The 71264-nt window shown below is 36.4% G+C and overlaps 8 protein-coding genes, 1 long non-coding RNA gene and 2 pseudogenes across 10 annotated transcripts; 5 read left to right on the forward strand and 6 right to left on the reverse strand.

Moving 5' to 3' along the window:
• The first annotated feature begins 5104 nt into the window (after window positions 1-5104).
• LOC121786072 (UDP-arabinopyranose mutase 1-like) lies at window positions 5105-7414 on the forward strand. The gene is made up of 4 exons (XM_042184593.1): window positions 5105-5660; window positions 6317-6567; window positions 6647-6815; window positions 6904-7414. Exons 1-4 carry the CDS (start codon window positions 5148-5150, stop codon window positions 7261-7263), a joined length of 1293 nt encoding a protein of 430 aa, XP_042040527.1. The 5' UTR covers window positions 5105-5147; the 3' UTR covers window positions 7264-7414.
• Window positions 7415-12157: 4743 nt separating this feature from the next.
• On the forward strand, window positions 12158-14638 carry LOC121787409 (pentatricopeptide repeat-containing protein At1g05600-like). 2 transcript variants are annotated; one of them, XM_042186118.1, is made up of 2 exons: window positions 12158-12282; window positions 12925-14638. In XM_042186118.1, exon 2 carries the CDS (start codon window positions 12943-12945, stop codon window positions 14434-14436), a length of 1494 nt encoding a protein of 497 aa, XP_042042052.1. In that variant the 5' UTR covers window positions 12158-12282; window positions 12925-12942; the 3' UTR covers window positions 14437-14638. The 2 variants fall into 2 exon arrangements, with proteins under 2 accessions (XP_042042052.1, XP_042042053.1); XM_042186119.1 differs by having other exon boundaries at window positions 12173-12282; window positions 12916-14638.
• Window positions 14639-18576: 3938 nt separating this feature from the next.
• LOC121786892 (cyclin-dependent kinase G1-like) lies at window positions 18577-19440 on the reverse strand. The gene has a single exon (XM_042185492.1). The coding sequence runs from the start codon at window positions 19438-19440 to the stop codon at window positions 18577-18579; it is 864 nt and encodes a 287-aa protein (XP_042041426.1).
• Window positions 19441-21229: 1789 nt separating this feature from the next.
• LOC121786893 lies at window positions 21230-22860 on the forward strand (annotated as a pseudogene).
• Window positions 22861-23016: 156 nt separating this feature from the next.
• Window positions 23017-26725, reverse strand: LOC121785916 (SUMO-activating enzyme subunit 1A-like). Its single transcript, XM_042184399.1, has 10 exons — window positions 26493-26725; window positions 26342-26393; window positions 26055-26250; window positions 25595-25674; window positions 25376-25492; window positions 25087-25137; window positions 23898-23964; window positions 23606-23709; window positions 23413-23517; window positions 23017-23325 (listed from the first exon to the last, which is right to left on the reverse strand). Exons 1-10 carry the CDS (start codon window positions 26573-26575, stop codon window positions 23212-23214), a joined length of 969 nt encoding a protein of 322 aa, XP_042040333.1. The 5' UTR covers window positions 26576-26725; the 3' UTR covers window positions 23017-23211.
• Window positions 26726-29423: 2698 nt separating this feature from the next.
• Window positions 29424-32861, reverse strand: LOC121786426 (annotated as a pseudogene).
• A 174-nt stretch (window positions 32862-33035) lies between these two features.
• On the reverse strand, window positions 33036-37624 carry LOC121786427 (CBS domain-containing protein CBSCBSPB5-like). The gene is made up of 13 exons (XM_042185055.1): window positions 36597-37624; window positions 36337-36469; window positions 36059-36241; window positions 35829-35907; window positions 35608-35721; window positions 35421-35487; window positions 35092-35197; window positions 34980-35026; window positions 34408-34514; window positions 34205-34335; window positions 33846-33931; window positions 33669-33764; window positions 33036-33351 (listed from the first exon to the last, which is right to left on the reverse strand). The coding sequence occupies exons 1-13, from the start codon at window positions 36825-36827 to the stop codon at window positions 33328-33330; spliced, it is 1404 nt and encodes a 467-aa protein (XP_042040989.1). The 5' UTR covers window positions 36828-37624; the 3' UTR covers window positions 33036-33327.
• Window positions 37625-38588: 964 nt separating this feature from the next.
• Window positions 38589-39491, reverse strand: LOC121786894 (probable methyltransferase At1g27930). Its single transcript, XM_042185494.1, has one exon. It carries the CDS (start codon window positions 39489-39491, stop codon window positions 38589-38591), a length of 903 nt encoding a protein of 300 aa, XP_042041428.1.
• An 801-nt stretch (window positions 39492-40292) lies between these two features.
• On the forward strand, window positions 40293-42030 carry LOC121787018. The gene is made up of 3 exons (XR_006047242.1): window positions 40293-40880; window positions 40951-41041; window positions 41131-42030. It is a non-coding gene; the product is annotated as an uncharacterized LOC121787018 (long non-coding RNA).
• A 17714-nt stretch (window positions 42031-59744) lies between these two features.
• LOC121786895 (auxin-responsive protein SAUR41-like) lies at window positions 59745-60188 on the forward strand. Its single transcript, XM_042185495.1, has one exon. It carries the CDS (start codon window positions 59745-59747, stop codon window positions 60186-60188), a length of 444 nt encoding a protein of 147 aa, XP_042041429.1.
• An 8935-nt stretch (window positions 60189-69123) lies between these two features.
• Window positions 69124-70919, reverse strand: LOC121785710 (omega-hydroxypalmitate O-feruloyl transferase-like). Its single transcript, XM_042184121.1, has 3 exons — window positions 70763-70919; window positions 70217-70678; window positions 69124-70134 (listed from the first exon to the last, which is right to left on the reverse strand). Exons 2-3 carry the CDS (start codon window positions 70655-70657, stop codon window positions 69277-69279), a joined length of 1299 nt encoding a protein of 432 aa, XP_042040055.1. The 5' UTR covers window positions 70658-70678; window positions 70763-70919; the 3' UTR covers window positions 69124-69276.
• Window positions 70920-71264: the final 345 nt, after the last annotated feature.

The raw sequence follows: 71264 nt of genomic DNA on the forward strand, positions 1-71264 counted from the left end.
GGAAGAGCCCAAGCTCAGTTAGTTAGAACCGCAACTTACTCCAGCTGCTCAAATTGATTTAAGCCACCGAGCCAATCTTGGCCCTTGATTTCATCTTTCCGCATCCGACGATCTTGGACTGATATGAGATTACTTTCTAACATATCTCAATTAAGTGGTCATGATCCAAGATTACGCCGGAAATTATTATTCCTAATTATATACATAGGCAGCTTATTACTACGGAGTACCATATAATTTAGAGCATCCAGGTTGGAAAGTTGTAGTTCTATTGTTAGTTGCAATTTCTGATCACGTGATGTGCTTGCTCTTCCAATTAACATATATATGAAGTGTTCGATCTATTTTACGCATGAATAATTGCATTTTGTACGCCAAAATTAAATGAGTTAGACATTTTGCATGTAGGTAATCATATTTTTTTACTAACTTTTTGAGTTATTAGGCATAGGGATGTCAATCGGGCCAACCCGTTCGGGTTCGGGCCATTCGGGTACGGGCTATTCGGGTTATGATTTTTTCGGGTTATGAAAGTTCGACCCTAACCCTAACCCTTCGGGTTTCGGGCTAACCCACCGGGTTATGCGTATTTTTAATTCTTTTAATATTTTCAAAAAATAATACGTATTTTAAATTTTCTTTAACTATATACATATTTTTAATTAATCATTCAACAATGAAATACATATTTTTAATTTTCTTTAATATTTTTTAAAAAGATTAAGTTATTTAAATTTAAATAACTTATTCATTACATAATTATTTACAAAATATCTATCAATAGTGTGTTTATGTTTATGTATTTAAAACATAAATCAACACTTTGTTTCAAAATTCAAACATAAATCAATTCGTAGAAAATTAAATAAAATTTTCATAACGTGAGAGGTGCATCGTAGATGTAACAAAAATATTTTGAATTGTTAAAGAGTGAATTATCAAGATGCTAGCTAATTGGAGTAACTCTAAGTTTTCTTGAATTATGATTGGTCAAATTTAATTTATTCCAGCTGTAAATAAGTCAAATAATAATTTATCTTTGTTTTAAGAATCATCAAAGTACGCATAATTCAATGACGAAGCGGCGTCAAAACACTTTGCACTATTATATTGGAAATATACTAAAAGAAAGCTTTTATATACGAGTATTTATGAATCCATGAACCACATGGTGATTTTTTTTCGTGATCTTATATAGTCGGTTGACGTATTTGGATTTTGCATGGTTTTAGAGGGTTGTCTTGGATGATTTTGATTATATTTCTATATTTTGGTATGTTTATATGTTTGTTGAGAAATGATAGAAAATTGATTAGAAAATGTACACAAAATATGTGGATGTGCAGCAGCCTTGTTTGAGTCAATGTTTCTCGCGATTTTGAAGTATGATAAACCTCTAATACATATCATTCTCTTCGTCTTCGAAAGAGCTTCACGTGGATATATTGCACGCCTCAATCGGAGCTTTGTAGAGAAAGTTATGACCGTTACAAAAACTGCTCGCTGTGCAGAAGCCTTCAACCCGACGGGTCGACCCGTAACCCGAACGGGTCAGCCCGCCTAACCCGACAACCTGAACGGGTCAGCCCGAATGGCCCGATTTTAAATTCGGGCTGCGAAATTACAACCCTAACCCTGTATTTTTATCGGGTTATACTGCTTCCTTCAATTTTCTCTCAATCTCTTTTATACTGCTTCCTTCAATTTTCAACAGCTATCGGAAGAGCCCAAGCTCAGTTAGTTAGAACCGCAACTTACTCCAGCTGCTCAAATTGATTTAAGCCACCGAGCCAATCTTGGCCATTGATTTCATCTTTCCGCATCCGACGATCTTGGACTGATATGAGATTACTTTCTAACATATCTCAATTAAGTGGTCATGATCCAAGATTACGCCGGAAATTATTATTCCTAATTATATACATAGGCAGCTTATTACTACGGAGTACCATATAATTTAGAGCATCCAGGTTGGAAAGTTGTAGTTCTATTGTTAGTTGCAATTTCTGATCACGTGATGTGCTTGCTCTTCCAATTAACATATATATGAAGTGTTCGATCTATTTTACGCATGAATAATTGCATTTTGTACGCCAAAATTAAATGAGTTAGACATTTTGCATGTAGGTAATCATATTTTTTTACTAACTTTTTGAGTTATTAGGCATAGGGATGTCAATCGGGCCAACCCGTTCGGGTTCGGGCCATTCGGGTACGGGCTATTCGGGTTATGATTTTTTCGGGTTATGAAAGTTCGACCCTAACCCTAACCCTTCGGGTTTCGGGCTAACCCACCGGGTTATGCGTATTTTTAATTCTTTTAATATTTTCAAAAAATAATACGTATTTTAAATTTTCTTTAACTATATACATATTTTTAATTAATCATTCAACAATGAAATACATATTTTTAATTTTCTTTAATATTTTTTAAAAAGATTAAGTTATTTAAATTTAAATAACTTATTCATTACATAATTATTTACAAAATATCTATCAATAGTGTGTTTATGTTTATGTATTTAAAACATAAATCAACACTTTGTTTCAAAATTCAAACATAAATCAATTCGTAGAAAATTAAATAAAATTTTCATAACGTGAGAGGTGCATCGTAGATGTAACAAAAATATTTTGAATTGTTAAAGAGTGAATTATCAAGATGCTAGCTAATTGGAGTAACTCTAAGTTTTCTTGAATTATGATTGGTCAAATTTAATTTATTCCAGCTGTAAATAAGTCAAATAATAATTTATCTTTGTTTTAAGAATCATCAAAGTACGCATAATTCAATGACGAAGCGGCGTCAAAACACTTTGCACTATTATATTGGAAATATACTAAAAGAAAGCTTTTATATACGAGTATTTATGAATCCATGAACCACATGGTGATTTTTTTTCGTGATCTTATATAGTCGGTTGACGTATTTGGATTTTGCATGGTTTTAGAGGGTTGTCTTGGATGATTTTGATTATATTTCTATATTTTGGTATGTTTATATGTTTGTTGAGAAATGATAGAAAATTGATTAGAAAATGTACACAAAATATGTGGATGTGCAGCAGCCTTGTTTGAGTCAATGTTTCTCGCGATTTTGAAGTATGATAAACCTCTAATACATATCATTCTCTTCGTCTTCGAAAGAGCTTCACGTGGATATATTGCACGCCTCAATCGGAGCTTTGTAGAGAAAGTTATGACCGTTACAAAAACTGCTCGCTGTGCAGAAGCCTTCAACCCGACGGGTCGACCCGTAACCCGAACGGGTCAGCCCGCCTAACCCGACAACCTGAACGGGTCAGCCCGAATGGCCCGATTTTAAATTCGGGCTGCGAAATTACAACCCTAACCCTGTATTTTTATCGGGTTATACGGGCCGGCCCGTGGGTTCGGGTTACATTGACATCCCTAATTAGGCATACCAGATTTTGACTATATTTCGTAATCCCCCCCCCTCCCCTAATTTATCCTTTTTATAATATAGCACTGGATGTATTAGCTTATTAATATTAGGTACAAATAAACGGGCTTTGTTTTACAGGATCTTGTATATTGGGCCTCTAATCCAATCGAATCCGGGATCACAGCCTTTAAAAATGTTTATGACTAACGGGCCTTCATCAAAATAAAATAACTTTACATAATAATTAAATAAATTACTAGTGTTAAGTATTGTCTATATATAAATAAAAAGTAAAAAATCGAATTTTCAACTGATAGATTAATGTAGGACTCTAGTTAATTAAGCAATCCCGAATTTCCGAACGGAGACCCTAGCTAGTTTTAGGCATAAAATTCATTAGCCAGTTAGGCAGGATTGTGTCTAATTTTCTTTGATCACTTTTAATGGATTTATTAATTCATTTTTTAGCATTTTTTAAACGGCATTACATTAGGGCGAGATTAAAAAAAAGAACTATTCATGTATTATAAGAAGTTGCAAATAAATAGAATTCCGAAGCTCTTACAAGTCAGTACAACAAATTAAAAGTTTGAAGGCTAATTAATTACCCCAAAATAGAAGTATGAAAAAAAATTAATACTACAATTAAGACTGTCGGGTGGGGTATTCTTTGAGTCAATTTGTATGCAACAATGAATACAAAATTGAAAGGGGCAATGTGACTTCAAGTTTAATGCATGCGTTTCAGTTAATTAACTCTAATTCTATTTGATAGTTTGCCTAACTTAATAGGTACGGAAAGGTCAAGTCACATTCCTCCTTTAATTCCATGCAATTGTAGAAATCTTTCAACAGTTTTTTATACGTTAACTTATATTATTGCGAGGCTGGAGTGATGGATTAATTATTTTCCCCAAGACCATCTCGAAAAAGAAAAACGCATGCAATGGTGCACAGCTAGAATTTAAGAATGAATAGGCGAGATTCTATTTACATTTCTAAAAATTTATGCTGGAACAAGCTTCTGGAAATTATGGTGGATTGATTTGATAAGTATAAGTCGACCACCTTCGATAGACTCATTGATTTCCAACTTTCAAGGTACAGTACTAGATAATAAGCCATTTGTACGCCCATATTTAAACTCAAAGCTTCTTTAACCCGACTTCTCACATTATAGAACATTAATAATTGGAATTGGAATTGGAATTTAGCCACGCAAACATTGAAGACAATTTTTTAGTTGTCGAGGACATTAACTTCGACTAGAGAGAATATATTTATATCATCTCTAAACGTTCAACAAGAAAAGGAAAGGGCGAGAAAATAAGAAAGGGCAATAAGCTATGCGCCAATAAATAATGATTAGGTCCTTCCAAAAAGAAAATAATGATTACATTGAGTAGGTGAATATTTAGACGCACGAAAAATCTTCTAAAATAGCACTACTACCACACCAAATAATTAATCATAATGTCAACGGTCCACCATATTTCAGTTTCACAGTTGTGTTAGCAAGATATTCACACGATGCCACGACAGTTGCATAACACCAAATATTATTATAGCATCTTTTAAACACCACCTTCTTTTTTTTTATCAATTTATTCTTTGTATGAAAAAATCACATATGTAAAAACGATTTAAGTAAAAACAGAGTGTAAAGTCTAATTTCAGTGTTGAATTGTAACAGTATGGAAAAAAGGTAGAGAATTAGGCATAAAAGGTGGATGCATCTCACATGGTAAGACAATCCCCATTCACGCACAAGGTAACTTGTTTCTTAAACACATCACACCAATCCCACGCTCTCTCATCTCTCTCTCTCTCTCTCTCTCCCCTACAAATACCCACACACCGCCTCCCCACATCTCCACCACCACCACCACACTCCCTTCCTCTCAAGATCTACATTTCCTCAACGAATATGTCGTCGAAGCCAGCGAGCAAGGTGGTGGCGCCGCTGAAAGATGAGCTGGACATCGTGATCCCGACGATCCGAAACCTGGACTTCCTGGAGATGTGGAGGCCCTTCTTCGAGCAGTACCATCTCATCATCGTCCAGGACGGAGACCCCTCCAAGACCATCCACGTGCCGGAGGGCTTCGACTACGACCTCTACAACCGCAACGACATCAACCGCATCCTCGGCCCCAAGGCCTCCTGCATCTCCTTCAAGGACTCCGCCTGCCGCTGCTTCGGATTCCTCGTCTCCAAGAAAAAGTACATCTTCACCATTGACGACGATTGCTTCGTGAGTCTCTCCCTCTCTCTCTATTCGATTCCAATTTTTTTTTTATATATTCCCGTTGTGTTGATCGAGTTTTGGATTTGGATCTGAGTTGTTTTACTGTGCTAGTCTTCTTCGGTTTGGGGATTGGGGAAGTCAACGGTCAATGAGAATATGCGAAGAAGAAAATCTTTATTGATTGCGAGAAAAGTGTTTGTGGGGTTTGTGTTTGTTTTTTTCAATTTCACATTTTGTGTTTTTTTGGCCCACAAGAGATTTTGTTTTTACTTTTTAGTCGCTGCTATGATTTTCTTGTTTTAAAAATCCATTATTTAACTTATACTACTAATAATCCCGATTTGCCATGTGATATTTGAAAATTGTTACACTTGTTTTTTTTTGAAATAAAAGTTGTTTTATATGTATGTTTTTCTATAGTATTTCTTATCTTAGCATGTGAACTTGACGGTTAGAGTTAAACTTCTATGATTCATGATCAACATTATAGTTTGCTTCATTGCCCCATTTGCTATTCATTTGATGTAGTGTTAAGAAGATTAACCAAGAAACCAATCTATTTGTTTAGTTGAAAAGAGGAAATACTCCAAATAAATGTATCTATCTACGTATTTAAGTAAAATGTACTAGTATTTTTGAATTGGAATGGGGTTATTATTTAGGTGGCCAAAGATCCAAGTGGTCAAGATATCAATGCATTGGCCCAACACATACATAATCTGCTAACTCCAGCAACACCATTCTTCTTCAACACATTGTACGACCCCTACAGAGAAGGTGCTGACTTCGTCCGCGGCTACCCCTTCAGCCTGAGGGAAGGTGCGCCAACTGCCGTCTCCCATGGACTCTGGCTCAACATCCCCGACTATGATGCCCCAACCCAGCTTGTCAAACCGCGAGAGCGCAACACTAGGTTCGATGGTGGTTCACATTTTTCTTGATAAAAATCGCGTCTTTGAGTCATTCTCATTATTGTCTGTTTTCCTTTGCAGGTATGTCGATGCTGTCCTGACAATTCCTAAGGGAACCCTGTTCCCAATGTGCGGAATGAACCTTGCCTTCGACAGGGAGCTCATTGGCGCTGCCATGTATTTTGGTCTCATGGGCGATGGCCAGCCAATCGGGAGATACGACGACATGTGGGCTGGCTGGTGCACTAAGGTGTTTGTTTACGAGTACACTGTTGAACCAGTAAAAGTTATACCTTGAATAGCTGAGCTAAATGTGGAATGTGTGGACATATTTGCAGGTGATCACTGACCATTTGGGCTTGGGGGTGAAGACGGGGCTGCCATATATCTGGCACAGCAAGGCTAGCAATCCATTTGTGAATCTGAAGAAGGAATACAAAGGAATCTACTGGCAAGAGGACATCATCCCCTTCTTCCAATCTGCTGTTCTCCCCAAGGAATGCACGACCGTGCAGAAATGTTACATTGAGCTGTCGAAGATGGTGAAAGAGAAGCTCGGCCCTATCGATCCCTACTTCCAGAAGCTGGCTGATGCTATGGTAACCTGGATTGAGGTGTGGGACGAGCTCAACTCTGCTGCGGTTGCTCCTGTTGCTGATGCTACCAAGAAGGATGCTTCTTCTTCATCCAAGAAGTAGAGAGGTTGACTACTTCTAATAGAGATGCATTTTAAATTATTTTCACTCCACATTTTTACTGCTTCGAGTCATTTTACTTGCTATGTTTGTTTACGTTTATCTATTAGACGGAATACGATTTAATAATACATAAGTATGTCTTTTTTTTTAATATTTCGACTCATTATGATGAGTATATCAGCTCTGTCAGGTCCTTGTTAAACTAGTTCTCAAGTCATTGCTTTTTCCATCAAATTGCAACTTTTGTAAGGTCAAGTTAAAATATCCGAATAAAATACTAATAAAGTCCACAAGTCGTTAAAAAAGGTGTACATAAATGTAGTTCTTAAATGTGATACTATAATTTTAACTTACTCCGATAAAGAATCCATGTGAAACTGTTGATCCAGCCAAAGCAATTCAAGAATCGTTTTACTCAAATCATACTCTTGAGTAGTGGTCCCCAAACCGAACTGAACTGGCCGAATCGGCCCGGAACCATCACCGGCGGTTCTAAACCGGAACCAGAATCGTCGGCGACGGTTCGAACCGTGACCAGAACCGCCGGTTCCACCGGGCCGGTTCAGGTTTCAATTTCATGCGAACCGTAATCAGCTGTTTCTTCGGCCGGCGGTTCCCGACAAATTTTCAGACCTATTTCCGACCTACCTCTAGTCTTTTCAGAAACCAGGTCAGGAACCGCCGGTTTTCGTCAGAAACCGTTGATGAAACCGGTGGTTTCGGCCGAAAAACCGGCGGTTTTTGCTGTAAACCGGCGGTTCCGCCGGATTTTCAAAATTTTGAATTTTTGATTTTTTTTATTTAATCCCTATAAATACCCATCTCCTCTTCATTTCTACTCACCTCATTCTTGTGTTAACAAGTCTTTCTCTCCTCAATCTCAATTTATCTATTCTCCATCCTCATTCTCTCTAATTGCTCAAGTTGTTTACGTTATTTGCGTTCATAATTTACTCACGTTGTTCACGTTATCATATTCACACAATCACACTACTCTCTATTCTCCACTTTCAATTTCCATAAATATCATGTCTTCATCTCGCCGTGGTGGTGATCTGGGCAAGGGAATTGCCCAAGATCAAAGTGATACTCGTCGTCGACGTGCCCTACTAGAGCACAAGTTGCGGAGGAGGTGGGAAGGCGAGCCGCTCTTCCAGCGCAAGTAAGTTCTAATGTGTTTTTGATTTTTGTTAATTCATTTTTATTAAATTCATAATTTCATTTTTTAACATCTATGTGTCTATGTGTTTTATTTTTGTGTTAGTATTTTTACTTAATTGTATAATTTTCGTAGGAGGAAGAATATCGAAATGCGGCCTTGTTACTTGCCCTCGCCGACGACCAACAAGGGGGGCATTCACATTCGGCTTCGCATTTCGAATACGATGTGAATCTATCATCGGACGAAGGCGATGATGGATCGCATCAATTCCCCCCTTCTAGCGCCGGCCAAGTTGGCGAAAATGATGAGGAGGCCGATGCTCCTCCTCCTTCAGGACGACAAAAGAAGAAGATGCCTCCAAAGTTGAAATCCGATATTTTCACCAAATATTACAAGAAGGTCCCGGTGGTAATTCCAAATCCTAATGATCCGACCACTACCGTCGAGACAAGTGAGTTCAAAGCATATTGTAACTATTGCGAGAAAGTCTATCCATTTGGAACCGGTGGGGGATATGGTACTCTCCATCGCCATTTGAAGGTAAAACATCCCGTGGAATATGGGCATACTAAGTCCCAAAGCCAAATAAACTTCCCGGCCGGCTCATTGTCTCAAACAAGTACGCCTCTATTTAAATATGATCAAAAAAATGTTACCGATGCTATGGTAAGATGGGCGGCAATGAAGCATTTGTCGTTTAATTTTTTTAATGACAAAAAATATGAAGTTACTATGCAAACCGCATTTAATGTTGCTACAAAAATAATTCCCCCCTCAATTGCTCAAAGATCTAACAACCGGCAGTTTTTTGATAAAAAAAGAGAAGTAGGAAAATTTTTATCTAACTTGGGACACAAAGTTAATATTTGCTCTGATGTGTGGACGGATTCTTTCCAGAGAAATTCTTACATGGGAATTTCATGTCATTTTATAGATAATAGTTGGAGTTTAAATAAACGTTTAATTGGTTTTAGACAATTTCCTTCACCACACACCGCACAAGCAATTGCATATTTAATTATTCAAGTTTTGAATGATTATGATTTATGCAACAAAATATTTTCGGTTGGTTTTGATAACGCAACCGCTAACACTGCAAGTATACCCGAATTAATTGCGGTTTGCTCCCCGGTGATTAGTGGTAAGTATTTTCACCAACGATGTATATGTCATATTTTAAATTTATGTGTACAAGATGCTTTGTCTTTATGGCAAAGACATATTCAACCTATTACAACAGCTGTATCCTTGATCCACTGGAAGCCTCATATTGGCAAGGCGTGGAAGAAGTATTGACATTCGAAGAAAATAAGGTACACAACTTTTACTTTAGATGTGCCTACTAGATGGAACTCTACATATGATATGTTGTATTCTACATTAGATCATATAGAATATTTGGTTGATTTTTATAGAACTTTCCTTGTAGATGATTTATATCTAACCTCTTATTGTTGGGATCAAAGTATGAGTTTATTTAAATTATTCAAAGGTTTTAGAAATGCCACCGTTGAGTTATCTGGTGTATATTATTGTACATCCGTTCGTGTTTTAGAACATTGCATGTATATATCACTTGGTTTTAAAACTGCAATGAAAAATTCCGCAAATAATCCTGAATTAATGTGTGTTTTATATTATATGGTTGAAAAATGGCTTAAGTATTTCAATGAGATCCCAACGGTTTTTTTGCTTGCAAAAGTTTTGGATCCAAAATGGAGACTAGTTGGTACTTTAAAAATTTTAGAATTTTATTACAACAATTTGGCTTATATTGATCTTGAACCACTCCGAGCTTTGCAATCGAATGACGAGGACGACGACAACTACATAAACCTAGCCCAAACATTCCAAATAAACCTTCCCCACCTCCCAACCCTATAAAGAAGTTTTGAGTTCGACTTGATGGCTCTCTTTCACGATTACGAAGGCAAGTAAAACAGTACCCACCAAGTGAGACCTAGACCCCCCGTCCAACACATAACTTTGGCTTTTTCCAAGTTGATGACCCCGACGCCCAATCTCAATTGGCGGACCTATACGGCTACAACAGCGAAGGAATGACGGCAAATTCGGCAAGTGAGTTAGATTTATATTTTGACTCACACTTTTCCTTCAATGATGAAGAAGGAGGTCCTGTTCCCCAACAAATCGACGTCCTAGATTGGTGGGGATCACATGAGAAAGATTTTCCCATCCTTGCATCAATGGCCAAGGAGATCTTTTCGGTTCCGTCTGCCAATGTCGCCGTCGAGTCCGCCTTTAGTGTTGGAGGCAACGTCTTGGACGACAGAAGAAGTAGACTCACCGGACAAAACATGGAAGCCACCATGTTTCTTGATGATTGGTGCTCCGCCGAAATTAGAGACCAAGAACCGGATTTGGACAATCAAGTAGTACAACCCGACCAAGACTACTTCCCCGACGAAGAAGAGTAGGCAAATTCCTCCGATCAAGCCAAATAGGTAAGCAAAGTAAGAGAACTACGTGGACTTTGATTCCAAAATGCAATTGAGCATTGAGGATACGTAGGCATCTCAACTTAAATTTTAAATTGAAGTTGAGCTCAAGTCCTTTTCTTTTATTTTTTTTTTCTCCCATTTGTTTCGAATATGTAATTTGTAAATTGCAATCAAGACTTTAAATCTTTGTAATTTATAATTTTTAAGTTGTAATTTGTAAATTTGAAGTTGTAATTTGTAAATTTCAAGTTGTAATTTGTAAATTTGAAGTTGTAATTTGTAATTTTAAAGTTGTAATTTGTATCAATAAAATTGCATTTGTACATCGCATTATTCTAATTTTATTTATGCAAGTATATTTATATTTTTTACTTGAATTACAATGTTAACAAAAAAAAATTCCATGAACTGCCGAACCGCCCCGGAACCGGCGATTCCGGCGGTTGAGATGAACCGCCGGTTCATGGTTCAGGAACCGGAACTGTCGAACCTAGGACGGGCTGGTTTAGGTTCAAGATTTTCTTGAACTGGAACTGGCGGTTCCGAACCGTGGTGACGTCTACTCTTGAGACAAGAAGAAAGTAAAGAAGGCATAAGCATCAATTCTTCAACACTCGCATCAGTGGTAGATTGTAAAGTGAAAGCATGAAACTAGTATCTACTCTTTCTCCATTCTACTGTCATTTCCAATATCCATTCCCTCTAGTAGTATATTTTTCATTAGAACAGTTCTAATTATACATATTATTTGTAATAACAAACATTAATAAATTAAATTATAAATAAAACTACATGTGGTCTCTACTATTAGTAGTCTCTTAATACATGGAATGTCCTCCCAATAGTATTATTTGGATTGGGACTGTAAAACCTAATATCCCTATTAATAATGCAATAAATTCATGTTAATTAGAAGGATTATTGTTAAGGTCCGGTGACATAATTTTTATAGTATCACATTCCAGACGCATTGAATGGTTCTCGGTTAATTTAACTGTAAATCGCTAAGTGCATTGGTTCAGATTTTTAAAAGTACTACTAAAATTAATATTATCAGATCATTCATTGTTTTATTAGAAATTAAAAAGAATGAAAACTAAAAATAAGATATATTCATTACATGGGCTTCAGCTAAACTTTCGTCTAATCAACAACATCAAAACTTTTGATTCAATATAAATACGAGTATAAAATGGTAGCCCAAGTATATTAGTACTACTTAGATAAGCCCAAAACCTTAAATCCTCAATTTTATTTTAAAGCCCAAACACAAATTTACCTTTCTTCCTCATCGCACCGTGCGGGAAGCTCAGTCTTCGAGCTGCACGAGCTCAGACCGACACAGATTTCTCCGCCTCGACGCTGGTCTCAACCTTCTCTCACACTCTGATTCCGGTACAAGCTGAATGACTTTTGAATTTCAATTTCTGCTGGCGGATTATCTAAACAAATGCCTCACTTTATTTTTGCTTCTGATGATATTGCATAAATTTTCCCTGCTATCCCGAAGGGGCTATACATTTTTTAATTTTAATATTTCTGTAGTTGCAAAGTAAGAATTCGATTCAAAATTTTTAGGAATTTGAAATGTCTTATTTCTGAGCTGTGACTACAAAAAATTCTGCACCTTAGAATCAGAGTGATTTCCAGATTTTGGTTTCGAAGAATTGGCGGTTCACCAAGTTTTAAATTTATCAGTTCATTGTGACTGTTATCGTTTATATCAATAGCTAGGATATTGATTTCCATATTTTGTTTTTAAATTGCAACTCTGTAAATTCAAGTGATTCCATCTCAGAACAAATAACTTTAATCTAGCCTACTTAGGTCTGTGTTGATGAAGTAATAGAATTTCTTCTTTTTTCCCTCTTTAGATTTGGCCAAGGCAGTTTTAGAGAACCACAGTCAAAATATATCTCGTTGCACTTGCCAATCATTTTACCTAGATTCTGTGCTGTACTTATTTTATGCATCTTCTTGACATATACTGTTAATAGAGTTTGTTTTTTTCCTATTTTTCTGTGCAAGTGAAAACAGGTTGAGGTGTTTAATACCATGAGTGTGAGATGGCCAAGGTTTTTGACACCAACTTATCTCTCACAGCTAATACGTAGCCAGAAAAACCCATTAAAGGCTTTGGATATTTTCAATGAAGCTAAGACTAGGTATCCAAGTTACCGCCATAATGGTCCCGTATATGCTACCATGATCAGAATGCTTGGAGGCTCAGGGAGATTGACTGAGATGAAAGAAATCGTTAATCAGATGAAAAAGGACTCTTGTGAATGCCAAGATTCGCTCTTTGCTGACATAATCAGAACTTATGCTAGTGCTGGTTTGTTTGATGAAGCTTTTTCTCTGTTCAATAGTCTTTCTGAATTTAACTGTGTGATATATACAGAGTCTTTTAATACTCTGTTGGAGATAATGGTGAAGGAATCCAAGCTAGAAACATGTTATCAGTTTTTTGTGGAGAATTGTCATGGTTGGGAGATCAAGTCTCGAGCCCGTCCCTTGAAATTGTTGATGACTTCTCTTTGTCAGATGCACCGTTCAGATCTTGCACTGCATGTTTTCCAAGAAATGGGCCATCAGTGGTGCTATCCCGATAGGGATACATATCGGATCTTGATGAAGGGTTTGTGTGAAGACAGAAGATTTGTTGAGGCAACTCATTTGTTGTATTCTATGTTTTGGAGGGTTTCTCAGAAGGGTTGTGGTTCTGATGTGTCTGTATACAGAATGCTATTGGAGTCTCTATGTGACAATGGACACGCTGGAGAGGCTGTGGAAGTACTTGAGAAGGTCTTGCTGAAAGGCCTTCGGGCTCCAAAAAGGTACATGAAGCAGCTTGATTTAAGCGAGTTCCGGTATAGAGATGATGTCAAAACTTTGATCAATGAAACTCTGATTAGAGGTGGAGTTCTAAGCTCAGATGGTCACAATACAATGGCTATCGACCTCTATTCAGAAGGAAAATTTGCTGAAGCCGATAAAGTGCTTGAGGAAATGCAGACAAAAGGCTTCAAACCATCTTTGCCAATGTATGAATCCAAGATAGCGGCACTATTGGAAGCAGGCAAGGTGGATGAAGCAATGCATGTGGCTAACAAGGAAATGATTGAGAACAATTGCGTTCCAACCCTGCGGTTACACAACATGGTGATAAGAGGACTCTGCAACACGAGAGAATCAACCCGAGCTATGAGGTACTTGGAGAAGATGTCTAGACAGATTGGCTGTGTTCCTAATAAAGAGACCTACTCCTACCTTGTTGATGGATTGTGCTGTGATGGAAAATACGTCGAAGCTAGTGAGATGTTGGAGAAGATGTTGATCAATGTGCACTGGCCTGAGGAAGAAACGTACAATAAGATCATCAAGGGCCTTTGCTTGATGGGGAAGACATACAGAGCTGTAATGTTGCTGGAGGAGATGATTAGCCAAGCTAAAATTCCTCAAATATCTGTATGGCATTCCTTAGTATCTACTGTTTGTTGTGAGAGCCACCACAGTGATCAATTGTCTATAAAACTAGATCACTTATAGAAATTGCTTGTTTTAGTTCTGTTATATGAAATTACTATACTATCCACACACCAATAAAGATATTGTTGCAGCTGAGAAATGAAAAGTGGGCTAGATTTGGTTGCTTCATTCAACCATTGTGTTATTGTTAAATGGTGTTTGTAACTCGTGAAACGAAACATGAGATGAAGTTAAGATTGAGAAAAGATTAAAGTTTATATTATGCAAGATAATCCTCAAGGTTGTGTCATAAATAGGATGTGAAAAGACGCATTTACCATTATTGTCAATGTGTAGTACTCCCTCCGTTCAATAGTAATGGAAGCGTTTTTTTTGGTACGGAAATTAAGAAAAATTGTGTTAGGTGAAGGGAGAATAAAGTGGAAAATGAAAAAGGTAGAAAGATGAAGAGAGAAAAAAGTAATAGAGAGTAAAGTATGTGTGGAAAAATGTGTTGGCTTTTACTAAAAGAGTGAACTGCACAAAAGGGCCCTAACTTTTCGCGCTGTAACAGCAGAGGCCCCTAACATTTAAAAATCCCACCATAGGGATCTAACAAAATATACAATCACAAATCGTGTTTTTTCGGACCATAACACCCTCAGGGCTTGGAAGGGCAAAATCACCCTTTTGTATGGCCGCACTGCAGTAGCTGCTGCATGTACTGTGGATGATGTGACAGGAACATCAATTAGTTTATTTGGTAGCAACGGCTAATACCTTTTTCCTTACTGTCACATTCTTTTCATACCTTTTTTTCTTACTGTCACATTCTCTTCATACCTTTTTCCTTAGTGTCACATTCCCTCTCTCTCTAAATTTGAATATGTGTTGCAAGCTGTAAATGAATGTAGAGCCCCTTTATTTTGTACTGTTCCTCACTGCAACAACCTTCTCCTACTTCTTCAATCTCAAAATTTAATTTTTTAAATAATTAATTATTGATGTTCAGCAGCAGCATTTCTGTTTCCTTATAACCTCCATTCAAATTCCCCCATGGATTAGCACTAATTTTTACATCTCAATCTCTCTTTTTAACTGAGTCGCATTGTAGCTCAAAACCCACTCACAAGATTCAATTTTGTTCCACATTGCTCCACAGCAGAAATCCAATTCGGTAGCAATGGCGCCGTGGTGGGGGAAGGAATCCCACATAGGCACACCGGTGGTGGTGAAGATGGAGACAACAACTGGTCAATGGTGGAGATAGAATCCCCTTCCGACGAGGAATTCCTGAACGACGCCGTCTCTGATTAATGATGTTAAAAGTGACTTTTTATTGCCTAACTCTGATTAATATAATGATTAGGTTAAGATTGGTGGGTGGAATTATATTACAATCCCCAATTTCTTAAAAGTTATCACTTATATTGACAATTTGGGAGAGAGAATATATTATACTACTATCAAACAAACTTTTATTTGAAGAAAAGTCATCAATCTAATAAAAGTCAGAGAGAGAATGTGCATGGGAAGAAAAGATACCCCATTGACAGAATAGAATGACAGCGCACACAGCAGACAACATAGAGTGTCGGAAATGGTAAGTAAAGAGACTAAACTGCCCTTCGGCCCATTTGGGCATTTTCGTCCGGAAAATGGCAAAATATGCAAGGTTTGTGATTGTATAATTTGTTAGATCCCTGTGGTGGGATTTTTAAATGTTAGGGGTCTCTGATGTTACACAGCGAAAAGTTAGGGCCCTTTTATGCAGTTCACTTTTACTAAAAAGTGAAATGACTCTATTACTATGAAACGTACTAAAATGGCAAAATGACTCTATTACTATGGAACGGAGGGAGTATATGTTTTAATTAATTAGCTACTTTGTGATTGTAGCGTATTAACTACTTTCACTTCCTTATGATTAATTTACTAAACTTCACCAATCTGTGCTGATTCGCCATTTATTAAAATAGTTCATTACTAATATTGATTAATTAAAATTTTGGAGTTCATCATCCAAAAACCTTTGTAAAAAATGCAATGGAATCCCATAACACACAACTTAATTATCACTCAGTTCATGATGCAATTAGTTTAAATTTCAATGTAACATTTCACTAAAGCCACCCGCAACGCGTCACGCAGGTGGCCCGTATTCCGTCACGGAGGGACGGGACGGCGGCGTGATGCATTGCAGCGCCCCGTCTCGTCCCCAGCCCGTTCCGCGTTCCGTCACAGCGTGACGAGTGGCGAGACGTCTCGCCATGCGTGACGCCCACTCGCCTGCCCGCGAGTGGGCATCGTCACGCTGATGCAATAAATATTTTTTTTAAATTTCAAATTAAATTAAAAAAAAATTAAAAATGGTAATATTACCGTTTATAGCCGTTTTCCATTTATTTTATTTTATTTTTATTTTTTTACTCTATAAATACTCTTAATTCATCCTCATTTCACACACAACTACACATCTATTCTTCCCAAATCATCTCCGTTTCCTCTCCAATTTTCATCTAACATCTCATCACAAAATGTCCGGCGACAGAAACTCCGACGGTGGCGGCTCCAGCGGGTGGGATCTCAACGCGTTCGGCGGGTGGGGGAGCATGTACAACACATTGGGTGGTTCCGGTTCGTCGACGCCGGCCACCCAGGGTTCGTCGACGCCGGGGGGTACCAACCACCCAATTTTGACGTGGATGCATACGCTCGTCCCTCCGCCCCGCGGTATTCGCAGGGATTATCCCAGATTCGGGAAGATTATTCCGTTGAACCCACTCCGGAAGAAGGCCGAGGAGGTGGAAGCTTCAGGGCGGAGGCGGAGGAAGAAGATCTAGGCCTGCATCCGTACGGCCCCAAAGAAACGCTGACGGTGTACAATGCCTGGATCAGCGTCTCGTACGATCCCATTGTCGGGAATCAACAACCCCAGAAGTGCTTATGGGAAAAGGTCACCGAGGCCTACCACCAGATTAAGCCGAAGGGGTCCCGCCGCCGCATATATAAGATGCTCCGCGCTCACTTTGACCGAGTCGACAGAGAGGTCAAACGATTCTGCGCCATTCACAAGAATGAAGCGGCTCATTACCAAAGCGGAGCCACGGGAGCCGACATTCTGAGGTCGGATTTGCGGGTCTACTACGACGACACCGGCAAACAATTCAAATATGTCGATGTTTGGGAGGTCGTCAAGGACGAGGAAAGGTGGGCCGACGGTGTGCGGTCCAGCACGGACTCAACCTCGAAGCGCACGAAGCACACGCCGAGTGACTAATACTTGTTTGGTGAGGGCGGTTCGGGCAGCGGGCCACAAGAGTTTGCCTCGCAGGAGGTTGAGACCCCGACAGACGATGTCGGGGGTTCCTCCCGTGGGCGCCGTCGGCCGCAAGGGAGAAATGCGGCGAAGGCGGCTAGAGGGAGGAGGGGCCGAGCCGAATCAAGCCAGGCGGGCTTGGGCTCGGGCTCCGGCTCGGGGGGACCCCCCAACTCCCTTATGGCCATGTACATGACCGCCACAATGACAGACACTTACCGCATGACGCCTGCCCAATATCAAGCCTGGCTTAACGGAATTACGTTTATGGCAGCACAACTTGGCATTCCGCCTCCTCACAGCTTCAGTGCACCGCCACCGCCTTCAGGGGATGATTCGCCGGTAAAGTAGTTTTTTTTTATTTTCTATAAAATTGTATTTTAAATTATGTCATTTTTATTTTTTTAGGATTTTAATTATGTCTTTTTTATTTTTTTGAATTTTAAGTTGTATTTTTATTTTATGTTGTAATTTTATTTTATTTTTTAATTAAATTTGGTTGGAAATAAAAATGAAATTGAATGAATAGTAATTTAAGGGAGAGTTAAAGGACGATTAAGGGATGGGGGGTTGCAGGTTAAGGGATGGAGGGATGGAGGTTCCGTCCCTTAGTTAAGGGATGGAGTAAAAAAATACAGTGGGGCCCGCGAATAGTAATTTAAGAGACGGTTAAGGGACGGTTTAGTGACAACGTCGTAGATACCCTAAAGGCCTTCGACATAGAATCCTACACAAGTAAAATAATTTCAAAGATATTCATATAACTCAAGATTACTTTGATTTGTTGCTTGATACCCTAAGTATTACAAACATCGAATTGGAACGAAAAAAAGAACCCTTGTAGGGTTTGTTACTCTCCAATCCAGTACAATAGGGAGCATCACAGCAGCAGATAGTAATGCTCATAACTCTAGAAACCAAGGGTGTTTGAGGGCATCGTTGGCAGTGATCCTGTGGTTGGGATCCAAGGCAAGAAGGCTGAGCAGCAGATCAAGTCCGGTAGCACTAAGCAGCGGCGGAGAAGTACATAGCATCGCTTGCATTGCGTGGCCGAGGGAGAAGTGTATGAGGCTCAACTGCTGAATCTCCGATTTACCCGGGAAAAGCACCTTCCTCAGCACCAGTTCCGCCATTATGCACCCCACCGACCACATGTCTACCGCGCTCTTGTAGTTGGTCTCTCCCATCAGAATCTCCGGCGCTCGGTACCACTGCGTCACCATGCCCGGCGTGTACGACCCCGACCCGTTCTCCCACCGCGAAAGCCCGAAATCACAAATCTTGAGGCGATTCCCTTCGTTGATGAGAATGTTGGCGGGTTTCAAATCGCGATGCATCACGCCGTTGTCGTGCAGAAAGCGGACCCCATCCAGAATTTGGCACATCATGATTTTGAGTTGTGGCGCGAAGAAAGGCACCTTTCTGGCAGCGATCAGCCTGCTGAGATCGCTGGGCAGAAACTCCATCACAACAAGCACTTTCCCGCGCTCCTCCACCGTCACTCTCTTCAACTCCACGATCGAACGGTGGCGAGGCAGCGACTGCAGGATTTTGATTTCTCGAATGGTTGATGGGCTCAAACCCGACAACTCGTGCTTGATCGCCACGATTTCGCCGGCCTCCGTATCCCAAGCGCGGTAAACCACCCCGTAAGATCCCCGGCTCACAACATTAAGAACTTGGTATCGATTATGATCATGTGGTTGATGATCAGAAGAATTCTTCGATTGCAGAACATGTAGAGGCATGGGGTTGAGGAGAGACATGCTTACAAACGATGCTAATTGGGAGTAGAATTATGAGTTTGTAATGTTAAACTTAATGAATTTCTCAGATGGGTTTGGGGGTTTATATAAGCATAAGACACCGATCCCACTATATATAAGGTAAGTTTCCATACGGAATCAGTTGAAAGACTTTAATTTCTAGTTTCACTCAGAGTATATATGGTATCATATTCAAGTTACCCATAAGGAAACTAATTAGGGTTGCCGTTATATGCTGTAATTGCCCCTAAATTAAGTCCCTTTCACTTTTTGAGTAAAATAATATCTCGATCGAGTCGAATTGTAAGAGGAATATCTCAAAAACCTAACTAATTTGGTGTTTTAATTTTTGAATAAAAATACAATCTTTTGCATTTTTTTTAATTTCACATTTACATATTTTCAAACTTTTCCCAGTTTTTTTATAATTAGATACAATGAAGGTGAAGGGGAATTTAAGTAGGATTGGAAAGTCGATTAGAGATAGATAGGAGAGGGATTAGACAAAAATATTTATCCATTTACATAGGTAGCATTAACTTTACATCAGACAGCATATGACTATATATTGTGGCACGATTTCTCCAAAACTCGCAGTTTTCCCTTCAACTCTTGAATCGTGCTTGATGCTTCCTGATGGACAAACACCAGACGAGTCGGCACTTGCACACAACAAAAGGGAACCTAAAATACACAATCACAAACCTTTAAACTAGTTCTCAGCTTCTCCTCCTCTATGTCACAAGCACTTGTATAAGCACATCCAAATAATTTTGTAAAAACATATATAAGTATATAATTAATTTGAATAAAATAAATTATTTTAAAAATTTATAATTTATAGTTAAAAATTAATTAAATTGCGCCTAAAGTAAAAAAATAGTTAAATTTAAATAAATGACAGTATAAAATTAAAATTGATACACCATGTTTAAAAAAAACACATAAGTAATGTACACAACGTTCATAAAATCAAAAATAAAAATATATAGTACAATAAAATGATACTCCATCTCAACAAAAAATAGTCTTATTTTAAAACTGGAAACTTTTACTCATACTTTGTCCCCTTTTTCTCTTCATCAAATTTATTTTTTCTCCTCTCTCTTACTTTTTATCCTTCTCTCTCCTATTTTATCTAGTTTTGTACTCATCTCTTACTTTATGAGTTTCTCTTTAAAATTCGTGTCGTCTACGAATGAAACTATTTTTATAGATGGAGGGAGTATTTTTTCCCATGGTAGTATTTGACTTCTTTTTTCATTTCTACAAATGAAACTATTTTTATAGATGGAGGGGGTATTTTTTTCCATGGTAGTATTTGACTTCTTTTTTCATTTCATATTTTTTTTATAATATCCTATTCTTGAGAAGCAAAGTTGAAGGATTAGAAAAAAATTTAAAAAAATACTCATCCACATTACGTAGCAATTAGGGGTTAGAAGGATTAAAAATATCGAATTTTTGGTATATCTTGATTTTCGATACAAAACAAATTTGGTACGATAACATTATAAATTTTCATTTACCGCAATATATCAACATGTATCTAATATTATGGCATTATGTCTGAAGCTGGAAGTCTTTCCCATCAGTTTGCTCAACTAGACATGCAATGAAATGGATGTTTCTTGTTACATTCTAGTCATTTGGATTCTTGTGTATTTGTCCAGTAGTTATTCTAGGATTTTGCTCCTAGAATGGCAACCTTTCTTGCATTGATGTACAAGACAAAATGAAATGAAGTTGGTATATCTCCCTAAACATCTCCGCCACACCGAATTCCTTCATGGCCACCACGAATATGCAGTCGACCAAGGCGGTGGCGCCGCTCAAAGATGAGCTAGACATCGTGATCCCGACGATGTGCAACCTGGACTTCCTCGAGACGTGGAAGCCCTTCTTCGAGCAGTACCATCTCATCATCGTCCAGGACGGATCGAGACCCCTCCAAGACGATCAACGTGCCAAAGGGATTCAACTACGACCTCTACAACCGATCGACATCAACCGGATCCTCGGCCCCAAGGCCTCCTGCATCTCCTCCAAGGACTCCGCCTGCAGATGCTTTGGCTTCCTCGTCTCTGAGAAGAAGTACATCTTCACCATTGACGACGACTGCTTCTTTAGTCTCTCGAGAGTGATTTTTACTCCCCTGGTCCCATTATTGTCCCATACTTCCTTATTTGGAATGGACGGTTACGGACAAAATGTCTCATTTCATTTTTACTATTTTAAGTAGGCTTATTCAACTCACAATTATTATAAAATTTATATATAAAAGTAGGGTCCACGTATACTAGCTTTCACTGATGTGTTGTGAGTTGGAATGTGATAATTATATAGGTGGCAAAAGATCCAAGTGGGCAAGACATCAATGCATTGACTCAACACATACAGAATTTGCTAACTCCAGCAATACCATTCTTCTTCAATACATCGTATGACCCGACCCCTATAGAGAAGGTGCCGACTTCGTCCGTGGCTACCCCTTGAGCCTTAGGGAAGGAAAGCCAACCGCCGTCTCCCACGGACTCTGGCTCAACTACCCCGACTATGATGCCCCAACTAGGCTTGCCAGACCGCTACAACGCAACACTAGGTTAGATGGTGGCTTACATTTTTTTGATAAAAATCTTGTCTTTGAGTCATGCTGATATAGACCTATACATTTATTCTATTCCGAAAGTGAGCTAATAATCTTCATATTAGTATTTACCAATTTATTTTAGGATCAAAACCACCCTCTCTTCCAAGACTCCCTCTTGGAAGAAGAATAAATTCTCGTATTAATACGTGGAATGCTGTTCAAACAATTCCTAAGGGAAACCTGTTGCCAATGTGCGGAATGAATCTTGCATTTGACAGGGAGGCTGCCATGTATTTCGGTCTCATGGAGACATGTGGGCTGGATGGTGCACTAAGGTGTTTGTTTACGCGTACACTGTTGAAACCAAGAATAAATCATAGCAGATCAACTATATGTGGAATGTGTGAACATATTTGCATGTGATCGCTGACCATTTTTGTTTGGGGGTGAAGACGGGGCTGCCTTATATCTTGCACAACAGGGCTAGCAATCCCTTTGTGAATATGAAGAAGGAATACAGAGGAATGTTCTGGCAGGAGGAGGTCATCCCCTTCTTCCAATCTGTTGTTTTCCCCAGGGAATGCACGACCATGCAGAAATGCTACATTGAGCTGTCGAAGATGGTGAAAGAGAGGCTCGTCCATCTTGATCGCCCCTACTTCGAGAAGCTGGCTGATTTTATGGTCACCTGGACTGAGGCTTGGGATGAACTCAACTCTGCTGCAGCTGCTCCTGCTCCTGTTGGCAACAATGAGGATGCTTCTTCTTCAGCCAATACGAAGAAGAGAAAGAGTTTGTGTCGAAGCATTTCTTGGGAGAATTCGAATTGATAATATGTACAAGAGGAGCTCGCAAGGGTTTCATTATACAAAACTGAATCAGTATGATGAATGAAGTTCATTAATTTCCAATAGAATTGCATGTGTAAAAATTAAATCAGCAGCTCAAATTATGACATTTTTGACAAGTAATCAAGTAGTAACGTGTTTGAGTCAAAAATTGTCTCCTTGCATTACAGTAACAACCAATGAAAAGTTACAACTACATAAATTAGGCAATCACATAGAAGCAGCAGCCAATAAAACACATGGAACAATCCATAATAGCTAGATTTCCTATGATCAACTCCTAGTAGGTCGTTGGAAGAAACTAAGCTGAAAATTAGACAAAGGCCACCGTCTTCACTTGGGCTTCGGATTGCCTATGTCTTCTATTATCCCTTTGCCATCCATTGCATCAAAGAAAAAGAAGTTTTTTAGAGGATCGCCTTTGCCTGATATTGCTTTAATAACTTCCTGCAACCATGAATACATTCGAATTCAGCAATCATAATTCAATTGATGGTCAAGCGGAGAAGAACAGTTGAAGGAGGTGTGTCTTACTTGACCAAGGATGCCTCCAATGATGGCACAAACAGGTGGAAATTCAGTTCTGCCTTTCAATAATCTCTCAAGTAGGGCATCCGGAATTTGGGATTCAGCATGTGACTGCTGGGTTAAAAATGGGCCATTATTACAATTCAGAAGCAGGATAGGATATGCATGTGGATAACATAACAAGTTGAACGAGATTTACCTGAGCATCACAAAGTTCCTTCCTCAGCCTTTGAACCTTAGGCAAGTCTGCAGCAGAAATTTCCCCACGACTACGGCCTTCAAGCTCCTCAAACTTCTCTATCACTGGAAGTCAAAAGTGTTCCATTTTTGTGCAATTATGACAAAGAAGGCAGTTTATGTAATCACACTTAAATGTACCCTTTTATGCAGCACATACTAAGTTTAATCGAGAATCGCAGAAGACTACGATGATGGATGAGGAAAACAATCATTCTGGCTCATCCCAGAGAAATTATGTGAAAAGCATGTACCTCTTAGGGCTAAGTACAACTTGGAAACCTTCCTTGGAAGAGATTTCCATGGGGCAGAAATAGCTTCCTGAGAGAAGAGTAAATTGACAAGTGAATTTATTAGATGACAACTAACTGAATCAGAAACTTGACAGGCATGAAGTACGATGGGAGCATGAGCATGTTCAGTTCAGAAGAAATTTCAGAGTTAATCCGATATGGTTTCAACTACATAATATTTCACGGCAAATATTTATCAAAAGGTTAACAAATGTCAGATGGTGTACTGATATTAGTATTATTTAAGCCATGACATCAAGGCACCTTCAGCAAAACATTTTCATTCCCCTTTTATACAAGAAGTAGAAATCAAAGACACACACACTAACATAAGTAGTCAATAGTTTTTAAGAACATCAATTATTTCTATCTATCAGTTTTATATGTTTATGCATGGTATTCTCATTTCCCAGTTTAATTTCATACTGACTAGATCTCATCCCTGACATTTCCCATCCATCTATCCTAGTAAAGCTATAACCAAAGACAAGTATATGCAAATAAAGGAGAGTGACGATGAAGTTTCTACTTCAAGGGTGACTTATTAGCGCTATTATTTTATTCTGGGCATTCTGAAGCTGAAATTCTCTCCCTACTCCCAACAGTATGTGGTATTATCATGTTTGAGCAACTAGACTTGCAATAAGTTGGATGTTTCTTACATGCTATCAAGCTTTATCATGGTTACTCATCACCTATATTGAAGGCATGGCAAACAATCAAACTCATGTCATATATAGCATTTAAGTTTTATAAGAATCAAATGGGGTGTAAAAATCCTATATTACTCATCCATTGCTACCCATCCCTAACTTGAGAATATTGTAATAATTTGCAACCCCATGTACGACATAAGGTTGCTGCTAATTCATTAGTACATTTTCCTTATCTCCATCTTCATTATCAAACCTATTCATCATGATTACATCATCCTTCATCATTGTATCAAATAAGACAATGTATAAACATAATGTATAACAGAACCAGGTGAATAATTTAACAGATGCATGGATATTCAGGACAAGTAACCAACAGTATGAACAAGGTACATTTCCCTCCAGCACTTAATGTTGGTAAGGAACTGTATGGATAATGTTTCTAAAGTTTGTATAAGTCTCTCACTGTTGCTTCTCATAGATTGTTACTGTACCTCTAAAGTTGGATACTCTATATGGCACTCAATGGTTTCATCCTCTTTTTTCTGCAAAGAAGAGAAGCAGATCAAATTCCAAAACAAAAAAGGAAGTGACAGCCTTATCTACAGATCAACAACCACAATCACCCATTTAACATATGTAGCTCAATCAGATAGTTCAAGCTATGTACAGAAATGTTTTAGCTTTAGAAATGATTGAAAACAGATTGAGAGTCCAATGCAAACTACTAATCCAAATGTCTAAAGCATACAACACAAGAATCAAAAGATCATATGATATAACCTTGTTGTAAATGTAATCCTGCAAGTCAACAAATATTTCCCCACAGGAGTCTCTGCAATCCACTGTGTAAAATGCAATACGTTTTAACGATTTGCGGCACTTCTCATTAACTGATTTCTGCATAAAATACATCAAAAGGACTTATAAATGAAATTGACAATACTGTTCTACAAGTGACAAGCCAAGAAAAAGGTCATCCAGATGAGAAGGTTACTGTACTTTTGTAGAAAGAGAGCAGGAACTGATAACCACAGCATCAAACTTGTGGAAGAAATCAACATCAAAGTTTGACAATTCACCTGCATTCATCTTACTGTTAACAGTAATAAACTGAGAGTCTGAGACATAAACAAAGCAAAACATATTGACCTTCAGCCGTCCTAAAAGTTCAGATATTCCCCAGCCATACTGCCAAGGCAAACATCAACCTAGAGCTCTTGCAGTCTGAGTCTATTCATACCCGGACAGAATACGGAAAAATGATCCAGAATTATCTACTAAACAAGTTTTTCCAGAATATCAGATCCACAAATTACACACTAATCACATAAATATAACAGTTCCAGGCTTATAAAACACTATCTGAGCCAGGATTTAAACACTTCCGAATCAAAAGCTAATTTTCTAATTAAAAAACGTAAGACTAAGGGCCAAAGAAAGCACTGAAAAAGGAGCCCACCTCTTTGAACGGAAACACGAACCATGGGGTTAAAGTCCTTCAAGGAATCACTGCAGAGCTCAGCAAGTGATTTTCCCGTGTATACATTTCGGTCAGAAGGAACCAAAAAATTAGCAGTTAATAACTCTTCCGTCACCAGTCGATCGTCGTTCAATGTCACACTACCTACCCCGGCTAGCACAATATTCTTGCAAAACTGCGCAAACATGAATTTCACGGTTTCACAACAGAATACACATTCTGTAAACTAAAACACGGGAACTTGGTGTCTAACATGAGATTAATACCTCAATTACAGAGCCTTTGAGTCCACTAACGAGTATATGAGATTTGCTTAGCCTAACAAGCAGCAATTTCCAGAATGTTAGCACATGCATAACTAGGAAACAAAGCCACACACAAGAGAAACACACAAACGCAGGTTCGAATGTATAGTACCTCCGTTGAGCATCGGCGCCCCAAACGCGAATTTGGCGATCATAGAGCGCGGTTTCTTGTTCGGTCAATTCCTCACCGTCCATATTTAGTTGCAGCCTGGATTATCCAAATCGATTATTGAATTTGAGAGTTTTTGATGAAAAAGAAAACCCTAATCCTGAATTGTTCAGGGTTGAATGAACTCAAAAAAGTGAAAAACTAACAAGGGCGGGCTTGAAAGTTGAAAGACGCCACTCGCCCCCAATTATTATTGTATTCAAATATTGTGTTTTTAAGAGCATCTTCAATGCACGGATGTCCCACTCGGACATCCACTAGGACTTTTCAAAAACACCTTCTGCCACGTCACTAGGACTTCCCATCCCACTGTCACGTCACTAGGACTTCCCATGCACAATCCGCCCTTCCCATCGCCCTTCCCACTAGGACTTCCCGCAATTAAAAAATAATAATAATAAATACCGGACGTCCGACCCATGCCACAATGGCGGACGTCCGCCCGCCCGTCGCCCGGACGTCCGAGGACATGCGACGTCCATACGGGACATCCGTACCCGAGTGCCTTCGTTACAATGGCGGACGTCCCGGTCGCCAATCGCGGATGTCCGACCGGACGTCCGCCATTGGAGATACTCTAAATTGCAATTTTGATGTACTAGTAATAAGTGTTAGATGAAGATATTCTAAAATAAGTTTTACAAAAAATATACATACATTATGCAAAGATATTCTAAAATAAGTTTTACAAAAAATATACATACATTATGCAATTTTTTTTATGCATGCACAGATTTTTATAAATATGAGTATTGTTTCTCTTTACCTTTCCACCTCTTATTTTAGTGATTTGATTCTCATTTTCCACTAATTATATCCTAATTTATATTACAATATATTTCATGCCATATGTGCCGTCCGAATGAGGGAGGGTAGTACAATTAGTAGTCTATAAGAGCATCCACAACGGTGGCGTCCGTCGCCACGGCGGTCCGCGCCGCTGGCACGGACGCCACCCGCCGCCGCTGGCACGGCGAGCGAGCAGCTGATGTGGCGCGCCCTCATTCGTCAACGGCATAGCCGTTGTATTTAATTTTTTTTAAAAAAAATCGGTTTTTAATTAAAAAACGATAAAAAATAAAAAAAAAAATCAGTTCCCAAAAAAATTATATCCGTTTATAACCGTTTTTTCCCACTTTTTAATTTTTTTTAAATTTTTTTTACCCAAAAAATACACACTTTCATCTATAAATACCCCCAATTTCACTCCCAAAAATTCACATCAAACTACACAATTCTCATCATCATTCTCTCATCTCCATTCTCATCTTCAATCTCTCATATCCATTTTCATCTTCATTCTCTCACACCCTACAACACCACTATGTCCGGTCACGACGATAACCCAAGCGGCTCCCACGGTTGGAACCCCGAATGGTTCGGTTCACAACCGTTTCTTAGTCCGGAAACGGACTATTCGGCCCCTCCTCTCACCCAAGATTTGGGCATTCCGGGTGGCTACCGGCCATACCCGGTCGACGACCAAGATTCGGCCCCTCCTCTTAATTATGTAATTTTTAATTTTTAGTATTTTAATTATGTAATTTTTAATTTTTAGGATTTTAATTATGTAATTTTTAATTTTTAGGATTTTAATTATGTCTTTTATATTTTATTTGTAATTTGTAATATTTATTGTGGTTTTTTAATGAATTTTAGTATTATGGAAATGTTTTTGTGTAATTGAATTTTAAATTAATTGTGCTCGTCCTTGCGGAAGAGCACAGCTGTGGGTGTTGTGCTCTTGCCAGAGAGCAGGCAGAAAAAGTGGGGTCGGGCCCACAACCGTGCCGCTGGCAAGAGCACGGTTGTGGATGCTCTAAAATTAAACTTACAGAATAATTACATTAACAATACTAATTCACTTCAATTACAAAACAAAATATCAATATGGAAAATAAAAGTCTAAAACATGACCTCGTTCTATATGGAAAAGAATATGATAAACATAGTTGTATTTCAATGATGTACAATTGTGAACTACTAGGTAGCGTTCGATAGTCATGACTAATATCATGAGACTATCCATCTAGGATTAAATTGTGAGATTATTTTAGTTGGAGGGGAGGCTATGACTAATTATCATGAGACTATTCATCTAGGATTAAGTTGTATGATTCAATCTTATTAACCAAACATGATACATATTTAATCATGAGATTTAATCTTGACAACCTAGTATTACTATACCTTAGCAACACAGAGAAGAAGATGCCTTGATATATAGGAGTATTGTTTACCACCTTCTTCTCCGTTGCATAATGCCACTTTCAAACCTACAACAATAGAAGACAGCCATTCAACTATGTCAAGTAATGCATTTCCTATTAATTTCAAAATCATCTAGAGAGATTTAATTTGGAGGAATGGAAAAGGTTTATGCATTTAGATTTTAAGCTCACACATAAAACAAACACTTGCCTGGATTATCTTCATCTATCATGCCTTGATTCCAGTTTCTTGAAATAGCCATTCATACAATTAGGGCCTTTGAGACTGGTATTTGAAGTGCAATTATTTGAACTTCTTGAAAGTTGATATAAGTATGTAAACCAATAAAAAAATAGAGATTCACTAACCTGGAACTAACAGCTGTGAGCTTTGTATCAGTGAATATAACATAACATTATAACCGAATGGATGTATCACTGTCATTAACAATAAATGAAAAACCAACTTTTGGAGAGCCAAATTAACATTAGGGCCAAAACCATTCAGATTCTAGTAATCAATTGTGTAATGTTTATAAAAAGCAACGATTTTTCATGAAACAGATTGCAAGTGATTGTTGTTTTTTCCAGAGTAAAAAATCGGCTTTATTTGCGTACGGTTTCAGTAGAAGAACGACTACTTTTATTTTTGTTGATGGATAAATGAATAGAAGTTTAATGATTGTATCCAACAATTGCAAACAATAAATCGTTATGCAACAGAGTAAATGTTATTTTAAGTTACAAAATATTATGCATAAGCCAAACATCGAAAAGGATAAAAAAGGACTCATGACCTAAAAAATAATGAGCAGACAACTTCAATAGCATCGATCTCATGGTTGCTTATTTCTTTCAAAAGAAGAGCATATCATCACATCACACGCTTCAGATGGAAATACCCAGAGATTTCTTCAACTTTTCAACTTCCAAATATACAGTTGAATATGGCAAAAACTCAGAGCAGTAGCTTCTGCTCAGGTCGTTTATAGCGACAGCAAGTTCGGGGATCTCGAGTGTCTCTTCATGAGTTAAAGCCCTCACAAACTTTGCGGGATTTCCTGCCCACAACTCCCCACTAGGTATTCTCCTTCCTGGAGGAACCACAGACCCAGCCTCAAGGATGGAATGCGTTTCCACCAAGGAACCTTCCATGAGGACTGAGTGCTGCCCAATAATGCATTCGGGCTCAATTGTGCAGGAGCACAACAGACTGTATGTGCCAATTGTGACGAACCTCTCAATTAGCGTTTCAGCCGGCAACCCTGTCAGACATGCAACATTTTGTCAGCTCATGTTATATGCACAACCATCTAAAAAATGGTTTAATAATTCCAGAAAAAGAGAACACTGAGTGAATCAGGTAGGTGTCTATGGTGTAACTTAAAAGAGGAATGAGAAGCCAAGATAAATTTAATACTAGCAAAAAATAACATCCAAATAAAAGGCAAGAGTTCACAAAAAAGGGGGAAAAAAACCAGCCATGTGGAAGGAAAAGTGCCTTTATTAGCTAAAACATTCAGTGAACCAGAGACAATGAGCAGCTGAGATTGATAAGTAGATGAGAGACTGAGGAAGCCGGAAGGGCAGAAGAGCATAAGTAAGCCATTCGGAACCTAGGTAGCAAGCGACAATTTTGTTACTATTGCTCGATCATACATTCTCCACAAAAACTCACCTACTGGAAATGTATTGTGATTCATTCACAACTAAAAAAAAACTTATCTCGAATATAAAATTAAAAATTACTTGAGTTTTTCTTTAATAAAAGTTTAAGTCTACAAGTTTTTCTTCAGATATCAATTTTTGAATGGTATGCAAATGCCATTTCATATTAATACCCAACAGAGGTCCCTATTGAGCATAATTGACCACAGAGGTCCATGCAGTTGTCCCACCTCCCAGACGAGCACTAACCTTGTGCATCGTGAGCTAGCACTTAATAAAAGGTGCACATAATTAGAGAACCTAAGAACTACAACCAGCATATAGCCACTATAGGCCAAAAGTGGTGGTTTGGCAATGAATCCCATATGTATTTTGTACAGTGCATAGTGAAGTATTTCTCTGTTTGCGCAAAATCCAAGCCATCCTGGTGATTGTCTTTATCAGGGAAGTCAACTAGTTTTACCAAGATTTGAAGGTCACCTCTGAAGACTATAATCAAACCGAGAAACCCTCAGGAGATGAAGTGGCCGCATTGATGCCTCCACATCTCAAGGTAGTCAACATCCCAAATTTTTACAACTTTAACAATTGAGGCAGCCATTTAGTAAACACTTGATACCCTTTCCATATATCTACTCATGTCTCCTGTACCCTCACAAGCATGAATCGGCTAAGAGAGCAGAAAGTTCATGGAAGAGGTCAAATGTCTAACTTAAGGAACTGTTCTTTATAAAATTACATGTTCACTAAGAAAAGATGATGACTTTCATCAACCAAAAATATACATCAATATTCTTTCAACAAATTCTAACAGGTTTTACCACTGATGTAAGTCATGATTGATTTTCTGAACTTCTGCTAAAAGAACACTCCCAAGACAATTAGTTTTACTTGTACCTTCTTCCTTATGACACAACTGGGAAGGTGTTTTTACATGGGTTAATGGAAGAGGAGCAATGCATAAAGAGAGTACTCATTACAGATTAATTTCTCAGGAATTGGTAGGACAATACTGAGCAATCTCAGAAAAAGCTTTCGTATAGTAGGCAAAACAAATGTTTTCATACATGAAAAACCATCAGAACCAGGAATCCCTCGCATAAAGATTTGAAGTCTATTGCTTACGTCTTCAATGAATATACACCAGACATAACCATTTGCCTCGTTTTTAAGGTAAATCGCATATAGAAAGAATTCCCATAGCCACAAGCAAATAGAAAAAACTGTTTAACATGTTAGAGAATAAACACTAGTAGCTGGGAACAGTTCAGGGTAAGTCTGATAATCTGAAAACCCCCATATATTTTAACTTGAGAATGATTTTTCCCAAATTTTAACATTTAATTCAATGATGGAGCCGTAATAAATCAATAATTATCCAAAACCATGTGAAAACTTGATCCAATTATATGACCCTAAACTGAAAGAAGCCCCAATCTGGGTATATTCTCACAAATGCTGCTGCAAATAGCTTGCTCTAAATGCTTACATGATAAATTTAGCCTAAAAGAAGGAAAAACAGACGAGCAATTACACCGCAAACAGCCAAAATCCTGATGAAGAACCCAAATGTGAAGAGCAGGTGTGTACAACCATTAATGCGCAAGGTACAAGATTAAAAGCGAAGAAGCTGACCTGTAGGAGAAGACCAAGCGGCGTGTATAACACAGCGCTCCTGCACATTGGAACAGAAGCCAACAGAAATCTTGTTGAGGTCGCCGTGCATAAAGGTGCCGTTCCAGACGGAAGCGCCGTCCCAGACCACGACTTGGCCGGCCAAGACGACGTTGGTGCCCATTGCCCCAAAGGTATGAGATTTCTCTGGCCCCTGTAGTCCCATTTCACTCGATCGGGCGACTCCCTGATGATCGGCGCCGGGTCGTGGGCCAATTGAGCTGCTTCAGCAGAGAAAGCACGCCTCACGAGAGTGGAGGTGAGGGTGCGGGGCAGAAGTCTTCTGGACATTCGGGCTACAGTCGCCATTTCAGTCGGAGAGAGAAAATCGGAAGGAAATGGTTTGGAAATAATTTTTTTTTTGAGAAAAGGTTTGGAAATAAATTGAAATGGAGCTATAGAGTCAGCTCTGTCAAAAAATGGGAAAGGGCTTGTTCAGGAGTTGCCATTAATTTTTTAAAATTACTACTAGTAATTTATGGAAATTTGAAGATTAGATAAATTATCAGGTTTCACTATGGAGTATGTAGTTAGGCATCCATAATGGGCGCCGCCACGTCATCAGTTTTATCCTCCCGTATTGTGAAATTACTACTACTAAACATTATCAAATAATTCAAATATATTAGTTCTACATAATAATATAAAGATAAAAATACAAAGCCAAGGGCATGTTGTGATATTCACAAATAAGGAGCGTGAGTGTTCGTTGATGCAGAAAACAAGATACTGACGTCGGCGATGAACGGGCGGGGTAGTTCCCGTTATGGAGCGAAGGAGATCTGGAATTTTTACTATGATTGTCGATGGTACAGGTCGCGACGAGCCGAGATGGAGGGCTCGTAGATCCTAGATAGTGCATCGGCGACGTGTTTCTTTGTGTGAAACGGAAAAATGTTTTCAACAAACTTGCGAAGGAGTCTGAATACAAATATAGTGTTAAAACAAAAAGGAATTCCATTAATTTTTTTCACTACAAATAGAAAGTTGAATGAAGATGCATAGATGCAAAGATGCACCCCAAGAATAGCAACGATTTTTCGTCATAATCACCTCTACTTATTGTAAAACACAATCATATTTTTCTTGTTAGATTAAACTATACCCACCAGAAATGGAAACTCAAAGATACGACAGCAACATTCTGTTCCCTTTTTGTCTTCCAACTCTCCGAGCAAAGTGTATATGGAATCAATTTCCAGGTTGCCTCAAAAAATGCAAAATGCCTAAACCAGTAACAAAGGCAGCCCCTGCAGCCACAGTGCTATATATTGAAGCCCAAGTATCAGCTTGAGCATATACCATATCTTTAGACTTGGATCCCAATCTCCCATCTGAGGACGGGCTGCACTGGAATACTCTAAATGCAATTTCAATCCATGTTCATGTTACTAGGTGAATTTATCATTTCCTTCTTTGGCCAGTCAGGTCATACACACAGCATGCGTTTAGCATAACGAGAGGAGAATACACATGAAAACCAGGTGGGACAAACTTGAAAAGAACTTCACAAATGGATGCAAAAGTTTTAAGTATAAGAACTAATCCTTTAAAAAAAAAAACTGACCTTCCAACCAGCTAGCCTAGCATGAGCTACAGCTGCTTGAAGGTCATTATTGGATGCAAGTACGACCTTGTCCTTGTCCTTGTCTTCATCTTCATACTACAGAATAATGGCCATCCAAAATAAGAATTCAAAATACAGAGAATAAAACAGTCAGGCAGAGTTAAGAGCACATCTTACCAGAATATGTGGAAGGTTTTCACGGTTAATTTCATCTCCTAATCTCTGAAGGATTGCTGCTATAAGGTCAGTCAATTTCTGTGTACCTAAACAAAACAGTAGACTGTCCGTGATGGAAAGAGCATCTAAGCAATATTTATTCGAAATGACAAAAGTACAAGACATAATTTTCAATCATTTGAACTTATTTAGTGTCAACACAAAATCTCCATTTATAAGAAACGTTTGAATCATATATAGATATAGTATATACATATATATTGTGTCTTCATCTGAAGAGCAACAGTTGAAGTGGTAATTATGAGAACCTAAAACTATACATGGATATTTTTTCCCTAAAAAACATATTGAAAAATTACCACATAAAAATCTATGCATCCGTCCTTTTCCATCTTGAATCTTGAAAGCAAATATGCTGTAGGTCAAAGTAGAATAAGCAACAGATCGACCAACCTCTCCTGCATCAGAAGGCATCTTCAAGGAATTCTCACTGAAATATCATCAGAAGTTTTAAGTAAGTAGCAACAATCAAGAATTGTGAATCAACAGTGAAGTGCAAAACCTCCTAGTGTCATCATCGTCATCTGGGGTAAATTCCATTGCAGAATCCCAAAAATTTCTCAACATTGTGTTTGTGGCCTCAACATTGACTGCCGCGGTACTCCCAGCCTGGAAAAAGAGATCAATGATAATTCAGAGCATAAAATCTTCAGAGAGTACATAATGGAACAGTATAGATTCTTAAACGGCTGAAAGCCCTTTTGCATTTTAGTAAAAGCAGCACACGGATGATCTCAAAATAAAAACTGTGAGTGTAATTTATCTTGGTTCTGGTGATGAAACAAAATTGCAGAGAGAATCATTCTCTGTTCACCCAATCCATAAGAGCATAGCTCATGCAAAAGTAAAGTTGGCGTGGATTTCAATGTTAGCAAAAGAAAAATGAAATCAAATGTTATACTCAATTTCTTCTTCTGAACTACAAGCACATATTCAAATTAATAATGAAATTCAAAAGCGAATGTAACGTTAGTTATTAAAGCAGTAAATTTTTAGGTCCAGCATGTTTCTATGTTCAACTCATTTGATCTTCGAATCAACTCATCCGTGCAAGGAAGGTTCAGATTGACTTACTGTGGCTATGGCAGCATAAGTTATATGAAGCACATCAAGAACAGCTTCTGTATCATTGCCATAAACTATTAGATCCTCAAAAATCTGCACTACATATTATGCTGAGATGTACCTTTATCAACAACTGGAAGGTGCAAAAATTTCCCATTATGCATGGTATGAGGTGCATCAACAACGGGTGTATCAACTGTAGCACATTCTGGATTAGGTGTCATCACCTGCAGATTTGTTTTAGGGAGAGGGAAAAATGAGTGATGTCAGCATGCAATCCAATTTACCCAGAACACTGAAACTCGACAAAAATTACTGAAGAAGGGCTCATTATGAATTATCCTTGATCCAGTAAATAATTCCAGCAAAACAACTTCTGACAATGAGCAGTTACAGAAATGGATATAGGTGTAAAAATCAAAGAACAGGAGAAAGAAAGGCAAAGTTTACCTTCTCTACTAAAGTAGATCCTGGAGGAAGATCTTGAGCTACGACTCTCATCAGCATGTCCTTCGAACTAAAACAAGTATGTACATAAGAGAGTACTCAGATTATATAAAGACAAGAGAAGTTCACAGATTGTACACGCAGCACTTGTCATTCAAATTTGCATTTGCTAAACGAAGGGAAAGCTCACTTAAGTATTCCTCGTGGTTTTTTTTCTAAAATAACAATGGCAGAGCTTGCTTGAACTTCAAGCATCTTCTTTGCAGCCTCTAGCACAGTGTCACTTGGATATACTGTAACAATCCTAATAAACCATGAGGTTAGTTGCAAAATTCACACCTGTAATATTGGTACAGTCATAAGACCATTCTATGGGATGGGAGATAATAGCAAAGTAAAGATATTACCTACTTTGAGTTCTCAGCGATTATAGTGGAAACAGAGGGTGTAAACAAGTGCTCTCGAAGTGTCTCAATGAATGTGTTGGGACCTATATAACATACAAAATGGCCAGATACGGATAATTATAACACGAAGGATGATTAAAAGCCACTGGAAAAGGAAAGAAAAAAACAAAATCGTTAAATGGAAAAGTAAAATCTGTAAGAAAGGAGAGAACATTGCATGGAGAATGCATCCACCAACCAGAAAGTCAGAAACTGCTGTCCCCCATTGTTTCTCCACGCCTTCAACAGCAGCTGCAATTTCCTTTCCCTTCTCAGCTGCCCTCTCCAAACGAGCAATAGCATCATACAAACATTTTGCAATATCAAGTAAGGCAACCACCTCTCCTTTTTCAACAACTGGTAAATGTCTAAACTTTCCTGTGGAAAAGAATATTATGCAGAAGCCAAACCAATTTAGACTCTAAAATGAGATTGATAGTGTGTTGAAGCGTGAAGTTTGAGATGAAAGACACCTTGGACCATTTTATGCAATGCTTCAACAGCAAGAGAATCAGAAAGCACAAATACTGGATTCCTAGTCATAACCTTAGACACAGGAGTTTCCTCCAGATTTAGATCATGAGCAATAACTTTCATAGCTATATCCTTCAGTGCAAAGATGGAAAATACCATTACTTCCCAAAAAAAAAAAGAAATGAGAGCAGGTAACGTAGGGACTTGTAAAAAGACTAAAAGTAGCTCCAGTTGTAACGATGCCCCCTCCAACAAGTACCTTATCTGCCAGGATTCCACACAATATTGGATTTGAATCCGTTAGCAACAAAGCATCAACTCTACGAGCAGCCATCCGGTGACAAGCTTCAATTATAGTGGTAGTTTCAGGTATGTCAAGGCTTTTGATAGCCTCAATCTCTTGACAGTTCATTCTCCTGCCAGTCCTCTGATGCAAAATTGAAGAGCGATAATTCACATAGATCATGGAAATACATCTTGAGACATCCATGTTTGATGCGTCTTCCACATGGCACAGCAAATTAATTTAACTGCTGAAATATGACCATACAGAAAAAAGAACATGCCTCTGATCACACACATAAGTGCACACTACTTCCAGATTTTACAAAGAATAAATAAGCTAACTTACTCAACAATCAGTAAACAAGTTAACCTTCAACATGCTTCTGATGACATGCCTCTGCTGAAATATGGCCATACAGAAAAAAGAACATGCCTCTGATGACACACATAAATGCACACTCCTTCCATAATTTACAAAGAAAAAATAAGCTAACTTACTCAACTAACAGTATACAAGTTAACCTTCAACCCTTACTTTCAGCCATGTTATTGCACATTATGCTTAATTATCAAAGAAGTGGGATCTTGATGACATCACAGAACTTTAGTTTCAATTTCAAGTGCAGAGTCATAGATGTACTTTTGATTTAACTATACATGCTTGTAGCCTTGTGCTTAATTGATCCCACTCTGTATACTTTGATAAATTCTTCTAATGGTTCTTGCTCTCTTCCTTGCTCCCCTCTATAGTTTTCAACTTCACTAGCACAACTTATCCTCTACTAACAGAAAGCAAAGAAGAGGGGAGATCAATTTGAGCAAGCAGCTGTTTCCTGAACTGTGCCTCTGCTAATGGGACCATGAATTAGTATAGCTGGCAATATTTTGGATTGCTAACAAGAAAGCCAGGATAGTTATAAGGATTCTCTGCATCACTATAAAGCTGAAATAGAATAATTTAATTTTAAAAAATGTATAGAGCAGATTCAAGTTCCAAGCGAAAATGGTCGGTAAATTACTTGTTCTTTACTTATAAATTTGCATATGCTTCACGGCACTCAGTTTGGGATCGTTTCATAACAGTTCCACAACAAAAAACAAAGGAAAACACCACCAAACGCAAATAAAGGAATCTGGTAAAGAAGTTGATGAAAAACTCATTACACGTTTCGAAGCATTTTCCAACTGATGCTTAGGAGGCGTACATGGAACGGGAGATGGATACTGATTTGCGGTGGTGCGAGGGAAGAATCCCATCGACGCCGTTCTCCTAGTTGATGATCCCCTCGGAGCCGCCGACGCCATCTTCTGCTGGATCACAAAAGTTCACCAGCTATAATTCTGTCAGAAATCGAAAATTGAACTAAAAACAATCATCTCGGGCAGAAGCTGAGAAATCATTGTTGTTTCAGCCAAGCAAGCATCAATGATGCTAGTATGTGACGTTTATTACACCTAACCAATTAGCAGCAGAATGGCAGTTGAATAAGCAAAAATGAGGATATTTGGCGTGAATTTTGAGAGGATAAATGAGGCCGAAAAAGAAGAATGCCCGCGACTCATACGGAAGGGACTGGCTCATGACCCTTCTGTTTACGCCCTTTCTGATGAGTATTACTTTTTCAATCTTTCACCCCTTTTAGTCATCGCCTATAACTTCAATAAACTAATTAACAGATATCTAAATCACAAATTTTAATTTTATAAATCTACATAGTCTAGATGGAATTTCGTTGAATTTTTAAAACAGAAGAAATAAAATTCATTTCATCTCATATCTATATGCAGATGTCTTCATCTGGTCAGTGTTGAATTTCCAAATCTAATCTGGCATATGTTTATCTGTTTGCTTGGTTACTGTTACTTCAGTTTTTCATACATTACATTCTTATATATTCATCCAACCTTCCCTTAGTTCCCTACTAATTAACTGGATTACAATTTATTAAAAAAATCTCAACAAAGTTCATTGTGTGCAGAAGGTGGTTGCATTGATCCTTTTCCCTATTCTGAAATGCCAGAATCTGCCCTTTGACGAAACCAAATTCTCCTCACACAAGAACTCCCACGAGAACCACTTCTCGATCATCCGATCCACATCATGCACCACTACATGACTACTACTACTACTACTACTACTGTTTCCTCTTCTTGCAAGCACTCCAGCCGTGTAGATGGATGCCATTCTACCGGGAGAATAAGCCGTCCCACCATCTGGCCCATCCACCACCACCACGTCCCACGTCGTGTCATACACTTCCCCCGGGAGGTTCGTCATTGCCAGGCTGCATCTCGACGTCTGTGACTCTGGCAAACACTCTGGATTCCCTCTTGCATCCCTGAGCAGCTGGTAAGCCTCTGATGCTCTCGTGCTGTACATGATCTTGTGAACTCTCGTGTTGTTAGGTCTCGTTCTGCTCGTGCTCATGCTGCTTCCTAGATAATCCTCAAGGAAGACGGTTGCTCCACCGCTGTTCATAGAAGCTATACTTGAGTACTGATTCGCACTTCCAAAAACTAGGACGTTGCAAGGGGCTAGCCTGGAGAAGAGATCTGAGATAAAGCGCGTCTCCTTCAGTGTAGGACCAGTGCCTTTTGTGGATATGGAGTTTCTTGTCAAGGGAGGTTGTGAATCATAAGAGTGGTGGATCAAGGCCGCGGAAGGTAGGGATAGGGAGAACTGCGCGAAGATGCTGATGTTGAGAAGACGGAAGATGGAAGCGGTGCAGAGAATGAAGAGTAGAACTAGGATGATCTTCTTCTTGATGAATTTCATCCCAACTTTGCCCTGCTTTAGATGCTTGGGACGTGGATGCGGAGAGAGGCGGGGGAGCAGAGGAGGATGGTAGTGTGTTACATGTGGTGGCATTTTTTATCCTTTGGCACCACAGCTATAATGTCACCTCATATTTGTTGTTTGTGTTTCTTCATGGTTTTGGTTTTGGTTTTGTTGTGATGGTCAATGATATATTGGTGGGTTGAGTAAGGGAGAAGGGATGCTTTTTTGTTTGCTTTGTTTTCAAGTATTTGTGGCTGTTTAGGCTTTGGTGGTGAGAAGATGATAACTCAATGATATTTGGTCTCTTTCTATTGCGTAAGCCATTTTTTTGGTGCTGTGCTGTTATGGTTTGTTGCAGGGAGACTATCAATCAGCACCCACCCTATTTACCTAATTCTTTATTCATATTTTGCAAACTTTGTTTTCACTATTATTTATGATCTCCCATCTTGTGTATCTTATGTTATCATAACTATACAGTGAATGATCAGTTTATCATGCTGTGTAATCTTTTGTTTTTCTTAATAATGTGTACTATTTGTTTGAGATATTAGTTGATTTTATTATTTCGAGATAGACATATAGAGTTGTTAGGAAGTCCTTCTCGGCAGCCGTTGTCTATATTCATAATACACTCTTTTCAAAAAATAATGCCACATAACAACTAATTTGTTACGCTGACATTTTAGTAATTCTCTTGACATTATCTTTTACCAAACCTCAAGACTATATGTAAACATTTTTTTATCCTCCACCCTATCTAATTATGTATACATTGCTGACATGTCGAATATATATGTGAGATTATAGAATTTAACCAACTCCTTGTAGTTGATTCTACTTGATAAATGATACTAGTACTAGTAAGCATACTTTGTTTCTCTACTCAGAGCTACTTTTGTAGTACATACCTAGTCTTTCCACTTGACTCTGCTGATTCCTTAATTGGTCTTCACCTCTCTCTCTCTCTCTCTGTCAACAACTTTGCAGGTTGATTTACTGTTTACCAAGTCAGTCCGTCACACAAATATGACATTCTTGTCAAATTTTTATCTTTCACAAACATAGGTCGATTTGTCTTGTAATATTTTCCAAGTTGTTGGGATGAAGTTGTCCGACTGAGAAAGAGAGGGAGAGTTTCATGGCTCTGCTGATCTTGACTTGGTCCTGATGGAGTATAGAAATCACAAACAACTATTTGTAAAGTTTTCACAGGAATATTCCTGCATGTTTGGTGCTAATTACACATCCAATACTCAATCAGCAACAAACAAAGCTCCTCACTCTCTTTCTGCTCCACATTTTAAAACAATAAAACATTCAATCCTATTGCATAACAAATCCAAAACAAGAGAGATAGAATCATGTTTATTTTACAAGAAAAATGCTGCCTCTATATGCAAGATTCATCAGTTTATGGGCAGGGAATGATCAACCACAACCATGGAAAAGAATAATGAGAAACATGCCGTTATGAAGGTAAAAACATGATCATTCTTGAAACTTGAGATAGAAAAGGTCCCATGATTGATATATTCTTGAAATTCAGGTAACCAAAGAAGAAGACATGAGAAAAGTTTTATTCAGTGCAACAGAATCACCAACTGAAAGCAGCAGACCAAAACAGCAGGGTTTTTAAGGTGAGACCAACATTTTTTTTTACTTATTTATCACTAAAACCAACTCAGAAACTCATCTGATTTCACTTGTTTTTGTTAAAATGAAACAGAAGCTCATATAGTTGCTGAAGCCATATCAATGCTCCACGGCATGGACCTTAGGTGGTTGCCAAGTACCAGAGTACTCCAACACCCTCGTGGAATGAGGATAGAAAACTGATCTGTATGATCTCTGTATCACCAGGAGGATTTTCCAGCAGCCTCCCTGATCTTGAGAATACACAGCTGGAGTCATCAAGACTTCTCAGGCCTCAGCATCCTCACCAAAAAGTCCTCTTTTGTTGGGAGCTTTGTCTCCATTCCTGAAATTCAAGCTAGAAACAAGGTTTTGAAACACTGTGGATTACTAGATGAGGAATATCCTGTCCTCTTCACTCAGAACTATAAGGATGCGATGATGTAGGTTGGAGAAAGCTACCACTTTTTCAAGGAATCAAGAGTGATTGTGGCACCAGAATCTTGGTTGGATTTGAGGATCAAGGGTTCACAGAACTCATGGCTTGTTTTCCTACCTGGTCGAAGTAAATGGAACGCGATACTCCATGCATTGGATTTCAGAAGCTCATCAGAACTCATGGCGTGTTCTGCTTGATGCTACAGCATTGGTTATGGGTGAAGATCAGCTGCATCTTGCACTCTATAGGCCAGATTTTGTGCTATGCACATGCTCATTCTTCAAAGCTTACCTGCCTCTTGGTAAGAACAAAATCCTTCGACATGTCGGCCTCTTTTGCAGCAGCAAATGAGTGAAGTTATTTGTATAAATATGTAAGAACATTTAAGTTTTAGCTATCACGTAAAAGAACATTTCATTTCATGATGAAAATAATTCTCCTGACTAGCTTGCTCAAAGCAACTTTTTTTTGAGGTAACTCAAACCAACCAGCAGAATGTTGACAGCATTCTTTTATAGCTGAAGAAATTTCCTCTCAAGATCTTAATTTACCTATGAATGTGGAGAAAAGTGATCACTTGATCTTCATCTCCCTTCAATGCATTATGCATGCGTCATTTATCACAATCACATTGGTGCTTGTATATTTTTTTTATTATACTCATTAAAACAAAAATTTACCAAAATTAGTACTACTATTCTATTTATTCTATACAAATAAAGACTAAATTTTTTAATCCCTTCGTCCCATCTCTATACAGATATTTGAGACTGACACAAATTTTAATGTATAATTAATAAAATAGAAGAAATACAGAAAGAAAAAATTATTGAAACATAGAGAATGAGGTCCACCTCATTAAAGAGAAAAAAGTTACCGAAGTGAACTATTTTTATGAGATGAACCACAACAGAAAAAATCTCTATCTTATGGGATGAATGGATTATAATTTTACATACAAAAACCTTTCTTTCTCCAGATATAATCTTTTTTTTTTTGCTGTAATCTCTTAGTATATCTTTTACAGAGATATTATTGGATTGAAGAAACATTAAATTGTGAGAAAAAGAAAAATTAATTAAATACTAGTACTATGATTCTCAATTATATAACGGTTATAAAAATCCATTAATTTTCAGGGGTATATAGGGAACTTCGGTCAGCGTCATACTTCGTTGACTTCGACTGCAATCCACAACTAGTCGAAAATTATTTTGCCCCTTTCCCCAGTATAAAACCCTCACTTCGTCTTCAATCCGAATCAATTTTATAGATCCAGGCGAAGAAGTAAAGAAATCGAATTCTATCAGCAAATGGATGCTCTGGATTCAATTTTCGATCCACTGAGAGATTTCGCCAAGGACAGCGTTCGTCTCGTCAAGCGATGCCACAAGCCTGATCGCAAAGGTAATATTCCTCTTAATTTGATTTAGCTTCTTGTTTTTGGCGCGTGGTGGTTGAAGAACGAGAATTTTACCTGATCTTTTGAAATTTGATTGTCGTGTAGAATTTACCAAGGTAGCCACTCGGACAGCTATCGGGTTCGTCGTGATGGGCTTCGTTGGTTTCTTCGTCAAGTTAATTTTCATTCCAATCAACAATATTATTGTTGGTGCTGCTTGAATTTTGTTCTTAGGTACATCTCCTTTCTCTAATTGCGGTTTTGTACTCATTTAATGTAAATGCACGGCTTCAACCTTGGTTGTGTCCCCGCCTTTTGATTTACCCGTTTGCTCTTTCTGTTACTGTCGATTGTGTTATATCATGAACTAGCTAGCGGTGGAGTGATTATTCGGAATAAATGAAAAAATCAATACGTGGTACATTGTCCTCAAAATTTTTATATGGAATGAGATCTATGAATCAATAAAGCCCCATCCTTTTAGGGGTGTTCGGTTTGCAAGATTGTATCCCAGGATTAAATATGTTGTAGTGTGTTCAGTGTTGTGAAAATCGCGCTTGGGGTGTGGGGCGGTCAGGGCGCGGCTGTAGCCGCGCCAGCCACCCTTGGCTGAACGATGTTCATGGGGCGGGTTGGGGCGGCTGAAGCGCACGCAGGGCGACGGTGGGGCGTCGGCTGTTTCATGCTCAGAATTCCTCTTTATTTAATAAAGAGGGAAGGAAGAAGGGATGAGGAAGATGAAGGGATCACTCATATTTTAACGTTACTATTTAAGCACAACTTTTTAGGTGTCTTAAGTAATCAATTAGTGGCATTGCTGCAGCTTTTTAGGTCTACTAAATAAATAAAATTTAAGCACAACTTTTTAGGTGTCTTAAGTAATCAATTAGTGGCATTGCTGCAGCTTTTTAGGTCTACTAAATAAATAAAATAAGTCATCTCTCCATTGGCGGACATAGGTAGAGCTGGGGAGGGGCTTCAACACATGGCAACAAATTTTTTTTCTTTATTTTCTACTTTTAAATTTTTTGAAAATTTCAATATACAATCTTCAGCTCTTCCTAAATCAATGCTATTAAAGACTAAGTTATTGGAGATTGAATGATGGAAGGGGTTTAAATGAATTTCTGCTTGAAAAATATGCAGAGGCAAATGAAGAAATAAAATTAGCTGTCATGGTTTTGGCCTTTTGGAGATGAAGATGACCAAACTCCCAAGAAATAAATAGTACAATACGTAATAAAAATTTAAAAAGTACAATTTTCAAAGAGTGCATGTCTAATTGACTTTTCAACTTTTAACTCAAATTTTCTTTTTTTCTTTCCTGTTCAATTATGCAAATATTTATGTTTTAACAAATTTATGTATTATTTATTAAGCATGAAAATATAAAAGAAATTATGGTGGATTGAATGTTAGAATTTGTTTTTTAAGTTTAATATGTTTGGGTTAGAGTTAATTTGATGTGTTCAGGTTGGATAATCTTAAGTTTGTCTCAAGTGCAGTAATATTTACTATTCCTTCCGTCCCACAAAAGATGTCACACTTATAGGACGACACGAGATTTTAGAAGGTTTTGTTTTGTGTGTTAAGTAGAGAGAGAAATTATAGAATATTTATATTAATGTAAGAGAAATTTTTTTCCAAAAATTGAAATGTGACATCTTTAGTGGGATAAATTAAAAAGGAAAGTGAGACATCTTTTATGGGACGAATATAGTATCTTTTACAACGTTATTGTAAGACAATTTTGATTTAATTAATTGAAATTTTAATATTTTGTCTACTATATTTTTTCAAATGTATATTACTAAAAAATCATTCCCCCCATTCGTGATTTGTTATTTTATGTATCTTACTTTAACTCTTGGGATCGAAAAAACTGTTAAAAAAGTTAGTGAAAAAATTTAATAAAATTTAAGTCATATTTTTATATATTAATTTTAATAAAATGTAATAAGGGTTGTTAGTAGAATTGGAGTCCAATTATTAAATAAAATAAAAGAGGGTAAATGATATAGTTTTCCTTACATGAACGAAAAAGGATATACGTAGCATGAAACAATTATTTGAAGATGGAAGAAGTATATAATGCAGCCCCTACCATAATATTTTTCTGCGTCCGCCACTGCATCTCTCTGTTTCTCTCTTGAAGAAAGCATTTAGTACACTCTTCCTTATAGGTGCCTACTCGCCTACCGGTAATATTATATATTTATTTATTGTCTACTGATAATATTATATATTTATTTATAGTATTATGCTTCTAGGAAATTTCGAACAAGTATTTCTCTCTTACTTAAGGCCTAAAGGCACATACTGTTACACTTATACACTTATACTACTAAGAAATTTATACAAAAAATCAGTTTCATGCACTACAAATTAGTATAAGAAACAACAAACACTTATATAACTATATAAAATATATATTAAAAATAATGCAGTGGTACTAATTCTATTTTTTAGGAATCGGTCGCCCCGATTCGTGGGTCTCTCGCCCCGTCGCTCCATCGCCCCGTGCCCCAAATTTTATAGAATCGCCCCAGAGCGCCCCACGCCCCTAATAATACTGAGTGTGTTTGGTTCATGAGATTCAATCCCACGATTCAATCCCACAATTCAATCCTAGATGGATAATCATGGGATAATTAGTCATAGCTAATCCCCTATGACTAAAATAATCTCATAACTCAATCCTAGATTATATCTTGGTATTATTTTATCTAGAAAACCGAACACCACCTTAGAATATATGTGCTGAAGTTTGTCTAGTTCTAGTGCTTGCTATGAAACAGAGAAAAATAATATGCGATCTACAGAGCTTGAAGGCTTACAATTGTTTTAAGTGTCAGAAATTCTAGGAACTGTCAACGTAGATCAGTGTTGTGAAAATCGCGCTTAGGGCGCGCTTGGGGCGTGGGGCGGTCAGGGCGCGGCTGTAGTCGCCCCAGCCACCCTGGGCCGAACGATATTCATGGGGCGGGCTGGGGCGCGACTGGGGCGGGCTGGGGCGAGCCGGGGCGGTTGGGGCGGCTGAGGCTAGGGATGTCAATACAGCCCGCGACCAGTGGGCTGACCCGAATAACCCGCCAAATTTATAGGGTTAGGGTTGAAAATTTCTAGCCCGATAAAATTACAACACGACTAGCCCGCACCCGATTAACCCGCAACCCGTTAGGGTCAGACCCGAAAACCCAATGGGCTGGCCCGAAAACCCGATAAAATTTCTATTGTTCTATTTATTTGACTCCTAATTGGACAATTTCATTGATTATTTTTATAATATAAATAACTAAAAAAATAACATTCAATTTTATATTAAATATATAAATTATATATTAAAATTTTATTGATATAATAATAAATAAATAAATTATAAACTTCTAATTCATTAATAAATATTTAAATTTGTAAAACATGTTTAAAAACATGCTTTAAAATATTTAAATTTATGTTTTATTTTACACAAATCTCAAATATTAGTATTTGATCATGTTTGTGTTTGAGTTAGAGTATATATCTCAAATTTATCATAATTACATATTTATATTTTATAAATATAACTAATTTTCGACATTATTTATTGGATTGATCGCATGTTAATTTTATCGGTAGCAACCCGATTAACCCGTTGGGCCAGCCCGAAACCCGAGCGTTTAGGGTTAGGGTTGAACTTTTATAACCCGAAAAAATCTCAACCCGATTAGCCCGCACCCGATTGACCCGCAACCCGAGTAGGGTTGGCCCGAAACCCGGTGGGCCGGCCCGATTGACATCCCTAGCTGAGGCGACGGTGGAGCGACGAAATTTCTGTGTAAAGAGAGAGGAAGAGAGAGGAAGCTGATCCTTTCTTTTTATTAATATTTTAATACAATGAAACTTCATTTGATAAAACCTAGTCACACGCCACCGCCTCTTTTTACCACCACTCGTTCAGCTTTTACTTTTCCACTATTCTATAATATTAATTTATTATTACTACCAACTTTTCAACTTTCCTCAAAATAAATTAATTATAAAATTCATTTTAATTATCAAAACAACTAAATAGACTATAATTCCTTTAATAATTATTTTTTAGCCAATATAAACATTGAAATTTAATTTTTTTTCTTCCTATTATGTAAGTATAATTATTTATATATTAGTGAATTATATTTAATCATTATTATTACTAATATATAAATAATAAATAATTTTGCGCCCCGATTCGTGGGTCCCTCGCCCCAGCGCCCCATCGCCCCGCGACCCGGGGTCCAGCCTCAGCGCCCCGGACCGACCCGCGACCCTAACAACACTGACGTAGATCGAAATAATGTAACAAGAAATTTATAATTCATAGATCAAGAGAAATTCCATGTGTGGTTAGCACTGGTATATATGGTGGAACTGTTTTTAGTTTTTACACCTTGACTTGGGGAGCTTTCTCATTCTTACATGTTTGAAAGTGCCCCTTTTGGCTTTTTAGATAGATTTTTTCTAGTAAACAATGAAAAAATGAAAGTCAAGGCTGTAGTGTTTAAGAGAGAGTTCAAAGACTACCTTTTCATATTTATGAATTACTATTAGTTTTCTTACATGATGTATAGACTAATTGGCCATGAGGTGAAGTATATTTCTTGCTTGATTTGAATGGTGCAAGATTAGATACTAAGATTTTGTTAGTATATTCACAATATCTATAAGCCATGGAGGAAGCTTCACTTGTCAAAGCCGTTGAAGAATAAACATATTGAGGCAATTCCTCATATGTTTTTTTTGTTTACTCTAAAGCTGCATTCGAACCTTGGATATCAGTAATATGAAAGAAAAATAATTAAAGAACAGCTAGAAGAAGATTGTATCTTGAGCAGTGAGGAAAAACATAATGCATGTTAGCTGGAAAATTGATGATTTTCACAATCATCTTTTTCTTCAACTCGGAATACAAAGAACTGATACTTGGATGATCAATGCTGTTAAAAGCACTTTAATGAGATAAAATCATAATGTGGTAGGGTTTTGCATCAACAGTTGCCTCACAAGTTATATTGATTTGTTACTTTGTTGGTCATCACTCACTAAACATGCTCACTTACAACAATTAGTGTGGTTTGCACATTCTAATTCAAAATTCTAGTATAACTTATGCTAGCTCTGCAGGTATGATATTATTAGGTTGTGTATAAGATTAGTCCCACTAATAGAAGCAATTATTGGAAGTGCAGGCTTCTACAGCTAGAATGAGAGATAGCGGTGAAGATCGGTTGGTCGGAACATTATTTGATCAGTTTTGTTCATATTGTAGAACTTCTTATCTTATCTTATGCACGATATTGTGAACACTTCCAATACATTCTACTACTACATTCTGGTCGTCTTGTTGAGTTTAATTTTAGTTATTGTTTGAGGTATTTAAATAATTTTAATTATTTTATACAACTATATTATTATTATTATTTAGAAAAAATAATAATTAAGTAAATTTTTTTAATATAAATTAAATGGTAATCATACTTAATTATGTTGCATGATCTTTTAACATGCATGATACTTAATTTCTAGAATATTCATATTTTAAAAATAGAAAGTATAATGAACATATAACACTACTTCAATAATTTGATTAATTAGTTAGTGTGTATTAAGATTTTAGTATTTTAAAGTATTTAATTTTTAGTTCATGATATTTAGTATATTTTTTATTATTATTGTTTTGATCATACTTTTATTAATCTTTTTAATACTTCATATCATGTACTAATTTTCTACAGTATATATTATTGTTATTGTTTTTTTACTTAACTATAAATAACACTTAAGATTAATTTATGTCAACAAAACATATTATTTAATCATCTTTTAAAATATTTTTTCAATGAACGGATAAGCAATTAAACAAACACGTAATAGTATATGAATAAATTAAAATATAGAACTTCTTTGTGAGGCCTACTTCTCCATATTTTATTGGACAATGGTGAAATCCAATAGGTTTTGCCTTTTTAATTTGATCAATAGTCATATTTCCCTCTAAAATGATAATTCAGTAAATAGTCTTAAAACTCTTCTTTTATAGTGTATTAACTAGTATCACACTCGTGCGATGTACGATCAAAATGATTTTCTATTTGCACAATTATAAAATTTTGAATTCAAAATAACTATAGTAACGATTTATTATACCAATAAAAACTAATACTATAATCAAAGAAGTTTCGAAACTAATAAATGCATCAAAAACACATGTCAATTAGAACACGCTTGGTTATGTTTCTCACTCTTGTATTGAAAGTCACGAGTGGTTAATACTCGGATCAAAGATCACGAATTCGAGCATCACAAAAGGCGCATTCAGAATAGAGATGGTCATATCATGACCTAATATTAAACCCATTGCAAGTACGCGGCACCTCTTCTCATCAATATCTCTCTAATCCTTTCTATTTCAAACATCAGAAAAAGTTTTGCTTCTTTTTTACTTCTCACTCTACCTTTTGAAAATCTCATTAGTTGTCGCGCATTACTCGTCTGCTCTTTCTATGTAGTTGTGATACACCCATGAAACACAAACAAAAAAAACACATTTATGTTTCCCACTCTTGTATTGAATTGTACCGTCGCCTTCTCCTTTTCGGGTAAGTGTCATTTTTATTGTGTCCATTTTGCGATTCTGCATGCATTTACAGAACTACGCCTTGCCTCAAACTTTTTCTGTCGTCCATGATAAAATGAAACTTTTAGATTAATATTTATAGTATATTTGATAGGCTTGAATGAATTTTAGGGAGTTTAATGTCATTTATTAAAACTTAAATTAATAATAAATTTCTTATAACTTTTTTAACCTTTCATTTTATTTGATAACTGTCAAATTTTTGTAGGATATTACCTCGTTGGCAAAGTGGAATACTATAACGTGTTATGTTAATTATTTCCAGTGGACACTATGCTGAAGGAGTAACGGCATCGTAGACATAATAAATTCCAATGTCAAATATTGAGGTTGAGATTTTTGGGCCTAATTGAGAACTAAGATGCATTTTCAACCACTCATTCACAATTTTCGCGCGATGTCAACTAGGGGGCATAATTGTCATTTTCGCGTGATGTCAACTACAGAGACATTATGTCAATTATGATGTCAACATCAAACGTTATTTATGTCAACTATTATGTCAACAACAACATTTTATAAATAATTAATGTCAACAACAAATATTTTCATATCAACGACTTATATTATTTATGTCAACAACAACGTTTTACATATAATATATGTAAATATATGTAGTTGACATTATATGTATGCAGTTGACATGGATTATATATGTAATTGACGTGGATTGTACACATAGTTGACATTATATGTGTACAGTTGACATGAATTGTATATGTAGTTGACATGGATTGCTAAACCCTTCGGGGATGGATTTCACTTTCTCAACACATTAAACCCATTATAATCTATATTAATAAGAATGTGACATATACATTAAACTATCATAATCGTACATTAAATTCACATAAGTATTCACGGTGATTGTTTGATAATCGTACATTAAATAACCATAATAGTACATTCTCGAATTAATGTATTAATTTGTGTGAATAATGTACCAGCTTCGTTCTGCTATAGGATGCTACAACAATTGACCAAAGTAACTCTACCAACACTAATGTACATGATAGATTAGATAATGTAACACATAATATAATCAGAAAATGTACACTATAAGCGTGTAATGTACAAAATTTTATTTTGTATTGATGCACAATCACAAATGAATGCTCAGTGTAATGCCAACAATTTATAGTTTCAAAAATAATTTTTGTAATGTACAAACTCAGACTCTCCGTAAACAAGTATGTTGTTGTCAACAAAATGAACAATAAGATGAATACCCAATGTAGATTTATCATCAAGAGACATCAAGCACACACGATTCAATATGAAGCACAATTGAATAGTTTTTAAAGTAGATTTATCATCAAAACATTAATCTTTGATGAAAAAAAACCGAAGAAATACCCAATATACAGAAATCAACAACATCCGAAGCAATTAGAGCGCAAAACACATACAATCATTGAAGAAAAACTTATAATTGAAAAACCCAGATATTTTACGGTTGAAATTTACCAGAAATTCATCCATTTTATACAACCTTCGAATAAAGGTTCACCGAAACTAAAATCGTCACACTACAGTCGAAGAACACTCTGAAGTTGGTCTGTTATTGAAATAATGTACAATTTCAGACTTGTTGACGGCGAAATCGCGGTGAGATTTGGCGGCATCTAGGGTTTTGGAGACGGCTGAATTGGGGGAGAGAGATGAATTAGAGTCGAATTGGCGGAGAGAGGAGAGAGATTGGGTTGTGAAATCATCGCTCAAATTAATTCCGCTGAAATCTCAGAACTGCAGTTTTAAAACTGCTACACATTATTGTGTGATGCCGATTTTACCATGATAATGTACGAAATGGGGCGAATAATGTAGCTCGGTTGATTTAAATCATATCCATCTATCCTATGGTTGTGATCTATTTTGTGTATAACACTAAAGGGGTGTAAGGACCTTAATGCTCCCCTATTCTCGAATCCTTTTCACTGTATATGTTTGAAAACACTAGTATAATATTAATTTTTTCACAATCCATATTTTGTTATCCAACCTTTTATATGCACGTTCTTAGTTGATCATTCTATATTATGATGATTTCAGCTTTTAATTAGGGTGTAGTATTATTATTTATTATATTTTAGCTAATTATTTTACTTAACGAATGATAATTATAATTAGGGAAATAAAATTAAGTTTATAGTGTGTTTGAGTATTTACCATAACAGAAGAATGTTAAAAAAAAATTGAATTAAAATAATTCAATGATAATTAAAAATGGATGTTAAATAATCAAACACACTAGCTCTATAAGAATAAAAGAATTAATACAGTATTACACCTAAATAAAAACATAAAATAAAAAGGCTAAAATTAGACAATAATGTATGTGCATTTAGTGATAAAAATATTGAAAAGAATGGAAGTGCATTTAAACAAAACTTATGCGTTTCATATTGAAAAGTTTGCGTTTTGAGTACAGCATGAAATGTTGTGCCGTGAGGCACTGTCGAGGATCCGAGTCACTCACTAAGAGCATCTCCAATGGGAGAGGTAAATGGAGGGATAAACTAATATAACTATCATATTTACCTTTTTCATGAAAAATCAAGGGAATAAGTATTTGAGAAGGTATTATAAATTTTCTCATTTTGAAGAGATATCTTTACCTCCCATCAATGGAGAGGTAAAATCTTATAACTGTCATATTATCTTTACCTCCCATCAATGGAGAGGTAAAATCTTATAACTGTCATATTTACCTTATTTTCATGAAAAAACATTCTCTAAGGGGAAATGTATTTGAGAATGTATTACACTTTATGTTTTTCAATGCATTTTGTACTATTATTTTATTTTTAAAAAATAATTTACCTTTCTATATACTTTTATCTTTAGAATGTGTTACTTTTTAAAAGGATATATTTTACTTTTTAAAAATGTAAATACATAATATATTTTTTTGTACGTACCTTCTCTTCTGCCCTTGGTGATGCTCTGACTACATTTATAAAGCATCTCCCTAAAATAAAAGCTTTATGATCCAATTTAAAGTTGAAAGACAAGATATAAAAGTATAAATTTATGGGCATACTATCCATATACCAAAACTTTAGTAGAACTTTTTCTACTATAATTCAAATAGTTCAATTTTGATTTCAATTTTATTTCTCTTAGTAGTAGTTATCAATTTTGATTTCTCTTAAAATTGAAGTATTCAATTTGATTTTCTCTTCTTCAATTATCAATGTATATCCTTTATTAAAGACGTTATTTTAAGAGATCTAGTCCTCTCGATAAATGGAGAGTTCCATTATATCAACAACTAATCGACAATATTGTGCATATTGAGATTATTTTTAAAACCGGTGAGACTATTACATCAAATTCAATACATTTCTTTTGATCGAAATCTTTGACAACTAGTTTTGTTTTAAATCTCAGATGAGTAGTAGAGTAATGATGAACTCGTATTTTGTATATTTTGAAGTTTAGATTTAATATGGTTTGATTGGACTAAAGGCGAGTTTTACTTGTTTGTGTTTAATTTTCAATCAGTTAATTGTTTTAATGAATTTTACAGCAGGAGATGGCTAAGGATGGAAGAATTAAGATATTGGAACAAAATTATCCCCTCGCCCTATAAAAATACCACATTATAGAATAACATTGATTTTAATATACAATTGATAAAATATGAGAGACATAGAAACAAAAAAGATTAAATAATTGTTAATAAAAATTGGCTCTATCTCATTAAGGACAAAAAAATGATCAAAAATATAAATGTCTATTTATATGGGACGTGCTAAAAGGAGCTTATTTTTATGAGATAAAGAGAATATAAATTATGAAGAGCAAGTCGACGGAGCAGATTAATGGACAAATATGCCTTTGATGTCAAAAAAATGAAAAAAAAAACTAAAAAATTCTAAAAACATTACTCCATAGAAGAACCTCGAATGTGATTATTATTTATATCAAGATTCTATACACGCTAATAACGGGAGTACTACTAAAGTGAAAATCCATATCAATTATTCAGAGATTATTTTTATTCACTAAAAAGTGATTTCAATGTAAGAAGAACTCATTTACGTCATTTACATTAATTATATTTTATTCGTTCTACAAAAATAAATACTTTTAGAATGATACAGTACATATTTTAATACATAATTAATAATGTATGAGAAAAATAAAAAGAAAAAAAATAATTAAAATATTATTAGTAGTGGGATCCATTTTATTAGGAAAAAATTATCAAAAATTAGAAAATATTTTTATAAAACGAAAATTAAAATATTGAGAGAAAATTCATGTCCACTTTCTACTAATTCAATGAAATACTATATAATAGGATAAGATGACTCCGAAGCCAAACACAAACCAAGCCCATAGTCGGTCATTTCAACTGGGCTTGCTAGCTAGGGCAGTTGGGCCATCCAAGAATTTGGCCCAAAACAAAAATAACGGGATTTATTAAGATTACTGTAATTAATGGGCATTCGGCAGTCTCAATACAACAGCTAACTCATTAGTTTTGGAGTTATTTAACATAACAAAATGTATGCTAATAGTAATATTCTGTATATTTATCTTCCCTAGAGAATGACGAGTGATGTTTTAAATAAAATAATTTATTAAAAATTCTTAAACCGTCCATTTGCATATTTGTCCACCACATTAATAAATTCAAGAATTAACAGCAGTTTTGTCTGAATTTAAATGATGATATCACCAGAGTTTTAATTCACTGTTCCACAATTAAATAATGCTGTCTAAATTAAACCTATGTGTCTCTATGCCACACTATTTTGCGTATTTTGAAGGCCATAGAATAAAAAATTAAGTTGATAAATAAAGATTTTCACTTGGAGTATTCTTAGAAAGTTAATTAATTGTTGTAAATTAAAAATAGAGTCCCACCGTAATTCATTTCTTTCTAATTTGATTGCATTTATTTAAATATAAAAGGTCAGTTGTATTAAAATAAGAACTATATATCTTAATATCCTCTCACTATCTGGATCTTTAATTTTCTACAAAACATAGTAACATACTACACGCACAAATCGTAATTTCCCGGTCATACATGCATTATCCCCTTTAATTTGACATGAATGTACATGTCAAGGTCCAGGAAATCTTTAATCATTTTAGCAGTTTAACTTTTTTGAAATTTTTGTGCAAATTGTGAATAAACTTAAGAGCTTACTAAGTCATGGGCTCCATTTCGCCATAATATATATGTCATGATAATGCTCAATATATATAATAATATCAAATACTTATAAATTAGTAGTATCTACAAATTTCAACCATTTTATATGCCGCGTGTTCTTTTTAGTTCTAAATACTTCATCTATTTGTTATTAACTATTCAATTTAGAATCGATATAGACGGGATTTAAATATGAGTGGAAAAAGTTAATGAATTGTATTTGTAGTACTATTTTTATATTATTAATTTTATAATTAAATATGAGTAGAATGAGTTAGTGGAAGTAAAATCTAATAGTCAATAAGACAAATTAACTTACATACTCATATCATTGTAAATTTAAAAAGAAAATTCTATACTGTTTACATAGTAGCAATCGATGGCTTTACATATTTGAGACACAAATTGTTGACATGTCACGCGTCTAACTTATCAATTCTTATAAGTTGTGAATGTTGTTAAGGATGCTGAAACGTTTTGACTGACGAATGTGTTGCCGACTGGCATCTCTATATACTCAATATTTATCACATGTTTTTGGTTGATAATATTAAGCACTAACCTATCATATATTCTAATGATTTAATAATTAGTTGTTTGATACAACTAATAACACAATAAATCTATACTACTTAAAAGTGACAGTTGGTTAAAGTTACTATATTACCCTTTTGAGCGGGAAATTAGAAACTGTTGTGTAATTACTTATTTTTTATTTTTTATAATTGTTACAATTTCTGGATTACTATTATTTTATACCGTTTCAGAAAAAAAAATTGTCTACACATGTGATAGTGAGAAAACGTGATAAACAAGATGTATTCCATTTTCCCAATGCTGGTATTGAGTGTATTTTCTTTAATATTTCATTAGTCCAAATGTGCAAGGAAATAAAGTCACAGTAGTAGTATTATAATTATGTAACTAAGAAATAATGATAGATAATGAATCTATTTAATTTTTTTGTACTGGTATCTTAATTTAGAACAAAGGGAGGGGAAGAGCATCAAATCACAAATTTAGAACATAAAAAATAGGGGAGAGAGACGGAGAGAGAAATCGAGATAGAGACACATTGATGGGGTGAGAGAAAGAGAGAGGCAGAGAGAAGAGAACGAGATTGTGATAGAGATACAAACATACAGATTGGGAGAAAGAGAGAGAGGAAGACAGCCATAATTACATAAATCTTTCCTGCAAAGCAACTTTCTAAAGTAATAAATCTGTTTCCAATGCATTTATCCAAAAAGGTAAATAATATGTTAGTATTCATGTATATATACTTTTAAGAAATTGGGGTCTGTAAATATAGAGAGAAACGGTGCAATAAATATTTGAAACTATCTACATTAAGGTTGCAACATACCAAATAAGTTTTAAAATTGTTTCTAATATATATATATATAGGGTTGTGATCAATTGAGATTTTTTAGCCTAATTGAGAATTGAGATGCATTATTAGCCACTCATTTTTATTAAATGAGTGGTCCAGAATTTACCACATGGAAAATATTTTTACATTAATTAATTGTGAAAGGGCAGAATGGTAATTTCATCATACATTTTATTTAATAAATATTTTTTTATTTTTTTAAAAAAAATTAAAATTTTTTTTCGATTTTTTATTTTTTTATTTTTTTTGTCAACTACATATACAATTCATGTCAACTACACACATATAATGTCAACTACATATACAATTCATGTCAACTGCACATATATAATGTCAACTACATATATGATTCATATCACCTATACACATATAATGTCAACTATAAGCTGTTGATATTTGATGTGCAGGCTATTGACATTTGATGTGCAGGGCTATTGACATTTGATGTGCAGGCTACACATCGTAGTTGACATCGCGTGAAAATTAAAAAAATTAAAAAAAAATTTAAAAATTTTTTAAAATTTTTTTTAAAAAATAAAAAAATAATTTTTTTTTAGTTGTTGACATTTTAATACGAGTTGTTGACATTTGATATTCTGGCTATTGAAATGAAATGACGATAATACCCTTAGTTGATATAATCTACTTGTAGTTGACATTTCAAAATGAGTGGCTGAAAATGCATCTCAATTCTCAATTAAGCTAAAAAATCTCAACCTAACAAGACCCTATATATATATATATATATATATATATATATATAGTTATGGATTCAACCATGGCATTAGATATTGTTTATGTGTAAAATTAAGACTAAAATATATAGAAACACCATTTAAGTCCATCTTTGAAGCTGTTTAGTAAAAATTTTAAGCATGCATTGAAGAAACAATTGTGTTATCTCTTCTATAAACAAATTCAAGTTTTTTCATATGGGAGCTTAATGAAGAAAAAATCCTTTCTGAATTAGGCTCATGCTAGGTTTTAGTCAACATTGGACACTCATATAGAAATAAGGCGACGATTTAGTTCTGGAAATGGATTAAAATTACCTCTTGGTGTTTCGCCGGCTCCAAAAGCGTCCGATTTCTTAATCACTGTGTCCTCATTCCTGCTTAGATTTAGTCTAATTTGTGAAAATCGTGTAGAAGAATGAATTTGAGAGGGTTTTGATAAAGTTTTGGATTGCCTTTATGCGTTGACCGCCGTCGATGTTTTTGTGTTTTCACTGGAGACTCCATCCTTTCCGGCGCCCTCCGTTCTTCGCTACCTCTGTACATTGTGTGATTCTCTTCATTTTTCCAGATTTTGGTGTGTTTTGAAGTATTAATTTTCGTGGATTAGGGTAAAACTAATTGTGCTTTAGGATGTATCTTTGGAGATCTGTTGTAGTGTATACGATTTCCGGTCGGCGGCTTTGTCGTGGTAGAGGGAGAGGGAGGCGGGGTTGTGGTGGTGGAGGAAGAGGGAGGCGACGGGAGGAATAAAGGTCCTTTGGGTTTCCGGAGAGAGAGAGAGGGATTTTCTAAATATTTTATTACTTTACTTTATTAATTTGATGTGTAGGTGTAATTAAATTTTAATTAACTGCAAAGATGATTAGTCTTATGTAAGTTTATTGTTTTGTCATTTAATATTATAAAGTATTGGTATTAATTGTTGGTAAATTGTTTGGGCTATTTATTTATTTTTGTTTTTAGGCCTTTTTCAATTAATAATTGGGCTATGACTTTACTTTATGTGGACTGTATTGTATGAGATTTTAGTTTAATTTGGGTTGTAGTGTTATATCTATTGGGTTCCTTATTTTGTTATGGCCTGTTTTTATTTAATATCCTATATTAATTCAATAGTGTACGAGAAATAAATATTCAATTGTTTGGTCGGGATAAAGATTGACGGAATTTGTAATGTTGGATTCTGTTTGGTCAAGGTTTTTCTTTGGAAATTATTTGGAGTTCTTTTATGGCAAACTATAAAATGTTAGTTGTGTTAAGTATTTTATTTTGAGCATAATCATATTACTCCCCCCGTCCCACAAAGATTGTCCCTTTTTTCATTTCCGTCCGTCCCATAAAATTTGTCACATTTCACTTTTAACCATTTTTGGTAGTGAACCTCATATATTCCACTAACTCGTTCATACTCATATTTTATTATAAAACTAATATATAAAAGTAGAAACCACATTCCACTAACTTTTTCAACTCACTTTTCATTACATTTTTTAAAACATGTGCCCGGTCAAAGTAAGATAATCTTTTTGGGACGGAGGGAGTAGTTAAATATTTTTGGTCCCTACATATAAATATTTGTTTTTTGTAGATCAAATTTTGTTGAGCTGTTTATTTTGTTCCATTTATTTGATTTTTACTTTTTGGTCTTTATTTACACATGTTTTATTTTCTTCTCTTTCTATTCTGTATTTATTTTACTACTAATATTTTATTCTAACTAACTCATATTCTTTTATCTTTATTTACATATTGTTTGAAAATTTTATCTCCCGTGCATAGCACGGGTGTTGACACTAGTATAGATAAATGGAATACTATAATGATACTTCTTCGAAGCACGAGAATTGTCAATGGACGACTGCATACCATTACATATTTTTTTGTATTTTATATCATTTAATTTAATTTCTCTAACCGATTATATACACATATTCATGCCATACGCTTCCAATATTGTTTTAGTACTAAAGTGTGTTTTTACTTCAACCAATGATCTGTTATATTTTTGATATTATCATAAGCATTAATACAATGTACATATATGATAAATGTCAGATAAAAAGTTCATATCTACATACATAAGCACATTTACTTCAGTGACTTCTCTATTATTCTACCAACTCCACAGAAATAAAAAGAAAATTGAAATAATTAGACCGCCACTATAAAAAGCCATCTGTTTTTTTGTATGAATAAAAAGCCATCTTTTAAGTGGGGGCGTTTCAAAATAAAATCAAACTGTACATATACTGTTTTATATGCATATGCGTTGACAAACTACCTCAATTATTACTACAGACGCCCACTTTATAGAGATTAAATATTCAATATTCAAGTTGACATGTTTAATCAATCATAATTGCATAAACATCCTTTTTTTGTTACTTTTTTTTAATTGTCACGTAACTATAATTGCAAAATTTACTTATTTTTTCCTTTCTTTTCTTTTTTTTTTCTCAAGAAATTACTTATCTTCTCTCTATTTTTTTTATTTTTTATTTTTTCCTCTTTTTGCATAAATATAGAGAGTGGCGTTGCGATCCGCACCTCGCACAAAACTGCATGCCCAGTTGCATCTATATATTTACAGCCTTCAACTCTCAAGTCTATCATTATCTCTCCCAACTGCTTTTGTCGCAATTTTCTTTCAGTTTCTCATTTCCTAAATTCATCGATTCCATTCAATCCTCGATGATATCAGCTATATTACTTCCATTTCCAAATTTCGAAATCCCTCCCTTCTCCGTTTCATGATATGTCCACCATTTTCGATCTAGTGATTTCGACGATGAGGAACTTCACAATGAAGCTCATGTCCGATTTAGCTTATGACAGAGGCTGAATTCAAATCAAATCAACCACAAAATAATCGAGATCTATCGATTAATTATACATACACAGGAATAATGGAAGGTGCGAAGAGGAAGGATATCAAGAGATCTGTGCTGAAGAAACTGGAGAGGTATCTGTGGTCGGGTCGATCCAAGGCGAAAGCGGGTCGGGTTGCACCGATGGGCTGCTTCACGGTGTATGTGGGGCCCGAGAAGCAACGGTTTGTGATAAAGACAGAATATGCCAACCACGCGCTATTCAAGATGCTTCTGGACGATGCTGAGCTGGAATACGGTTACCATAGCGAAGGGCCTTTGCTGCTTCCCTGCGACGTCGATCTCTTCTGCGGAATCATCGCCGAGATCGGCGGCGATGAGCACGTTTCCGGCTTCGTCAACGGCGCCTGCAGCCCCTTCAATCCGGCGCGGCGTCTCGGGAAGGCTACTGATATGGCCAAGGGATGCGCCTCCTACGCCGCCCTCACGCCGCCGCGCTTGATCGGAGCCGGCCACTTTTGAAGGAGAATATTCCGGTGACCGGTCATTTTTGTGTTGTTTATGTAGTAGCGGTATAGCTAGTATAGGTAGGCATTGCCATGTGCAACTAGGAATTAAAACCAATAATTAGTCTACCAAATCAAGATTATCTGTAAATTAATTGTTATCGTTTTCATAAATATCCAAGTGCTGTGGTTGTTTATTTTTGCTACTCTATTTGGTTGAATTCATCTCGGCCGGATTTAGTTGAAATTACAATTCCAATAATAAATTGTATATGCTGCTAATAAAAAATACAGACAGGTAAAGAACATGCTTTGGGTAAAATCAACCGAGTATATAGTGGGATAAAGAAAAAGATAAATAAATTAAAATTATGTATATTAAGTGAGCACCCATAAGCAAGGTAATCAAATAATTTATGATTTATTGTTTTTATATCGAGTGGTGCTAATTAAACAGTACCTTGACTCCAGGTAAGGCTTTTGTAAACAAGAGAAATTAAAATTATTAATTAATAGTATGTCTATCTAATAAGAGGGTCATGATGCAATTTTATAGTTTTATTAATATTTGAATAAATTCTGCAGCATTAGTAGTATAGTACATTTTCCGTTTTCGAATGGACATATCAACTCACCCACTATTAATTAAGTGATTATTGCCCAATAATAGATGTATACTGTTTTTTAAGGGAAGACTTTATTTTGTATATCAACGGTGGCATTTTCGTTTTGACATTTGGCAAATCCAAGTCAAACTCATCTCCAATTTACTACTCCGACGTTTCACTATATGTCGATATGCATAATATCCCAGTAATTAGCCATTTCACACATTGCAATTAACCCCATGGATAATTAATTAATTGTTCAATTTTCTCATAAAGTAATCCATAAATACAAGATGAATATAATGATTCTATTGCATATAGTTATATAGCATATGACCAATAGGCAATAGTCATTTTATACTATAACAGAAAGACAAACATAAATTACTTTCAACGTCTCCCATTGAAATAAATTACTAAAGTGAATGTTTTTATCAGAATGAAGGTCTAAAAAGATGATGCGTGGCGTGGAATTGAATGTTTATACTTGGACTAAGTTTAGCATAAAATTGTGCAATGCCTATATATAACTAAATATTAACAAATGGAGTATAATAAGAACAGAAAATAAATTAAGATAAAGTTGAAAAACACTACTATATATATGAGGTGTTCATATTGTTGTTTATTACGATGAGGTTGTTGCTTGATGTATTTCTCGAGAGCGATGACGGATTTATTTTTGTGTTCCATTTTCCTAAGATGAGGAGAGCTTTGAAAAATGAGCCAACTAATAATTTCTTGAAATTGAGAATCTATCATTAATGTAACGAGTGTGATAGGAATTTGAATCCAAAATTTAATGTAATGCCCACATTTTTATCATATAAATTTTGATAGTAAAAAGACTCCCAAAAACAACAAGTCGGATCATTCTTGACGAATCAACATGAATCTTGATACTATCATTTAACAAATTTCATAGTCTGGTGATATCAATCAGATCTGCTATAATAAAAAAAATCTTCCAAAAACCTTGACAATATGAAAGGCAAAAAGCCCTTTCTACGTTCCCAACAAATCTTACAATACATAAGGAATGTGAATTCCCAATCAAAAAGATATAGAACAAAGAAGTTTTTCTATGAAAGAGAGGTTAATTAATTGCTAGGTCAGTTAAATTTTGTCCAAGTAGTTGTAAAAACTCAATTTAAGATTATTAAGGGAAGGGCTTTTGGTTTTGTTAATCAAATTTTTTCTTAGCATTTCTTGTCTAAGTGAACTACATAAATGGTACTTGAACTTTTACTTTCGCACACAAATGGAATTTGGTCTTTATTTTATATCGTTTTTGGTATCTATAAATCACATTTTTGGTACCTGATGCAATTTTCACCCAAAAATGTCCTTTAAACAATTACATTTTCTCATTTGTGTCATAGAGGATATTTTAGGCATACCCAAACAAAACTAGTACCAAAAGTGATATTATAATATCTTCTCTCATTCTCCTCACTCTTTATACTTTTATTATTAATCAATATTAATATTATTATTTTGATGTTATAAATTAATAATTAGTTTATTTTTTAATGTCATTCAAATATTACTTAATTAAAATTATAGTTATAATTATATTTAATTATTATTTTTGTTATATTATTGTCATAATACTAAAAACTAGTATTAATTAATAAATAATTATATGATTTAAATTGTGAATCATATAAATAATTATATGATTTAAATAATTATAACTATTATTATTGTTATTTTATATTAAATTAATAACTACTCAATATAGTCTTAATAAAAATTTAAAACTGTGAATTGTATTCATAATGATATAAACAATTGAATATTTTTAGTTAGGTGTTTCAATCCTAAAATGAGTATAAAATAATTTAATTAAAATTATGCAATTGATTTAATTAGTTTTAATGTTTTGTTCTTGATTTATATTATGAATGCAATTAGATGTATGTATAAAGCACTAAAAAGAAAGAAGAAAAAAAAGAGAAAAGAAAAAAGAGGAAACATAAACTAAGGAGAAAAAATAAAGGAAAATAAAATACTAAAAAGAAAGAAGAAAAAACTAAAGAAGAAAAAAAGAAATAAGAAAGGTAGAAAAAGAAATCACATGTTTGGTAGTACTATTTAATAAAGATCATGTTTGGTACCTAGAGTTATTTTTGTGGGTACCAAAAATGATAGTATAGAATAAAGATCATGCACTACTTATGTGTGCGAAAGTGAAATATCAGGTACCATTATGTACATCACTCTTCTTGTTTTTATCTGGGATATTTAATTTGTAGTCTCTCTCCTAGGTTCATCTGGGCATATTCTAAAAAAGTTGAATGAAGTTCCTTAATTATACTTCTATCAAACTAAGGATTTGAAATTGAATTAGAATTTCATGTTTCAAACGAAGCTTTCTTGATTAAATTTTGGCTAAAAACAATAAATTTGGATAATTTTATTGTCGCAGTCTTTTAGATAATAAAATTAACTGAACTTACAAATTTAGATCGATAATGAACAATAAAAGTTACTCTCTTCCAAATTTACAATGCATGACGCAACAACTGAAAATGTGAGGGCATACTAGAATAGCCAATTTAAACAACATGCTTTTGTTGTCAGACACAGTTATGTCTAGGTAAATGCCAAAGAGAGGAGGACAACAATAATTAGGATTATCCCTGAATACTACTGCTAAATTAGAGACTATTCTTATGTTAATACGTTCCGTATACACCACAAAGAAAAACACAACGGATTTTACATTATAAAAAAGATTTTACATTATACGAATGAGCTTTATAGTCCAAGACATTCATATATTCCGAGTTTTTCAACAAATTAAATTACTTCCTAAACTCTCACGAACACGTCGGAAAACACATTAAATAACATTGTGTCGCATTACTACAATTGGTAGTTAATAGTTTTATTTATCAACTTCCATCTATAAATAAGGGTATCGTTATTCATGTTGTCACTCAGAGATATAGAAATCTTGAACAAGAAGCAGAAATGTTTAGGGGTTGTCTAGTTATGGCGATGGCGGCGGCGGCACTAATAGCAGCATCAGTTGTACAGGCAGGCCAAGGAACAGCTACTTTCTACACACCTCCTTATGTTCGTGAGTATTTATTAGTAATAATTAAAATTAATTTGACTATGCATGAGTGTAACTGAAAAAAATTGTTAGACCTAAAGAGTTAATTAAACTAATGTTTAAAGCTGTTTGATGCAATCTAAGCCTCATCCTGCCACGGCTACTCCAACGACGGAGTGATGATAGCGGCGGCGAGCGACGCCATTTGGGACAATAGAGCGGCGTGTGATAGAAAGTACAAAGTCACGTGCACCGGCGCCACTAACAAGGGCGATCCCCACCCTTGCACCGGCCAAAGCGTCGTCGTTAGGATAGTCGACTACTGCCTGCCGTGGCACCATCGATCTTTCTCAAGAAGCATTTGCGATTATTGCCAATTCCGACGCCGGCAAAGTCAACATTCAATTTAATCAGTATGTCTACGTCAGACAATTTAATGTGTCACTATAAGATTGATTTTTTTTATTTGAACTCATGTGGCTCGGCTCTGTTTTCTAACTTGTATGGTGTGGTGTTTTTATTCTTGCAGGGTTTGAAGTGTTCGGAAAGATTCAATAAGAGCTATATTGATGGATGTGTCGTCGCTATGAATAACATGGATTAAGTATATCTAAAAATAAGTGTTTCTTGTAAAATAAGAGTGACCTATTATCACGTGTATTTGTATGGCATTTCAAAGTTTTATTAGTACATTCTCTATGTGTGATATATTATATGAAGTCTATCTCTTTACTTAACTACAAGCAGTCGGTGATTCCTAAACCCTAAATAGTATTTATAGACTTATTTTTTTGTCGGTAATTTACATGCTAGAAAAAAAAAATTGTAATTTCATCGGTAATTACTAAGAAACTGGCCACCATTGTCGGTAATCCAACCTTTTTTCAGTGTCATTTAAAATTATGATGTGATATTTGTGGATTGCATACATGCATCATGGTATCTGGACTAGCATTTACTTGAAGATTACGTAAAATCCCGTCATCAAAACTTGTTAGTAGAACCTAAGAGCATCTCCAATGGCGGACGTCCGGTCGGACATCCGCGACGAGCGACCGGGACGTCCGCCATTGTAACGAAGCAACTCGGATACGGAAGTCCCATAAGGACGTCGGATGTCCTCGGACGTCCGGCGACGGGCGGGCGGACGTCCGCCATTGTGGCGTGGGTCGGAAGTCCGGGTCGGACGTCCGGTATTAATTTTTTTTAAACTCTATATATACGGCTCGTTGAATCAGCACGATATTATAGAAGAGGTTTGGACGCGGAGGGGTTGACGTTGATATGATTAATTTTTTTTGTTTTATTACTATGTAATTTTTTTTTTCGAATCATGTATGTTTTTTTAATGAAGTTGTTAATTTTTCCCGTTCGTATTCGTGTTGAAATTTTATTTCCGTAAACGTAAATTGCTTTATTTGTGAATTTGTGATTTTTTTTATTGCGGGAAGTCCTAGTGGGAAGGGCGGATTGTGCAGGGGAAGTCCTAGTGACATGGCAGTGAGATGGGAAGTCCTAGTGACGGGCAGAAGGTGTTTTTGGGAAGTCCTAGTGGATATCCGAGTGGGACATCCGTGCATTGGAGATGCTCTAATATTTGTCATGTATATATTCAAATATGCCAACCATTTCATCTCATCTTTTATTATATCACTCATTCGCTCATATATAATTACTTTAATTGAGAACATATTTTCATTGACTAGTAATTTCATGATAAAATAATATAGGGAATTTGAGTGATCTCTCGAAATTTTAATGGAGAATGCGCCTAATTGGTGCGAGCCTAGGTGACTCAGGACCATGTAATAGATTTGATATGGATTTAAATATGACGAAGGATATGTTGGATATTGATCCAAGAACCCCATATATTAAAGTTGCAGCAATCTCTCTAGAATCAAGAATCTACTTCAATACGCATATAAAATAAATAAAATTCTAAGACTCGAAATTTGTGTATTGTTCCCACAAATGATCAACTAGTGAATTTCGATGTTCCAGATGAACATTTTTATTTCATAATGCGCCATATCGTGTCAAATACTTTTGAAATCGAGGATCTTCATTTGTCATCATCTCAACTTTATTTATCAGATTATTATATTACTTTTTTTTATTTTGTTCTTCGTAGTTCGGCAATATTGGATGATCTAGTTATGATTTATCGGATTATTATATTAATTTTTTCATTTTGTTATTATAATTTATTGTTTGTGTTTTAGTTTACATTAATTAAATAATAATGAATTATTTGTATTATTTCACAATTTTTTGCAGTAATATTATATCTGGGGTTGCACCTCATATTTGATGTTTTTGTTCCATAGAAAATTCTTAAAATGAATTTTGTTTTGATGTATAATTTAATATGTTTTCAATAAAAAATGAATTCTGACGTATAACTGATAATGGTCAAATATTTTAGAAAAAAGGTAGTGAAGATGTTAAGAGTTGTCGTTTATTAGAGCATCCGCAGCGGTGGCACCATGCCGTCCGTGCCAGCAGCGCGGCGCACCGCTAGCGCGGCGCTGCTCGATGCATCGAGCACGTCCGTGCCAGCGAGCAGCACACGTGTCAACGCCTGATTGGCCAACGGCAATACCGTTGGATTTTTTTTAAATCGAATTTTAATTAAAAATTCTGATTAAAAATAAAAAAAAAATATTTTCCCACTTCCCATCCCCACTTTTATTTTATTTTTCAATTTTTTCCCCCAAAAATTCACATTTTCATCTATAAGTACCCTCACTTCCACACAAAAAATTTCACACCACACTACATAATTTTCATCTAAATTCTCTCATTTCCATTCTTACAATTCTCAATCTTTCTTTCACTCTTACAACAAAAAAATGTCCGGCTCCGGCGATCACCCCTCCGACTCCCACGGTTGGAACCACGAATGGTTCCGCTCGCAACCATTTCCTAGTCCAGAAATGGAATTTTCGGCCCCTCCTCAAACCCAAAGTTCCCAAACTCCGGGTGGCTATCGGCCTTACCCGGTGGACGACCAAGATGCCCCCGATGGGCAATACGGGTGGGCACCCGAACCACCCGTACCTAGAGCGGGAGGGAGCGGCAGCTCTCAAACTCCTCATCTTCATACTCATGGTGTCCGCACCCCGTACACTCCGGGGGAGATGGATCAATTATTCAAAGCTTTTTTGTCTATCTCCGAAGATCCGGAGATTGGCACGAACCAATTCGGGGATCATTTTTGGTGCCGCGTCTATCGTCGGTACAATTAAAACCGGTCGGCTGGAACAATCGAGCGCAACGAGAGTATGGTGCGCAATGCCATATACAAAGCCAACGAAGAAATCTAAAAGTTCTAGGGGTATTACCTCCAGGAAGAGCGGTCGGCGGGGAGCGGAAGAAGCGAGGTCGACATCATCAGTGCCGCGTTGGCGACGTACCAATCCCAACACTACAAACCGTTCAAGTACCTCAATGTTTGGCAGGAGGTGCGTGTGCATCCGAAGTATAGGGGAGGCGTATCATCCTCCTCTAGCTCCTCCAGCAAACGGTCGAGGTCGGTATCCCTATCCGACGCCGGCTCTGATGAGGTGTCCACCCAGCTCGCCGGAGCTAACTTGGGTAGTAGCCCCGACGCCGGCCCGAGTAGTTCCCAACGCCGGCCGCAAGAAAGGAAGAAGTCGACGGCCAACCGCCGTCGTGCCGCGACTCCATCCGCCCCCGATCCCGCTCCCGCTCCCTTTCCCTTTGTGCCACCTCAACCCCCCGCCAACTCGTTATGGGGGGTTTTGGCCCAACTCAATTTGGCCGATAGGTCAACTATAACCCCCGAGCAACTTCGATCGCATGTGCAATGATACGGGGTCTCCAAATAACATTGTGGGTAGAGCCGGATGAATAGTCTTCCACGGGGGTATTTTTAGCCTTTAATTATGTAATTTTTATTTTTTAGGAGTTTAATTATGTAATTATGTAATTTTTAGGATTTTAATTATGTAATTTTTAATTTTTATAATTTTAATTATGTAATTTTTATTTTTTTTATAATTTGTAATAGTATTCCGGGTAATTTTAATTCATTTTAATATTGTGGAAATATTTTTATTTAAATTGAATAATAGAATGATGGGACTCTTGAGCTTGTCCTCGCGGAAGAGCACGAATGTGGGTGTTGTGCTCTTGCCTAAAGACAAAGAGTAAAAGTGGGTCCGGCCCACATCCATGCTCGTTGGTAAGAGCATGGATGGAGATGCTCGTTGGCAAGAGCACGAATGTGGGTGTTGTGCTCTTGCGAAATTGATTTCCGGAAAACCGCTCGGCGGTTTTCGGATCCTCCAATGGTTCGCCTAGCGCCGGCGCTCGGCTAGGCGGTGCGATAGGCGCCATTGTGGATGCTCTTACCGACTTAACAAATTGGAGTCAAAATCCACTAGCCCGGAAATAAACTGTGGTAATAAGTTGGTTAATTTGTTGACCAAACGAATAAAAAGAAATAAATAAATAAATAAAATCTATCTACTTATGTCAGTGAACTACCGGTTTGTTTGTGATATTTAATTCAATGACCAGATCATTGATTTATTAAAACAAACATTTGATTTGTACATGTGATTATTCCAGATACAGTCATATCGGAAAACATTAAATAGTCAGCCACCCTCATAGAGTCATATATAATGTGAGACAGATGAGCTCATTATCTCATTTCAATCATGTTATTAATAGATATATACACACATATTTAGGGTATGATTAATGCAAAAACTACTTTTTATTGTAAAGATTATAAATATCATAGTAAACGCATAAAGTGAAATCAAACAAAATTAATTGTTACTCATGAGATTTAAATTTTGGTGCTACACTTACCTAGCAAGAAAGATGCATTATCCACTATTTTGATATCAAATACACGAAATTGATTCTATACATTCCAGAAAAGTAATGTAAAAGAGATGCAACCACTTTGTGATGGTCTAAAAAAGAAATTATGTTGCTTAAATACAAAATGCATGTATGGTTATGAACAAAGCATTCAAACATGTACTAACAAAGAGAAGATCACATACTATTTTTCTGTTGGGATATCCACAATCCACATACCATTGCATTGCATTGCAACACATAATAACTGTGAGCTTGGTCTTCGTCTCCATCAACTTCTGCTGTTCTGCAAATTTAATATATATTCTGTTACATAAATTTTCAAATGCTCGGAAGGATGGATGTCTGCACATTTTGAAATCTTAATTAATCCCATTCAAATCCATCATAATCATACAATAAATTTGCCCCAGAACTTGAAATATAAATAAGAATTTAATTGAAAAACAACAATTTCACACATTAATTCACTTGGTTACATAATATTCCCGAATCAACAAACAACAAATGCCACACAAATGAAGATGGATGAATAACGACGACTAAAAAACTGTGATCACGATTTAAAATCATATCTGGAGAAGCTTCTCGAACTTCTCCATCGCCGGAGCCGGCAATCCGAGCAGCACATTGATCGTCTTCCTCTCTTTGCCATGAGAGAGAAACAGAATGACCTCCTTCTCCGGCAGCGCCACCGGCCCCGACAGCACCGGCTCCCCCCACCCGAAGTCGGTGGTGTGGAACGACAGCCTCGACCACGTCGTGATCAGCAGCGTCGCCGCCAGCGACGGCCTCGCCCGCGTCGCCTCGAAGTAATCCACCGCCGATCGCATGTATCCGTCGTTCACCATCCTCACCGCCTCCTGCACCAGCTTCACGCCGTACGACGCCGGATTCGCGGCCAGATCCCCCGCCCTGCAGATCGAGTTCGTCAGGACGATCGCGTTTCCGAAGTACCTCTCCGGAATCGGCGGATCAAATCTCGACCGGCCGTCCACGGCGAAGAGGAGCTTCGTCTGCTGATCGGGGCTCAGATCCAGCGCCTGGCTCCGCGCTCGCCACACGAAACCCGAGAGCGCCTCGAAGGAGGTGCACTTTTCCAGATCGCCGCCTTCCATGGCAATCCGCCGCAGCTGCTCGAGCTTCTCCTGGTCGAAGCAGAAGGAGCGGTAGAGCATCTCCTCCTTGTAGAGCTCCGCCGAGTTCGACACGTCTTCAATTTCTGCAAATTCGTGGTGAGGAAATTCCGGCTTCGGCGGATTTCTAGCTTTGAGAATGGATCTGTCCATGAATGGAGGCACCTTGAGTTGATTCCCTCTGGCGATTTCTCCCCAAGCATTCACGAATTCCATCGCTCCGATTCCGTCGAACATACAGTGATTCATGCAGAGCCCTAGCACAAATCCTCCACATTTGAACTTAGTCACCTGATTAAGATCAATTTGATTTAGCTGAAATTCAACAAATTTATGAATTGTTAAAAAGAATGGTGAATTGAGTTGAGTTTACTTGAGCGACGAGAGGGGGGATTTGGAGGATGTTTTCGGCGTTAGGGATGTCGTAGACGAGCTTGCCAAGAGTTACAGGATCAGGCTTGGTGATGTCTCCCAGGTGACGGAGCTCACATTCTGCTTCAGCTTCAACGAAAACAGCCCCTTCGCCCGTGCAGTTGACTATGAGCTTCATCTCCGGGCTGAGGGTGAGGCGGCCTGCCAACGGGTAGTAGTGCACGAGCACCTTCGAGAGCGCATCCTTGATCACCTGGACAGCGTCCTCGTTGCCCCTCTCCTCCGACTTGAAGCAGTAGATTGTACGGACTATGACTGCGATGTTTTGGTCCAGGTTCGACAAGAAGTAGAGCCCCTTGTCTGTTTCCTCTGCCGGAGGGACTAGTGTTGCTTGCCCTTGCTTCACAACCACCTCCGACACGTTGTTGCTTCCCTTCTCCATGTTGATCGAAATCAAACAACTCTGCAATGTCAAAGGATGAGAAATTAATTGGTTACAACATATTTGATGTATGTTATCTTGCATCAAACATAATGGAAAATGTACCTGTGGTGGTGTGGGATCAAATGAGGTTTTGGATGCTTTTTGAATTGGGATTGGGAGAAATATATAGAGGGAAATAAGATTGAATTTGGTTAACAAATGATGTACTAGTGAAAGGGACTACTAGTATGTAGTGTTCATACGCAAAAAGATATTAATGGAGGCTAATATTCAAAGGAGTGTGTTGATAAATATAATATGGTTGTGGTAGGCTACTAGCTCCGGCACCAAAATATTGCGAATTATGGCTAATTGGCTTGCTGGATTTGGGTGTTAGGGGGTGGTTTGGTGGGGTTGGCATCCAAATTTTACTTGCTTTGAACAATCACTGTCTCAATATATGTAATTATTTCATGTCGATTGTACTCTATTTTTGCACCAATGGTATTGAGCATGTCATTTGGCGTAATTGAAACTTTAATTAACTTGTGGGACTAAACCTTTTAGTTACATTTTTGCTTCTCACGCCATGGACTTTTTTGAAGGTTTGGAATAACTCTTACTC

Source organism: Salvia splendens, chromosome 22 (genome assembly GCF_004379255.2).
Source record: "Salvia splendens isolate huo1 chromosome 22, SspV2, whole genome shotgun sequence".
Lineage (NCBI taxonomy): Eukaryota > Viridiplantae > Streptophyta > Magnoliopsida > Lamiales > Lamiaceae > Salvia > Salvia splendens.

Coding starts and splice junctions, on each gene's coding strand:
- LOC121786895 (XM_042185495.1), top strand. CDS start 59,745: ATGGAAGGTGCGAAGAGGAAGGATATCAAGAGATCTGTGCTGAAGAAA.
- LOC121786894 (XM_042185494.1), bottom strand. CDS start 39,491: ATGCCACCACATGTAACACACTACCATCCTCCTCTGCTCCCCCGCCTC.
- LOC121786427 (XM_042185055.1), bottom strand. CDS start 36,827: ATGGATGTCTCAAGATGTATTTCCATGATCTATGTGAATTATCGCTCT. Junction 35,027..35,091: donor CCTTCCAGTTGTTGATAAAG/GTACATCTCAGC, acceptor GCAATGATACAG/AAGCTGTTCTTGATGTGCTT. Junction 34,515..34,979: donor CTTATGCTGCCATAGCCACA/GTAAGTCAATCT, acceptor CTCTTTTTCCAG/GCTGGGAGTACCGCGGCAGT.
- LOC121786072 (XM_042184593.1), top strand. CDS start 5,148: ATGGTAAGACAATCCCCATTCACGCACAAGGTAACTTGTTTCTTAAAC. Junction 5,661..6,316: donor CCATTGACGACGATTGCTTC/GTGAGTCTCTCC, acceptor GTTATTATTTAG/GTGGCCAAAGATCCAAGTGG. Junction 6,816..6,903: donor GGGCTGGCTGGTGCACTAAG/GTGTTTGTTTAC, acceptor ACATATTTGCAG/GTGATCACTGACCATTTGGG.
- LOC121785710 (XM_042184121.1), bottom strand. CDS start 70,657: ATGGAGAAGGGAAGCAACAACGTGTCGGAGGTGGTTGTGAAGCAAGGG. Junction 70,135..70,216: donor TCCCCCCTCTCGTCGCTCAA/GTAAACTCAACT, acceptor GATCTTAATCAG/GTGACTAAGTTCAAATGTGG.
- LOC121785916 (XM_042184399.1), bottom strand. CDS start 26,575: ATGGACGGTGAGGAATTGACCGAACAAGAAACCGCGCTCTATGATCGC. Junction 25,675..26,054: donor TCGTGTTTCCGTTCAAAGAG/GTGGGCTCCTTT, acceptor AGATGAATGCAG/GTGAATTGTCAAACTTTGAT. Junction 23,710..23,897: donor GTTGTACTTAGCCCTAAGAG/GTACATGCTTTT, acceptor TTTGACTTCCAG/TGATAGAGAAGTTTGAGGAG.
- LOC121787409 (XM_042186118.1), top strand. CDS start 12,943: ATGAGTGTGAGATGGCCAAGGTTTTTGACACCAACTTATCTCTCACAG.
- LOC121786892 (XM_042185492.1), bottom strand. CDS start 19,440: ATGTCTCTCCTCAACCCCATGCCTCTACATGTTCTGCAATCGAAGAAT.